General features: G+C 42.9%; 2 protein-coding genes across 4 annotated transcripts; one reads left to right on the top strand and one right to left on the bottom strand.

The window, feature by feature from the left end:
• Positions 1-3,367: 3,367 nt before the first annotated feature.
• Positions 3,368-34,670, top strand: LOC130123812 (uncharacterized). Its single transcript, XM_056293113.1, has 15 exons — positions 3,368-3,466; positions 4,104-5,249; positions 7,019-7,218; positions 7,616-7,787; positions 8,046-8,096; positions 8,463-8,565; positions 17,810-17,835; positions 20,718-21,254; positions 21,847-22,050; positions 22,284-22,445; positions 30,176-30,327; positions 30,627-30,893; positions 32,887-33,058; positions 33,320-33,361; positions 33,790-34,670. Exons 2-15 carry the CDS (start codon positions 4,149-4,151, stop codon positions 33,889-33,891), a joined length of 3,291 nt encoding a protein of 1,096 aa, XP_056149088.1. The 5' UTR covers positions 3,368-3,466; positions 4,104-4,148; the 3' UTR covers positions 33,892-34,670.
• A 439-nt stretch (positions 34,671-35,109) lies between these two features.
• Positions 35,110-53,273, bottom strand: nr2f6a (nuclear receptor subfamily 2, group F, member 6a). 3 transcript variants are annotated; one of them, XM_056292654.1, is made up of 6 exons: positions 52,319-53,273; positions 51,103-51,912; positions 49,704-49,798; positions 48,154-48,488; positions 46,711-46,957; positions 35,110-37,739 (listed from the first exon to the last, which is right to left on the bottom strand). In XM_056292654.1, the coding sequence occupies exons 2-6, from the start codon at positions 51,369-51,371 to the stop codon at positions 37,465-37,467; spliced, it is 1,221 nt and encodes a 406-aa protein (XP_056148629.1). In that variant the 5' UTR covers positions 51,372-51,912; positions 52,319-53,273; the 3' UTR covers positions 35,110-37,464. The 3 variants fall into 3 exon arrangements, with proteins under 3 accessions (XP_056148629.1, XP_056148627.1, XP_056148628.1); XM_056292652.1 differs by having other exon boundaries at positions 48,154-48,491; positions 52,319-53,272; XM_056292653.1 differs by lacking the exon at positions 52,319-53,273 and having other exon boundaries at positions 48,154-48,491; positions 51,103-52,258.
• Between the last annotated feature and the right edge of the window lie 7,675 nt (positions 53,274-60,948).

Below are 60,948 nucleotides of genomic sequence, written 5' to 3'. Positions count from 1 at the left end.
CAGAAATCAAAGTCAGAGTTGCCAACACTGTTGATTGAAAAGAGATCGTATGCATAACACACACAGCAAAAGGAAGAAAAAAAAACACAATGTCTAAAGAAAAAAAATGAGTGGGTATCCGGGACTGTAGCGATCTGTTCTGCTGTCGCCGGTTCGAATCCCCGTGTTACCTCCGGCTTGGTCTGGCGTGCCTACAGACACAATTGGCCGTGTATGCGGATGGGAAGGCGGATGTGGGTATGTGTCCTGGTCGCTGCACTAGCGCCTCCTCTGGTCAGTCGGGGCGCCTGTTTGGGGGGGGGGGATAGCATGATCCAACTACGCGCTACATCCCAGCAAACAAAAAACATCCCCAGCACGTTCCCTAAAGGTCCTCTCCGAACGTCCGATAGATGTCAGTGAAAGGTTTTCATTATGTCACGAGGACGTTATCACGGGACGTCCCTGTAACGTCCCGATGATATTACAGGGACGTTAGCGGGAAAGTCCCCTAGACGTTCCCGTGACGTCCGTGGGACGTTACTCGCGACGTCCCAAGTACTGCAGGGACGTTAGGGGAAAGTCCTCTGGATGTCCCCATGATGTCCCGGGGATGTTATTGCGTGACGTCCGTGTAACGTTCCGAGGACATTACAGGGACGTCAGGGGAAAGTCCTCTGGACTTCCCCTTCAATAACGTCCCTGTGACCTAATGAAAACCCTACACAATGGCATATACCGGGTGTTCGGAGAGGACCTTCAGGGGACGTGCTGGGGACGTTCCTTTGTTTGCTGGGATCCCCCAGCTGACATTCCTCACTGTCAGGTGAAAAGAAGCGGCTTGCGACTCAACATGTATGGAGGAGGCATGTAGTAGTCTGCAGCCCTCCCCGGATTGGCATGGGGGGGTGGAGCAGCGACCGGGACACCTCGGAAGAGTGGAGTAATTGGCCGGATATGATTGGGGAGAAAAGGGGAGGGGGGGGGAAATAAGTAAAATGTAAGTAGGAAAAATTGCTAAAACCATACAGTGGCGCCATAATTCCAATTCCTGCTTTTTACTGTAACTGACAGCTGACATCACTTCCTGTGTCAGTTAGTAAGTATATTAAGTGATATTTCAGACCGAGAAAATGGGTCTACACATTTTGTAAACTTATCAACAGATTTGCACAGAAAAAGGAGGAGACAAAAACTACACATTCTCCTCAAGGTTTACGACTCAGTGACACACATTTACCGTCTGTCAGGTCACTTCTTGTTTTGTTTATTTCATTATGTGTTTGGGAACTCGACATTTTTTCAGAAAGACCATCCGCATTATTTTCTCCTCCCCTCCTTCCCCAACAGCATGCCTTATGCACGCTGTAAAAGACATCGAAAAACCACACACACACACACACAAACACACACACACACACAGAGACTGAGAGAGAGAGAAAGTATATGCATTTGACTTCTAATTCCAAAACACATTTGGCATATTCTGCATATTTGAGCAACAAAAAACAGAGATCCATGCACGATATGTGGGCTCCATCATGTCACATCGTTTATGTATTTACTCCATATGTTGAGCCTCGACTCTGTATAGCCTATTTCCACCATACACGTGAGGTCTGTATTGTACCGAGGTTACTCCAAGCTGAGTGGTCACCAGCATTGTCGGTGGAGGACAGGACCAGATGAGCTCCAGGGAGAGACCACTGGGGGGGATTCACGACTCACTTGAAAGAGTAGGCGGCATTGTGTGTGTGCGTGTGTGTGTGTGTGTACTGTAATGTGTTGCCGATGTGAGTGAAGGAAAGCATGTGGGGGTGGAAGGGTCATCACGGATGTCCTTGCCCTGAGCTTTCTCGCTTCCAATCAGCTGAGATGTTGAGAAATGGCTGGCACAGAGAATCATGTCACATCATGCAGCCGGAACGATGGTTTAAAGCCAGATTTCGAAGGGGCCGCTAAAGTAGCCATAAAACTAAATTGTCTGAAATGCAGGTCTCAGAGCAGACACTGAGAGGACATTCTTTTTTCTCTTTTTTTAAGAGATACAACGTGCAACTCCAATCACAGAGAGTGCTGTTGGCATAGGAGACTGCTGTGGTGAATGACTGACTAGATTATCTTCGTGTCGTGCCATTTTATTTGCAGTTTGCTCTTATTTAAATTATTGTATCGTCACAGAGCCCAAAGGAAAACATCAGTCTATTTTTTTAATTGCCTGATTCTATTCTATTCTATTCTGTCCCTGCAACATACTCAGGGCCCTCCATATACTTGAATGACGAGGTGTGGCCAGGAGATAATTAAACATGGCTGCCAGCTGGTGTAAATTGTGCCAGCATAGGGGCAAGGCGGGTATGAGAGTATGAGAGGTGGCAGAAGAGCCATGCGTGAGAAAAACAGCAGTTGCATGTGGAGACCAAAAGTACACAGGGAGAAATAGTGCAAGCATAGGCTAGATAGATAGATAGATAGATAGATAGATAGATAGATAGATAGATAGATAGATAGATAGATAGATAGATAGATAGATAGATAGATAGATAGATAGATAGATAGATAGATAGATAGATAGATAGATAGATAGATAGATAGATAGATAGATAGATAGATAGATAGATAGATAGATAGATAGATAGATAGATAGAGAGCTTATTATAAGACGAACAGGTGTTTGCTGCCCTCTAGTGCTGAACATTTCTAGGGGCCTTATGTGAGTACAACACAGTCGCACTCAAAAATATGAATTATTCATTGATGATGAGATGATAAAGCAATATTTTGTAGATCATGAATATGGGATGCAACCAGTAGCTTTCGATTGATATCAAACATTTAGTTGTCACTGAAATTATTTAATTCTCCTCGTCGAGCTCCAACTATTGATAACCTTAAGTAATATCCGATGTATTTACAGGACTGCAAGGTAAAGCCGGGCTTGTGGTGCACGCCACATTTGAAACATTCAGTGGGAACTCAAATGATGGTGAGTATGTTTACAAGCTGGCGTTATTGTACCTTCTTCTTGTGAAGAAACCCTCTGTGATGGTCAGATAGCCTGGAAGGCCATCCAGGAAGTTGAAAAGCTCTTGCTGCAGATTACGTGCCTCAAATTGGCGTCGCTCACCACTTCCCTCTCTGCTTCACCAGTCTTTTTTTGTTTGTTTTTTCAGTCTACATTTCTATGACCTCGCCCCCCCCCCCCCCCCCACAGATTAGCCTAGTAGTGCCAGCCTCCCCACAGCAACAGCACACACACAGGCAGCTCTGGTTTAATGTTTAAGCTCTGACTCCCCCTTCAGTTCTGCAGACACTTTGGCCAACCAACCTGCGTGTACGGAAGTGAGCCCTCAGTAACAGACGGGAGTCACCTGAGAGCAGGGGGAAGGTGAACTGCATGGGCCCAGTGGGAAGTGGGCAGCCATTTTATGTCCTACAGCAAACATAAACAACTGCCTAGTAAGAACTGGGGCTCCACGTCTAAGAGGTAAAGAGAGCTGTTGGTGTTATAGGATTATTTTGTTGTTTCAAAAAAAGAAAACTTTTTTTTTTTACTCTCTTTCTGCTTTTCAACTTTGATCTGTTATAATGATGGTTATCCGGCTATTTGCTGTATACTCAAAGATTGTGCAGAAGCTTCTTGCAAGTGTGACATCTTGGAGCTTTGTGAATGTGTATTTTGTCCTGTCTCTGAAGTGTGTTAGTATGAGCCTGGGGAAGCTTTAAGAGGGAGGTTAAACTGTTGCTAATGCTGACTTCACAACATGATGAATAGTTTTTCCTCACACTCCCTGTAGAGAGGCTACTCCACGCCATGATCGCGTGCTTACTTTATCTAGGAGAGTAAGGGAGAAATCAGTCTTTCACAGGCCTTAGTTATTTCATCAACACAACATAAAAATTTATGTGACATGATAAAGGGTGTGTAAATCATGTATTTTACACTTGCACTAAGTCATTTTGATTTGAGTGGACTTGGGGGGGACACCAGAGAGAATCATGTAGCAAATCATTGCTTGCAAGCTGCTAATGCTGAAGCATCGTTGTCACCCATGAATCTTCCTCTGTGTGTCTGAACATATCTTCTGTCATTCCCCCCCCTCTGAATATATCACTGGAATCAGCACACGGCATAAAAGGCTCGAGCAGAGTACCGAAAAGAGAGGAGAATGCCTGGGCTCTCTTCTAAAGATGCGGCTGCCCATATTCCATCACCTGTTTGGGTTAACCACACACCTACGCCAGATAACTTGACAGATGATGAGACCAACTCCACCGACCATGCATCCAGCACTCCGCCGTATGACGAAAAACAGACTAATGACAACAAAGGGAAAGTGAAGGACAGACTCAAATCCTTCCTCCCTCAGTCATGGGACAGCTTCATCCTGAAACTGAAAAAGAGAAAGGACTCCATTAATGAAAGTGATGCAAATTCCACTGAGATCAAGATTCTCCCGAATGGGACCAGGGTGAGTCCACCTGTTAGTCCCCTAGTAGACCGCAGGCGCCTGGACAACCAGGCTGGATCATTGGGAGGCTCTAGCTATAACTCCAGCAAGCCTTTATTGTGGGACAGCCCCACTGACAATAACCCTTTTCACCAGGACCAGCAAGAAGAATCGATACTGACCAGTATCCACCCTGCAGAGTACTATGCAGCGAAGTTGGAAGTCTATCAACTGAAGTACTCTTATTTGAAATCCTGGCCTGGGTTGCTCAGACTCCTCGCCGGATTCGAACTCCTGTTTGGCGGCATGGTTTTCGCCTGTGTCATTGCCTACATACAGAAAGACGGTGAGTGGTCCAACTCCTATGGGCTCTATAATGGAATATACAACAACGGGATGGGTGTATCTGGGTATTCCTACCGTGGCCCTATGACTCCCTTCATCCTCGCTGTAGCCGGAGTCTCCTGGATCATAACCGTAATTCTCTTGGTATTGGGGATGACCATGTATTATCGCACTATTCTCCTCGACTCTTCCTGGTGGCCTCTGACGGAGGCCTTCACCAACGTGGCACTGTTCTTGCTCTACATGGCATCAGGGGTTGTGTACCTGAATGACCTGAACCGCGGAGGTCTGTGCTACATGACGATAGGCATTAACCCCATCATGGCCAACTTGTGCCGGGTCGATGGAGGCCAGATGGCGGGCACGTCTTTTATCTTCATCAATATGCTGATGTATTTATTGAGCTTCCTAATAAGTCTGAAAATGTGGAGGCATGAAACTACGCGTAAGGACAGGGAACGCTTTGGATACAAGGTAACACATTTCCAAATATTTACAGTAAATTTGGCAAGCAGTGATTAGTGATTAGTAATAACTCATTCTGTATGAGACTGTTTTGTAATACAAAAAAAATGACAAAGTCCTTTATGGTCAAGACAAAGTGAGCTGCATGGAAACAAGATAATTCAATAGTGTTTAGAAAATTGATGCAAATCCTAGGTTGGATATGGGGAATATTTGGGGTCTTGGGGTACCAGCACAGTCTTGTTGTATCCAAGGTTACCCAAAGGCTCACAGGGGATTGAGAGGCCAGAAATATAACACACAACACATTTGACACGTAAGTGCCAAATAACTTTAGAGCAAGGATTCACACTATGATGGTATTTTTATTGCATGGTAAAACTACAAAATGTATGCCCATCAGATAAAGTTCTGATTCAAAATGTTCCTATCAACAGTCCACTACTAGTCACAAATAGTACTGCATTTCATTTTTTGTATAAATCTTTACATATAGACTGAAGTAACACCCAACTCCATCCTTTTCTCAGGCGACTCCTTTACTGACTGCCTCTATTGCTCTGTCACATACTCCCTCCCAGGTCCTTTTAGGTGTGACACAGCAGGAAGCTGAGTCATTATGTGACTTATGCTGTGCGTGCAAGAGATGCATCACTGCCTGTTTATTATCTTAAGAGTTATTTTGAGTATATCTGTCACATCATAAACCAGCTTTAGGTTACAGTAAGGACTGCTGTGGCTGAATGAAAAAGAGACTGCTGTCTCAAAACAACAAGAGCAACTCCAGGGCAACTCCAATACTCCCAAGCAATTGATCAATATCATAGACATATGCCTAACCACATGCACACACAAACACATGCACGCTCACACACACACATGCAGACTCACACATACACACATGCATGCATGCAGAAACACAAACATGCATCTTAAATTCCACAGTAGTCCACTACTGTAACTCTAATACGTAAAACTAATGTCTGACTCTCATGTACTATACATCCAAATGTATAAGTTTACATGTTTACCTGTGTATCATATGCACAGTGTTGAAGAACTTGTACTGCACAACAGATGTAGCAATTGTTCATAGACACCAAGAACGTACTGTTGTCCCCTTTAATCTGCTGATCTTTACTGTGCTTTCCTATTAGGCTCCATGTTATCAGTCAAGTCAATTGTATTTTGTATAGCCCAGTATCACAAATTTGCCTCAAGGGGCTTACAGCAACACAACATCCTGTCCTTAGACCCTCGCATCGGATAAGGGACAACTCCTTAAAAAAAACTATTTAACAGGGAGGAAAAATAGGGGAGGGGGGGAGGGGGCTTTTTGGCTGGACCGCAATAGCAGAGCCAGTCCTACACATGCGGTTGTCCGTGAGTGAGTGACTTGAGTGAGTGACTGAGTCTCACCATTGGTCGGTCGGCCGCCCCCATTGGCTGTTGCTCTTTCAAACTGAATCGGCGCGAACAGTTTTCTATTACATCACCAGGGGGCGTTGACAGCACCTCCACTGTTTCCCACATTCCTGCACATAGGTGGTCCAGCCGTACACTTAGGTTTTGACCCAGTCTCGTTTTACAATCGCAGAAAGTTGAATTAGTTCATCTTGACACATTTATTGAGAGAAACGTTTCAACCCTCATCTAAGTGACCTATTCAGTCTCAACTGACTGCATAAAACAACAACATTGTTTTACAATGTTTTATGTTTGTTTTTTGTTTTCGTTTTTTTGATGAACAACACACACTTTCCCACCTTTAACCCCAGGAAGAGCATCCTCCCTCCATCCCACTGGGCCCGACCAGGGCGAAGAGGATCGCGTTTGAGGACGACGTGGACAGGTGTCAAAGCAAAGAGCCAAAAAATCAGCACACACGCGTTGAGTTCCATGGTGATCCGGCTCTCCAGATCAGACCGGTTGTTCCAGGACACGCCCCTCAAATGAAGCTCGTAGCGGACTACGTTATGTGAGTAACAGATAAACATGTGTTTTTTTAACTGCTGGTTGGACAATTTGAATTGCAGACTTTCTTTTGTTCTTCCCCTACACAATGAGTAAAATGCTTCTTCAGTGTAGCACTCTTTCTTTTTTTTATACTGTCAAATGGTTTGTTCTCATTTTTAGCATGTACTGAAATGGAGGCGTAAAATATACTGCATACTAAAGAAAAATTATAGCTAAAATTCAAAACTTCACAGTATCCCTCTGACTGTCAAACATGTCACCTGTAAGTTCAATAATAAGGGTTCCTGCTGAAGCAGTAAGATGACCTTCCCCTCTGACAACACTGAAGAAATGTAGAAGGACACTGAGTTCATTACTCAAACCAGCCTATGACGTGTAAAATAATCTCACCCTTGCAGAAAATATCCGGAGATCAGCTCTACGGAGGAAAGAGAGCAGTACAAGGCTGTTTTTAATGACCAGTATCAGGAATACAAGGACCTTCACAGAGACGTCACCACGGCCCTCAACAAGTTCAGGGAGCTGGATGTTATGATGACTAAACTTCGTACAGATGGCAGCAGGAGGGAGGTTAGATGCTACATTTATTGATAAAAGATTCAGTTGATATTCTTGTAAGATACATACAACATGGCTTGTAACAAGCAAATAAAAGAAGAAATGTCAAAACTAATGACCGAGTGTGGCAGCCAGACCACAACTGACAAAGCCTCTGGTGAATCTCCAGTCTTTTACTTTGTGCGGTTATAACACAGATTACTTGTTGCATCAAATGCTACGTCGCAAACGCCATCGAACTCATCTGTATTTATTCTGCCCATCCCTTAGGAGAGGAGACGAGTGCAGATCATTTTGAAGAAATATGAAGAGAAGAAAAATGTAAGTGACACGCTCAGCTGCTGACTGAGTGGTTCTCCATTCCCCTCACGCTCCATATCTGCTCACTCTGAAACAATTTCCAAATCACTCAGCGGCAATCATTCTAACATTTGGCTGAAAATTTTATTAGAAATGTTATTGTTGTGTAAACAACCAGGTAATATTTGCTTTTTCAATAAAGCTGTTCACTGATGCAGATAATATTGCTGCCACTGTGAAATGTGGGCGCTCCTGGAAATTCTCATTTAACCCATCCACGTTACAGGATGAGAGAAATAAACAGAAAAATAGAAAGACAAGCGCAAGGGCTCTAGTAACTGAGGCTGTATTTGTGTCAAATATATTGTTTTCTGTGTTACTTTACAGGACCCCGTTTTCCTAGAGAAAAGGGAGCGCTATAACTATTTGAAAGCTAAATTAAATCACATCAAAAACAGGATCCGCAGTTTTGACCAGGACACCGTGGAAAATGGCCGGACTTGAGGAAACAGAGGGCCAATATCTGTATTTCCCCCTTTTTCTGAGTTCCAGAAGCACCAGAAGGCTGCACTTTGTAAGAGGATATTGTTTTAATTTTGGATTACTGTTGAATATATGGATCAGTTGACATTTTTTTTAATGGATGTAAATATGAGGTAAGATTTTACATGGTCCTTATAACACATTCATAACTCACGTCAAGGAGTGTCATGGAAGCCACGCAGCATGTCACGACTCATTACTATTATGTAAAGCTTTCATTACACCACAGTGCAAAACTTTGCTTCGCTTGCAGCACAGCAGTAGATTTACAATGCCAATCAAAAAGCAGATCTTACAAAATAAAAGTCCCATCAGGGAAGTCATTTTTGACTCGAATTTATCTTAAAACAACTCATGTGTAGCTGTTTATCAGACATTTCATAGTGGACTATACACTGCCTTTTTTTGGGGGGGGTTTCCCCCCTTTTCTCCCCAGTTGTATCCAGCCAATTACCCCACTCTTCCAAGCCATCTCGGTCACTGCTCAACCCCCTCTTGCTGATCCGAGGAGGGCTGCAGACTACCACATGCTTCCTCCAATACATGATGCATTAAGTCTTTGTACAGTTATAGTTGGTATATGGTCACAGACGAGATACCAGACTGTGGTGGCATTGGTGTGTGTGTGTGGTTAGCCAGCTAAGCAAAGAGAAGATGTGAGACTAGATCTTGCTCACAACATAGTACATGATAGAGTCAGACAAAGCCATGTCTGTAATACACATTGAGTCATCGCTCCAAGAAGATGAGCGATGTTGCAATGAGAAATTAAATTGGACTTGAATTCGAATGGTTAATTACAGACATAATTCAGATAGCGTAGGATTGCCCAATATAATTTCCCATCTGATTAAATCCCTTGATAACGAAACACTCACATGGCTTAACTTGACACGATCCGTGAGATAGCCTAATTAGCAGGCTATTTAACGTAACCTTAGTAGCCTAATTATCGGTTCAGCTGTCGAGCCATAAGATGATATACCGGATAAGCTTGTAAAGCTAATTTAGGTTGGGGTTTTAAAAACAACATATACCGTTAAACTGTGATCAAATGTATGCCAAGATATTTTGCAGCCCTCATCAATGACAGACTCATGACACACCCTCCAGCATTTCAAGAGGAATACACAATATGTTATACACACAGGCCTACATGAAGAAGAACTAGCCCCTGGCACATGGATATGCGGGGGGCACATATCTTTTGCCATCCGAACAAGTGGATTTTTCACCAAACATGGTTGAGTTGGAAACCTGCTCCCTCAAAGTGATGTTCAGGGATCACCGAGGACGACAGAGAAGCTACAGTGGACCTGAGTTGTGACACTAAGATGGTGCAATTTTGAAAGCCCTATATGACTCTATGGTAAGTCGGAGAGGCCACAAAACTCCTTATGTGTGGGTCAACTTGCAGTTTTGTTCCATGCAACGTGCTGTGTAAACGAGGGAAAAGCCATATAAAATCAAGAATATTGTTCCATCTGCTGTTCGGCCCTGTACTGAACGTACACCGTATTTCTACAACTATGCATTTGCACACATTCACTGTACATAATTAGTGGCCGATTCCACGGGTATCTTTGTCTTCATGGCTTGTAACCTCAAACAATTAACTGCCTCTGCGCTGCTCTGTTTATTTTACTGTATATATCATTTTAGTAGCTCAATATTTGGGTGCAATGCCTCCTCACAACTTTTCAACCGCTTTTGTAATCCAAACAAAATTAATAAAAAAAATCAAGATAAGGCAAATGACTCACACTTGTATTTTATCTTGAACTGTAACCAGTCATGGCAATTGTTCATTGTTTCCCCCACAATAGTGGCAGAAGGAGGGGGTATAAAGTTTTGTACATGGTCCCTGTCTCAGCGACTGAATGCAAAGGCCACTTCATGTCTAGTGGCCTACACTACATAGAATATACATACAACATATACACTACCGTTCAAAAGTTTGGGATCACCCAAACAATTTTGTGTTTTCCATGAAAAGTCACACTTATTCACCACCATATGTTGTGAAATGAATAGAAAATAGAGTCAAGACATTGACAAGGTTAGAAATAATGATTTGTATTTGAAATAAGATTTTTTTTACATCAAACTTTGCTTTCGTCAAAGAATCCTCCATTTGCAGCAATTACAGCATTGCAGACCTTTGGCATTCTAGCTGTTAATTTGTTGAGGTAATCTGGAGAAATTGCACCCCACGCTTCCAGAAGCAGCTCCCACAAGTTGGATTGGTTGGATGGGCACTTCTTTGAGCAGATTGAGTTTCTGGAGCATCACATTTGTGGGGTCAATTAAACGCTCAAAATGGCCAGAAAAAGAGAACTTTCATCTGAAACTCGACAGTCTATTCTTGTTCTTAGAAATGAAGGCTATTCCATGCGAGAAATTGCTAAGAAATTGAAGATTTCCTACACCGGTGTGTACTACTCCCTTCAGAGGACAGCACAAACAGGCTCTAACAGGTACTATTTAATGAAGATGCCAGTTGGGGACCTGTGAGGCGTCTGTTTCTCAAACTAGAGACTCTAATGTACTTATCTTCTTGCTCAGTTGTGCAACGCGGCCTCCCACTTCTTTTTCTACTCTGGTTAGAGCCTGTTTGTGCTGTCCTCTGAAGGGAGTAGTACACACCGGTGTAGGAAATCTTCAATTTCTTAGCAATTTCTCGCATGGAATAGCCTTCATTTCTAAGAACAAGAATAGACTGTCGAGTTTCAGATGAAAGTTCTCTTTTTCTGGCCATTTTGAGCGTTTAATTGACCCCACAAATGTGATGCTCCAGAAACTCAATCTGCTCAAAGAAGTGCCCATCCAACCAATCCAACTTGTGGGAGCTGCTTCTGGAAGCGTGGGGTGCAATTTCTCCAGATTACCTCAACAAATTAACAGCTAGAATGCCAAAGGTCTGCAATGCTGTAATTGCTGCAAATGGAGGATTCTTTGACGAAAGCAAAGTTTGATGTAAAAAAAATCTTATTTCAAATACAAATCATTATTTCTAACCTTGTCAATGTCTTGACTCTATTTTCTATTCATTTCACAACATATGGTGGTGAATAAGTGTGACTTTTCATGGAAAACACAAAATTGTTTGGGTGATCCCAAACTTTTGAACGGTAGTGTATGTTATGTCTGCACACATCGAAAGTGCTGCATTTGGTTTGGTGCTGTTCTATTGTGCTGGGATCGATTGGTGATGTCTGCGGGCTCTGGGTTGTTTGATCGGGTCTGTCTGTGATGCTGTGTCAGTCTAAATAAAGAATGCAACGTAGCGGTTTGTGTCTAGCGACAGCGCTGTGTCCTGACGTGATTTCTAAATACAATAATATACACAATATATTTTAGCATAATTGATAGTGTAGCGAATTCGGTGGGCAATCCGAGAGACCGTCACCACAGCCGGGACGCGAACCCGTATCTCCCGCTCCGCAAGCGACAACGTTAAACAGTCGACTAAGGGGTCCTACCCGCGAGCCAACGGCCAGCGTGTCTTCTTATCCATGCACGTTACACTGCCCCTCTCCTTCGGGAAGCGCGTCCCCGCGCTTAAGTATATCAGCTCCTTCACGCCTCAGCTTCCGATGGCCTTACGGTCGCTCCATCCCACTTCTGACACCAATGTAGCGAATTCGGGGGGCAATCCGAGAGACCGTCACCACAGCCGGGGCGCGAACCCGTATCTCCCGCTCCGAAAGCGACAACGTTAACCAGTCGACTAAAGGGTCCCACCCGCGAGCCAGCGGCCAGCGTGTCTACTTATCCATGCACGTTACAATACTTTAATCCGATAACCAAAACTGGGATTTTGATTCATTACACTGTTGGCTGTATTAAAATGATACCAATATGAATCAATCAATAACCCAGAACGGGACACAAATTACATTAAATGCCATCTGAAAGTTTACATAAGGAATCCATCAGAACTTAACATGTCATGTCTGTCATTGAGCTCTGGTTTCATTATTAGGAATACGGTAGATAGACTACTTCATGTAAATAGTTTCCAAATTCAAATATCCTGGAATAAAACATCTTCTCTTTGGATGTATCACTTATGTTAAGGGACTTCATGAAGCTGTCCTCTATATGTGGCAAGTAAAAGTCTACCTTTGGACTGAAGCACCGCCTGCTTCGGGTGTACTTTGCTTTTACACTGTCAACATTTATGACAACCACCTTTTTAACGTGTGTAGACCTATTTGATTGTATTTCTGACTAAGTTTCAACAACAGCACGAACCTGTACACAAAAAGGCCACATTTTGTTATTCTTATGGCAATACAATGACCTGCTGATTCTTAGACATCGCAAACGTGTTGACATAGACAGTTTCCGTAAAGAAGCGTGTTCAGTATATTGGATTTATTTTCTTTATTTAAAACTATTCGCTGAACACCTTGAGCACATTGGAATGGAATCTAGTGTGTGTTTTGTTGGGGGGTTTTTTTCATCGCTGAAACATTTTCACTCTTTTTGAAACTGACAGGACGCAATCAGGCGTGGAAAACACACAGGGATTATGAAGCTATAATTGGAGCCCAGTTGTGGGAGTGGGATCACGTGGAAGTCCTGCGTGGCGCTTCCGGAGGGAGTCTGTCACGCGCGTTACGCACAGCGTGCACAGGTCAACAGTAACACGCCAGGTGCGGTGGAGAGGTGTCCGTAAGGCGTCGGCTTTCACGAGCTCAGATCCCGGTTTTTGTGACACACACACAAAATAGGATTGGCAGCGAAATGACGCATAAATCCCGGAGGAATTGCAGCGTGTAAACCTCTCCTGCTCCTGTCCTGCATAAACTCTCGGTAAGCATCTAATCTAATCTAATCCATATTCGCCTTTGCAGTAATAATTAATCTCTTTTCCGCTGTGGTTCATTAGACAACGTGTTTTTTTGTTTCTTTTAATTATCTGTTCAGTCATTTGACCCGGTTTTTTTGTTTTTTTTATGAATTTGCACAAGAGGGGTAAATAGTGGCCCAGTGTTGAATCAGCAGTCTTGAACGACTTGCAGGTGTCAAGTGATCATCACAATTTAACAAAACTATAATCATACTGACGCGACTCACACTAGAAATGAACACGGGGAGTAGACAGAAACCAAATTATTTATTTGGGGTGTACTGGAACCCGAAGACCAGCTTGCTTTGATGTGTGGCTCAGCTTTTAAATTTTTAATTCTCCTCTGCCTTTAATGCTTACTGTTTTTCAGAGAAGGGGAGCAAAAGGGAGAAAACAAGAGAGGATATCTGTGGTTTATTGTAGTAGAGTGCAAAAAGTTACAGCGGTATCAACCATGTGTTTGACTGAACAAGGACACATATCATAAATGCAAAGCCCAGCTGTTATGTGACTGTTGTAAACATAATGGGATCCTTGCAGGCCCTGCTCGAACCATTTTGATGCCCTAGGCGAGATTAGGATCCCCCCCCCCACACACACACACACCACCTCACAGGCCCACCCACAGAAATGGCTGGGCCCCCGAAAAGACCCACACCAAATCTGCTTCTCTCTCTCTCTCTCTCTCTCTCTCTCTCTCTCTCTCTCTCTCTCTCTCTCTCTCTCTCTCTCTCTCTCTCTCTCTCTCTCTCCCCTTCTAAACACATATATGTAAACTGAGAGCGACTTACTCAGTAACGGGGGCTACATATAGACACAGACACACGTACGCACACAAAAACACACACACACACACACATACCACAATAGATCTCTTTGACACACTTAAACACACCAAAGTCAACAAAGATCTGCTACAATTACACCACACATTTCTTAGTTGTAAATGATATTTCTTACCTTATGGCTTCATCTTCCTTGTCTTACTGGATGCAAAGTCTTTTATAATGTCTTTATAGTCCATCTGTTTACCCAGTTCACACTCAATGGCAAGTATTGCCATTATCATTGCTTATATTTAGGATGAACATGATTGTTGCTGGTCTCTATGCCCCACCCCCCACACCCCAACAGCCGGGCCCCAGAACGCTTTCCCCCTTATGGGCAGCCCTGCCCCCACATTACCCCACCAGTACTGCCTCATCACCGCACATCATTCTACAGTAAAATATGGATGGCAAACATCAGACACTACAATGATTTCAAGACAAACATATATTTTTATTTTTATAAATTACACTTCTCAAACGAATCACTTATCAAAGAATGAATAAATTGTTAAATATTACCAACTACCTTGGAGGTAGCTTGAGTGCTGGATGTGGTGGTGCTTGATGTTGCTTGACCTACAGGATGAATTTCACTGGAGGTAGCTGGAGTGCTTGATAAGATGCTGGATGTTGCCTGACCCGCAGCTGTATTCAAACATAGTGTACACCAGAGGTGTAGGGGAGGGGCCCGCAACGCACGCACTGCGGGGGGGGGGCTCATGTTAGATTTTAAAAAAAAATCTATATATGTATTTTTTAAATAAAAAAAGTCAGGACGCAAGCCTTTATTGTGTTATCAACCTTAAAATTGTTTTAACATGAATACATTTCAAAAAGACTGTGTTATCCAATCACAGTCGCCCCAGTGATTTTGAACTTTAACCTTGTGTAGACGTCACGTGAAACGTTGGCTCCGAAATGGCGATTCTGCGGCAACAATTCAAAATGAGCAAGCGAAAATGCCTCAGTGGAGCGCAAAAACGGGAAAATGAGAAGCAAAAAAAATCGAGGAAGACTACCGAAAATAACGTCAATTTTTGTGGCTGGGCTGCGAAACCGATTACAAATGCGGGGGATGCCAATTCAGATAGCACTGAGACGGACAAACGTACTAGGTGCGTCTGTTGTTAGCAACACGGAGGCTAACGCTACTAGCTGCACCCCTCCTGACCAACAGGTAGGCATGGAGACTAAGCCTGAGGATGGTAATCAAGGGGAGGGGGCGCAAAATCGCATGCAGAAAATGATGAACAGTATCCATCAGACCGAGCTAATTTCCCGGTGGATTTAACAGATTCCATGGTGAAAAGGACCATACTTGACTGGGGTTCGTGTAAACCTGAGGGTTCCCAGGGTTAAAAACGGCAGGTGCATCTCAAATGACATATTGCAAACGATCTAAGTCTGGTTGTAAGGTCATCAAAAACAAACTGAGAAGCAATGTGTCCCAGGACACTCTCCGGACTAGCTGTTCTCAGCATTGAAGGCCAGCACGCTCGACAGATGGATTTAACAAACATTGTCAAGGGATTCGCGCAGAGGAATGCAGGGAGGAAAGGACGTCTTGGTTATTGTTAAAGGTAAGAAAGAATACATTTGATTCGATTGTGGCTATTTAGTAATCATGGAATCAAGTTAACACAGGGTAAGCTGTTGGCCTAGCCTGAGGCCTCTCTGTTTTCTGTGCTCTTTTATGAATGGGTGGTCCATTAGAATTGTGTGTTCGTTCTGTGCTGGCTACCAAAATATCTGTCTGGCCTAGGTTGAGAGGCTACATTTTGTTTTTTGCCCATTGCCATAGTATCGATTGTTTTTGGCTTGCTGTTACAGAGCTGTATGTTGGTTAGCGTTTCGTGGTTTGTGTGATGGGTTTTATTCCAAGTTGAGTAATCAGAAGATGACATTAACTTAGCTATATTACCGAGCTTGCAATATATATTGCATGTTGATCATTTTACTGTAAGTCACGTAATTGTGCGTGCATGTGTGTACGTGCTTGTAATATTTAATTTTTAGTTAATTTTGCTGGCGTCACTATAACCGTACCTCCGTTGTGTAAGAGCCCATGCCACAGGATTTTACGGTACGCCGTAGTTTACATCCATACTGTTACTCCACTGCATTAAGTCCTTTGTGTCATTCTACTGCATATAAAGTAGCAATGTACAAATAAACTTTATTTAATTTGACTAAGATCTACATTTAATTAGTAACAAGTTGTAATTGTAATATTCAATAATAATAATAATAATGTAGTGTGTGGATGACACAACCATTATTGGCCTTATCTGGGACGGTGTGGGAAGATGGCGGCACGAATTATGTTTACAGCGGCCTCGCCCATTACTGGTGTGGGAAGATGGCGGCGCGAATTCACGTTTGCGGCAGTCTCACCCAGTATCGTCCATGCTGTGTCTTTGTCCACATCTGCGTTTTAAGTTTTGTCTTCGTTTGATGGCTGGGAGAGCTGGCGCTGGATCGGCTGGGGGAGCTTGGTCTGCTGCGTCTTGTGGGCCCAGGGACCACGGGCCTGCCTGGCGCTGCGGCCGAGGAGGTAACGCCGAGGGCAGTCGCACAGGACACAGAAGCGGGGCAGGCTAAGCTAACTGCTAGCCCATGCAAACCGACAGATCCGATAACACCGAGGGCAGTCTGGTGGCGGCCTCGCCTGTTGTTGACTGGTGTTTTTGGTGTCGTCGTGTGGGGTGCGGGAAGGTGTGTCGAGGGTGTCTGGCTGGGAGAGCTGGGGATGGATCGGCTGGGGGAGCCTAGTCTACTCCGTCCAGTGGGCCCAAGGACCATGGCCCCTGCCTGGAGCTGTGCCCGATTAGGAAACACCGAGGGCATTCTAACAGGATGCGGACGCGGGGCAGGCTGAGCTAACTGCTAGCCCATGCAGACTGGCAGTTGGGTTAGGGACAGTTGAAGAGGATTCATAGGTTTCATTTAATGTATTGTGTGATACATATATAAGTTCTAATCTTCTTTCTTCTCTTTCGCTCACATAGATAGCCACATGCACATACACACCTACATAGACACATACAGACATAATTGTGTTTTGCCTTTTCCATTAACCACACATTGCTCTAGAATCCTTTTTTTTTTCTTCAGATTTTAAATCCTCCACACAGTCATCGTGGCTGGCGATCATTCCCTTGGACAGTGTTTTTTTTTTTAGTTTGGTTATATGTGTTAGTGTAGATATATGTGTTAGTATATGTGTTCTTGAAGTTCTTGTAGTTTTCGGGTTTGTGTTTTTGTTCTTGTGTTGCACTGCTGTGGGCTGGGAGAAACGATATTTCACTTCATTTCATGTACGGAAGCACATGAAATGAAATGACAAAAGTGTTCCTGATTCCTGGTGACGAGTCTGCTTATAGACGGGAGGTTGATCAGCTGGCCCTCTGGTGTGGCCATAACAACCTGGAGCTGAACATGCTCAAAACAGTGGAGATGACGGTGGACTTCAGGAGGAGCCCTCTAACACTGCCCCCCCACACACACACACACCATACTCAACAGCACGGTGTCTGCAGTGAAAACCTGAAGATTTCTGGATTTCACAATCTCCCAGGACCTAAGGTGGGCATTCAACATACACAAAATCATCAAAAAGGCCCAGCAGAGGATGTACTTTCTCCACCAGCTCAAGAAGTTCAACCTGCCTCAGGAACTGCTGATTCAGTTCTACACTGCAGTAATCCAGTCTGTCATCTGCACATCCATCACTGTCTGGTTTGGACTGGCCACCAAACAAGGCAGGTGCAGACTGCAAAGAAAAGTTAAGGCTGCAGAGAAAATCACTGGTGCCAACCTGCATGCCATTCAGGACTTATACACCTCCAGAGTCAGGAAACAGGCAGGCAACATTACTGCAGACCCGTCGCAGCCTGGTCACAACCTGTTTGAACTCATCCCCTCTGGTTGGCGCTACAGAGCACTGTACCTCCAAAACAATCAGATATAAAACGTTTTCTTTCCGCGGGCTGTCATTCAAATGAACACTTAACACTGTCAAATAAATCCAACCATTTGTATATACTGTACTGTACATATACTGGTATGCTCTGTCATGTCCATCTACCTCAGGCACCTATGTAAGTAATCTGCTAACATTTAACATCCTGAGAACTGCTAACATCCCAGTGGATCCTAGGATTTATCTTCGAATTATGACTATTAATAATAATAATGACAACATAGTAGTGTGCTATCAATTACAGAGAGACCACAAATAATTGGCTGAACTTACATGCTTCAAAGAGTGGTGTAGATGGGAGATCAGATGTCCCTTTGCCAGCAGTTGGGGGCTTTGCAGATTATTTTCCGAGTGCATTTGGAAGTTTTAGAGTAGATGTTATCCTATTACAAGCAAAAAAATGTAGCCACAGTGTAGGACAAACAACTGAAATATATGTTTTTATGGATATAGCATTCAGTGAAATTTCACCACAATGCCTTACCTTCTAGGGAGGAACATTTATTGAAACATCTACACACAACATGGCATTTTAATGTTAACATAAGAAGACATATATTGGGCTTTCTTTTCCTCCTCTTTTCTCTGTTTTCTTCCTTATGCATCTGAAGGCTTGGACCTTTTCACTATAAAATCTGCCTCTTGACATCTGTCCATCAATCATTCAGTCTAGCAATCTCTGGGGACTTCTTACATCCCGGACTTGGGCTGTCTGTGATGTGCATCAAACAGTAACCCATCCTCCACTTTCAATGTGCACGGTACAAGTGCAGGCCAGGGCAGATGAAAAATTGTGAGGAACAGGGGTGCAAAGTGTATTTCGTTCTTTCTTTCTTTCTTTGTTCATTTGTTACCTCAAGGCAGAAAATTAGGAAAGGTGCCCACAGTTGAATTTTTATTTTATTTATTTTATTTTTCCTTTTGAGGGCAACCAGTGCCCACCAGAAGGTGGCCCTCTAGGCGGCCGCCTTTATGGCCTATGCCTTTAGCCAGCCCTGGATTGTTGTCTTATGTTTGTAATTGGAAGTAGGCCTAGTACACTTTCAACAGAGATGCTGGCATTACATCCTGATTGGATGCTTAAAGGCAGAATGAATAGGATTTTCCCAAAAAATAATTTATAGACTCATACAAAACAAAAAACAAAAAAAATCCCACTTAATCATCACTTATGACCCACTAGACACGTGTAGCAGTGTCTGGATCCACAGAGACCCTGTCTTCTGCCTGTATTTTCTTACTTTTCTCATTTGGCTGTGTAGGGGATATTTCTGGGCTTTAAACTTTGGGCAGTCGGGCTCTATAAAAATGTAGCGACCAGGTGCCAGATCGAGATCATAAACACGCATCCAAGAGGAAGCTATGACAATAGCAGACACGGCACCGAAAACAGTGCAAATGTAGCGAGGCAAAAACACCATGCGGACAAAGCTCGTTCAAAACTGAGAGTGAATCTGTGGTTGGCTTTCACCCGCTGGCGAGCGCTGAAGGAGAGCATGGGAATGAAGAGTGATGTGGAGTTGGGCTGTACACTGGACTGTGTTCTGGCAACTGCAGTTAGCGGGTGCATGCTTCTGGTGACGTTGAGCTGGGGAGGAGGGGCTAACTTTTGTATGTTGTGTTTACAAAGTGCAGCCAACAAATCCCAGTCATTATGCCTTTAACACTGACATTGTAAAATAGATGCTTCTGCACAATCAACAAAGCTAAATTGAGCTCGCTGGAATCTTGATTTTTCAGCTAATCAACAACCAGAAAAGCAAGCTGACACATCAGTAACACTTAAAAGCCTTTATCAATTGATTTGTTTTAGCAGGGTGAAGGGTGATATAGCAAGTACTTTTCTATCGACGGTGTTTCTGTGAAGTCCTACTTGAATGGAACCACATGGGAGGCAGAAACCAAAAGAGAATAGTGGTGGGGGTGCAGGGAAAATACATTTGTCCAATTTTCTTATCACAATTGAATTTTGCTATAGTACGTGAGGGAACGTTGCTGTAGTTCCCCTTGCAGTAAACATCATGCATGGCTGCTCTGGTTTGCCTCTAATCTGCTGTCTGTCTGAATTATTGAAGCCCATTGGGTTGAGTTCCACTGGACTGATGAAGTGTGGGTCAGTGATATCAGATGTCAATGGGTGGGATGGGATGGTTGGATGAGAAGAGGAGAGCGAGAGAGAGAGACAGACATTGAACACAGAAGAATGGGAAAATGCAAGGTCTTGTGTCATTCCCAAAAGGTGTTGCTGACATAGATTCCGTTGTTATTTAGTAGCGAAATGAGTGTATATCTTGTGCGGCTAAATTGTTTTTGTTTTGTTTTTTTTACTTTATTTTAAATACCATGAGTTAACTCTGTCCTATTTTTTCAGGCACTCTTCCTTCAGTTGGAGCGCCATTAACCACCAGTGAATCATGTATGAACCCCAGCAGTACGACAGCCCTCCTGTGTACACCCCCCCTTACCGCACCATGTCCCACGACTTCTACTCCCCGAGGAGTGTGCATGCTCCCCGAAGTGACTATGTCCCCTATTCCTATAATCAACCTCCAGACTTGCACTTCTTGGACGAGAAACCTCAGCACTTCTACCGCTGGTTCTCCCCTCCTGGCTTCGTCAAAACCTTCCAGGGAGCCACGGTCATCATGTGTTTCCTCATCTTTGCCTGTGTGGCATCAACCTTAGTGTGGGACATGCATGGATTGGGTTATGGGGGCTATGGTGTTGGGGCCACAGGGGCAGATGCTGGGGGCACGGGGTCAGGGTACTATGGGGGCAGCTATGGCTATTCCAGTGCCTACATGACACCCTACTCTGCCAAGTCAGCCATGATCTCAATGGCGGCCATCAACTTCCTCGTTTCGCTGGGGTTCCTCGTGGGGAGCTTCTCACGGTCAAGTGCCATGCGGGGACGGAGATTTTACCTCATTTTGTTCACCTGCGACATCATCCTGGCTGTCCTACAGGTGAGGTAACCTTGCCAAAGCACTATGTGCCTACATCAAGTCTCATTGATCACATAAAAGGTGTCAACAAAGAAGCACACTGAGTTTTGTAATTTCCTTTTTGTACCTTCATTTTCAACTTTACCACATTTTTGTGTTTAGAATATTTGCTGGAGACCATAGTGTTTTTAAGTGGTTAGCACTGTTGCTTCACCATAAGAGGGTCCCAATCTGGACACTTCTGTGAGGTTTGCATGTTTTGGCCATGTTCATGTGGGTTTCCTCTGAATACTCCACTTTCCTCCCAATGTCCAAAAACATGTAGATTAGGTGAACTGGCAACTCTAAATTGTCCCTAAATGTGAGTCTGTGTGTGTGTGTATCCTGAGATAGATCTCAGATCTCTTTTCCGCCTTGCACTTAACTTCGTAGTTGCTGGACTAGGCTCACGGTGCTCTGTGACCTTGAGCCAGGTTAAGTCATATGAAAGAATGAATGGGTAGATGGATGGAATAAGTGAATTGCTTTGATCTTAATGCTTAAAACATCATGAAGCACACTGAAATTGTATTTGCGATCAATTATTGCATGTGACTATCTCTTTACCTTCAAGGGCATCATTGACATCGTCTTTGTGATTGGGGTAAACCCTATGTCACAGAGTTCACAGAGCATGCTCTACAACCCCATGCTGATGATGTGTCAGAACATCCAGGGCAGCCCAAGCCTCAGTGGCAGCATTGGGGCAGGCTTCCCAGGGGGGTTCCCGATGTACAACCAATACCTACAGCACTACTGCTACATGGACCCGGAGGAGGTCAGTGAAAAATATTCTATTCTGTTCTATTCTAGATGATGATACAACTACTACTGCTAGTACTTCATTCATATAGCACCTGAAATGCAGCTCAAGGTGCTTTACATTAGAAAGAAGCAAATTAATTAACAACTATAACACCATGTCAGTTTAAAAGTTAACTGTTAAGTTAAAAGTCAACTCAAGTGATTTGATTGAGAATGGTAACTAGTGACCTCTTGCCTGTGTTTCAGACGGTTGCATTTGTGTTGGGCCTGATGGTAGTGTTAGCCCTTGCCTTGGCTGCTTACTATGCCTACAAGACCCGCAGCAAAATATGGCGCCATGGCAAACACAACATCTATTGGGACCAGCCTGTGGTGAGGGACTCACAGGGGCACAATATACAGGATTGGGTAAGTCCAGCCAGTCTTTTGTTACTTGTTGCTTTATTTGCTTATGTTTGATTGATTGTTTTTAACACACATAGGCATGGAGTAGGAATGGAGTGAATGTGTATAACTGACTGAATGAATCAGTTGAACTTCATAATGACCAGAGCACTGTTCATCAGCGTAGATCGGCCTATTCCAACAAAATGCACAAAAACAAAAAACCCATTTATATCGTGTCAATGATAATCGACATTATAAAAGTCTCTCTGTAAAACTTATCCTCGTTATTGCTTGACGATGGAAGCTATGAAACTTACTGACCACAATAATATAGTGATTTCTTTCCTACACCAACAAAACATCAGGTTGTAAAAGCTTCGGGATCGATACTAACAAGCATGTTTTTATGACTCTCATGTATCATCGGTGACCATTGATCATGATAGTTTTTAGGAGGTGACGTTTGCCGCTGCGGTCGACTCACCACACACTGGCGTTAGTCTTTGGCACACCTGGTTTCACTCTGACTAATCATTAACTAGCCGGCTGATAACGGATAAGGAGAAGCCATAGAAAATGCTAACCAAGGGGTAGAAAATGCTGAAAGTATCATTGTGTCAAGAATGTTGTGAAAAATATCTTCGCTCTCAATGAAATTTCCAAACGTGCGTCATAGCCCACATTGTTCATGAAGTCCACTTAGGAATTCACATCATCCTTCGACTTGTCATGACTTTTCAAGTCTCTCTTAACAGGTGACGGTGTGACCGTCTTCTGGCTGGTGTTTGCACTCCATGAGCATCTCCTTTCACTTCAACTTGATGTTAAACAGCAAAATGAACACAATAATCTGCTATGGGTGGGTTTTGTTTTTGTTTTTTTGTTGTTTTTTTGTTTTTTGTTTTTTTTTTTCCTTTAGAGCCTATAGTCACCAACAAAATTCAATGATCCTACATGACTGATTGTGTAAAGAATCAAAGGTTGAAAGAGCAAATGGGGTGCAATATTGCATACTTAAATTCAAATCACCCTGAAGTTAATGGGAAACAAGAAAATAAATATACACAAGAAAAGTTGGCCATTAGAATAGCACTCATATAGGACAGTTCACAATGGGTATAATGACCCTTGTTTGGCTCACTGCAAGTCCTCTGCTTCTTTTTTTTTATTTACAAGCTGGAAAAAGTTCACAGTGAGTCAGTGTAACTCCATATTGGCCCAGATTAGGTCGTTGCAGGGGCCTACATTCAATCCCAATCTACCTCTGATTTATAGATTGCTCAATGTAGTGTGGCGAGCCTGCATGGAAGAATGGAGAGATAGAGATTGCTTCTTCTCAACTCTCATGTCCCATACACCACACGACCCCGAGAGTGCTGTTTAATTTAAACACCCTGTCAGAACTGAACAGAACTGACAGGAAAGGAGAGGCAAGAGGTAAAGGATTCAGTTAATGGCAGCTCTTGTGTCCCATACACCACACGACCCCAGGAATGCCCCTTTATTCTGCCCCTCCCCAATGGTTGCCAAGCAATGGCTTCCCCCAACAAGGTCATTATTCAACATACAAGTAACAGTCGGTAGTCCTACAGTCAGTCAGTTGTCTACCCAGTCCGAGTCAAACATCCAAACAACAACAATCAAAACATGAACACATAAATAACAATTACAACCTGAACATTAACAGTCCCATGAGCCCCTGCGCTCCCCCAGCGCAGTCGTCGACAGTCAGGGTGACTGCCTCCCCTTGGCGCTACAGTAGTTTATGACATACATTATGTCAGTGTAGGATTCTCTTTATTTTCAAATTGTCGAGTGTTTTAAATTAATTGAGTCCATTAAAATGCCAGTTGTAAGTCCTCCATGGGCACCCTGGTAGCATGGAGGTTCCCTTCCAGGCAGAAAACCGAGCCAGCACCTGCCCCTGGTCAGGTTTCCTTGACCAAACGTTCGATCCCAACAAATTTCCGAAAAGCTTTTCTGTAGCTAGCACTATGTACTGGCCTCTTTTTGGAGCGTGGTTGCTGAAAAGATAAACATTAACGTTATTATTTATAGTGGTCGTGATAAATTGGTAGGTTGACAGTAGTGTAACGGACTGAGTGACATGTTGGTTTTTGACTGTTTGTTGAGGTTGCTGGGATTTCCAGGATGTCAGTGAGTGTGTTGTATGCTTGGAGGCTGTGGGGCCTGTTAGTCATTTTCAGTTGCCTATGGCAGTGGTTTGGGTGAGATGGCATACCTCTGATTGGCAGAGAGTTGGGGAGGATGTTTGTGTTGTTGTTCCTGTTAGTTCTGGGGAGCGGAGTTAGATGATAAGCGGGAACCAGGCGAGTTGCCAGTGCAGGGAACTCACAGTAAAGTGGAAAGGCTTTTTTTTTTGTTGCTTTGGCTACGGCTCACAGTGGCCTGTATACTGCCACTAATAAAGTGCTTGCGAAACCAGCCAACGTCTCGTAGGGATGCTACAATATGACTACATTTCCCAGAAATCCCAGCAACTGCAACAAACACTCAAAAACCAACATGTCACTCAGTCTGTTACAATATAATAGTGATAGTAGTACAATAGTTCCATCCATCCATCCATTATCCAAACCGCTTATCCTGCACAGGGTCGTGGGGATGCTGGAGCCTATCCCAGCAGTCATTGGGAGGCAGGCGGGGAGACAGCCTGGACAGGCCGCCATGCCATCACAGGGCCCACACACACACACACACATTCACACCTAGGGACAATTTAGCATGGCCGATTCACCAGAACTGCATGTCTTTGGACTGTGGGAGGAAACTGGAGCACCCAGAGGAAACCCATGCAGACACGGGGAGAACATGCAAACTCCACACAGAGGACAACCCAGGAGGACCCCCAAGGCTGGACTATCCCGGGGCTCGAACCCAGGACCTTCTTGCTGTGAGGCGACCACGCTAACCACTGCGCCACCGTGCTGCATGTGATTTATAGATTTATAGATTATACAATAGTTACCACATGAAAATACTTCATTATATTCTCTGTATTTTATTATTCTCAATAATGTTAGTAATGTGGAAAATTGACTGTTAGCCACTGCAAGTAACTGTCCTGCCATTCACGGTATTTATGAGTGTTATGTGACAGTGATCCATCTAATTAGTAAACCACCTTTATTTTTTTGTTTTCCTTCTGGTGTAACGCAGTTTCCACCATAGCTCTTATAAATGTTGGGGAGAAGAAAGATTTTCACCACCAAATTATCACTTATGGCCTTGGCCTACATACTGTGTACAACCACAGATCCTGTAGTGAGTTGTTGTGTCTTTTGTGTGACGCCAGCCCTATTCTGGGACATACTTGTATCGCTGTGAAGATGCTTGCCTTGCAGGGAGACATATATAATTTATGTGATATGTATATTGTATGAAAAGCCTCAGTTTGCCTCAGTGTTGCTGAGTGAATCCCTACTCAACGCAGTGGCACTAAATGATTCACTCTGCGAAAGGGCTGCTTCACACTCACATAGTCTGCAGCTCATTTACCGCTATTCTCTACTACACCTTCTTTGAAGAGAATTAGAAATGTGGGACCTGTTAAGAGAGGACTTCACAAACATACAAATGTTGTATTATTATTGTTAGTGGCAGTCATAGCTTAATCATAGTAGTATCCATATTGTTATTATTAGCTTAAAAAGAAACGCCTCTTAGGACGATTGCACATCCGATGAACCTAAGTAAGACTTGAATTGGACTTGAGAAGGTATAAGTAGGAGTAGTGTAACGCCACAAAAAAAAAATCACCTAAGAAAGATAGTCTGCAATAATTGTAAATTCACAGAGGGAGTTAATGTGGATATGAGTAGATTTTCTGGTGACAAATTCAAAACAAGACTCACAAAAAAGTGGTTAAACGCTCTGCAAACAGCTGTGATGATAATTACAACCCAATTACAAGCTCGGCCCTTTAAACCTGGTGGCATTCACGTTCAAGTCTTTGCTGACTGGGTGTTTTGCCCCTGCAGAGATGTTCACGTTTAAGAATATCGGTTGGACTGTCTTTATCGGATAGGAGTAACATATGGAAGTGTGGTGTTTCCTTTAAAATTTCATGCGAATGAGAGAAACAACAGAAGTGTCGAGCTGTTGTTTCCTGCCCATCTAGCCTGGCTCTCACTCAGGGATTCCCCCCTGCGGTTTGTTGGAGCTTCTCATCTTAGACGCACCACTTACTGACTCAACATCCGTCAGATCCATATCACAGGCTGGCTGTCCCAGACACGCAGATCAGCTCAGTTCAGCTCCTCCCTCTGGGAAACAACACTCCAGTCCAGAAATAGGTCAGAGTCTACCAGTCTTTAATGATACATGATGTGATGGTGGAAGGGTTTCGACTTTGATTATACGTTGTGAAGTAATGTAAGCGAGTTTGAATGTCATATTTTTATATTGTGCAGTTTGAAGCTGTTTGCATTGTCACCCAAAGCTTATAGAAAGCTTACACCATTTGTTTCTGTTTGCTCATTTATCATCATACACTTTAAAGCTTTTTTTTTAAGAGCAATTCTTTCTCAGCCTGTAGCAAATGGTTTTTCGTGAACTATACTGTAACTGTCAAAAGTTCAACTCACTGCTGGAGAAAGCATATACTGCCTTTTATCAGTGAGAGAGAGAAAAAAAAGTTGACTTGCAGCAGAGCTCCGCTGCATGCCCCGTCTACCTAATGGTGGGTAAAGATGAAATCACAGAGGTTGCATTCCTCCAATTTCTCTCGTACCTTTTGTTTTTCTTCCCGTGTCTTCTGGTTATATACAGTGCTGCTTGAAAGTTTGTGAACCCGCCAGACAGGGTCACTGTTTTTGTAAAAAACATTAAAATAAACTTATTACACATGCGTCCAAATCCCAATTTGTAAAGCACACCTTCCAAATAATGGACACACACAGAAAACGTGATATATTTTCATTATTTAATTCGACAAAGGTGGTTTATTTCACAAAAACTGAAAATTTAACATGTGCAAAAGTATGTGAACCCTTGTATTAGTAGCTTGTGGCTCCTCCTTTTGCGGCCATTACTTCAACCAAACGTCTTCTGTAACCACTAACCAGTCACTCGCATCTGCTTATGGGGATTTTTGCCCACTCCTCCTTGCAGAACTCAGCCAGTTGAGAGAGGTTGGAGGGACATCTGGTATGTGCCAACTTCTTCAGGTCTTGCCACAACATTTCAATTGGATTAAGGTCCGGACTTTGACTGGGCCAATCCAGAGTACGAATCCTCTTTCTCTGAAGCCATGCCTTTGTAGTTTTGCTGGAATGCTTTGGGTCATTGTCTTGTTGCACAATCCATTTTCGTCCCAGCTTCAACTCCCTGACTGATGGCAGGAGATTCTGGTCAAGAATTTGTTGATATGCCAGAGAATTCATGGTTCCTTGGATAATATGGAGTCGTCCAGGTCCAGAAGCAGAAAAGCAGCCCCAGACCTTCACATTTGCACCACCATGCTTCACTGTTGGGAGGAGGTTCTTTTCTTCATATGCAGTGTTGGCTTTTCTCCAAACTTGTTGGTTTTGATTGTGACCAAATAATTCTATTTTGGACTCGTCTGTCCAGAGAATGGACTTCCAGAAGGCCTCTGGTTTGTCCAAGTGCTCTCTGGCAAAGTTGAAACGGGCAGTTTTGTTCTTTTTTGAGAGCAGAGGCTTCCTTCTAGCAACCCTCCCATGAATGTCATGGCTATTCAATTTTCGTCTGATTGTAGACGCATGCACATTTGTCCCAGATGCTATCAGAGAGGTCTGCAACTCTCTAGAAGTGATGTGTGGGTTGGCCTTTACCTGCTTTATTATTTTTCTGGTGCTTCTGGGTGATAGTTTTGATGGGCGTCCACTTCTAGGCAGAGTTGCTGTCATGTTGACGGCCGTCCATTTGTAAATTATATGTCTTACAGTGGATGGATGGAGCTGGAATCTTTTGGAGATGGTCTTATAGCCCTCCCCAGACTGATGGGCTGTCACTACCCTCTTCTTCATGTCCTCGGATATCACCTTTGCTCTCGGCATTGCTGATTTGTATGGGACCACAGTGGTTTGGTTGGTTTCCGCTCTCTTTTAATTAGTGCAGGCCAAACCCTTTCCCAAGGATGTCTCATTTCATTGGTCTGCTTAAATGATTAATTAAGCACCCAAATGTGTTTCACCTAAGTCTGTTACCTGCTTGACTTAACCAATGCAGCTGGGGGTTCACTTACTTTTACACATACCCTAATTCCATGTTTCATGTAGTTTTTGGGCTACTAAAACAAGTCCCACTAAACAAGTAGATGCAATTGATAAACCTGTATCTGACATTTCATATATAAAAACTGGTGATGATAAAATAAGAAAATCATGGTAAAACAACAGAAACATCTAAACTGCTCAAGGGGTTCACATACTTTCAAGCAGCACTGTAGGTCTACACTCACATCAAGCATTCACATGTGTGCACGCACGCACACACACATCATTGGTAATGCGTCCCCTCATGCAGAAAGCAGTGAAGGGAAGTCTCCTTGTGGGTCCCTCTTTCACACTGAGTGGCTCTGATGGTGCTTTTACTGCTCAGAATAGGAGAGGTTGAGAGGAAAGAGAAGATACCAGGCAAAACACTGATCATTCTGGACAACCTGGAGGAGATTCTCCAAGACTGGTGGATGTTTGAGTCCATTTCCACTTTCTTTCACTGTGTCTCACATCGGCTCAGCCAACTCTAGCTATATTTGTGTGTGTGTGTGTGTGTGTGTGTGTGTGTGTGTGTGTGTGTGTGTGTGTGTGTATATGTATTGGGGGGGTGGATATGTTCGTTCATGCACATCTCTGTAACACCAATTGCTTTTCATTCAGTCAGGGTTATGATTGTACTTTTGGGATTGTCCCTTAGTTGCAGTTGAGTACAAAGCAAGCCAAAAGGCAACAATTCGTGTCCTTGATACATTTAACTGTCTTGTAAATCGTTATTTTAGATTTGTTATTCAGTTTGAAAATATATAAAGACCAACAGATGACAAATGAAAGAAGGACAAGCAGAAGAAAACCGTAAAAGTTGAATGAGTTCATCTGGACACAAGGTTTCATGGACAAACCTTTCTACACCTGGATTATTGAGCATGCATCAAGACAAGCAGATGAAGACTCCACAGAAACATAATTTCATGTTCAAATCCTTAGCACGTCCTCACTATGCCCTGCACATTTTATTGGTTTTCTTGTGATCTTTTCAAGAATTTCATTTTGGTGTCACGTTTGAATTTATTATACGTTCTTGATTCACTTTTAAATTGGCATTCATGAACACTCAACCTTCATCAGCTGCCCTAGGAATCCATAGACACAGGCCCCAGGCTTTCCTTTATCGATAACACGGGTTATCAATAAACATTAACTTTTTAAACCTCTGAACTCTGTACAACCCTTTATTATATTCACTGCTTCTGATAAATCCCTGGCACGGCGGTGCAGTGGTAAGCGTAGTCACCTCACAGCAAGAAGGTCCTGGGTTCGAGCCCCGGGGTAGTCCAACCTTAGGGGTCGTCCCGGTTCATGTAGGTGTGTGTGTGTGTGTGTTGGCTCTGTGATGGTCAGGCGGCCTGTCCAGGGTGGCTCCCCACCTGCCGCCCAATGACTGCTGGGATAGGCTCCAGCATCCCCACGACCCTGAGAGCAGGATAAGCAGTTTGGATATTGAATTAATGAGTGAATGATAAATCCCTACTTCTTCTCGTGCTGTTTCAGGTGCAGCATGTTGGCGAAGGGCGTAGCACCCAGAAGGCGCCCACTGTTGTCTTGTCCGAGAGGGTGATGCCTGAGCTGAGGGCTGAAAACAGCGTGGTCCCCTATGACAGATCCGTCAGCGTCTACAGCGAGGGCACCTACAGTGGAGACACGTGAGTAGTGATTAAATCGGGACACTTCAGTGGTCCAGTGAAAACTGAACAGAAATTCACCAATAATACCAACGCTGTAAAAGCTAATAATAAATACAGTGTTGGTATTATTGGTGAATTTCTGTTCAGTTTTTTTTTAATTATTATTATTTTTATGTTTGTATATCTTCCTGTATTATTTTTTGTGTTGATGCTGTAATGTTCTGTTTATATCTTTTTTGAAAACTTAATAAAAACTTAAATGAGAAAAAAAAACCAACTCTGTAACTCCCGTGACTGTTTGTCCTTCTTTACCGCAGTTACACTATCAACACCAGCAACAGCCATGGTCCTGAGCCTCTGTACCAAAATACCAAGGTCATGGCAAGTTTTAGTTGCTTCTCAGAGGAGACTGACAGCATCGAGAAACCTCCTCAGCAGGCAGAGAGGGAATGCAGGCAGGACCGTGAGCGTTGCCCCATTGGTCAGGAGGTATTTGAGTTCCCATGTGGGACCACCACTGATTATGCCACCGCAGCAGACACTGGGAACGAACTTGACGGGGACCAGCGACACAACCTCTTCAGGTGGGCTTCAATCACATTGTGCTACTCTACCTGAATTGCCACTCTGTAACTGTTCTGTAACTCCCACCTCATGTTGTTCTTTGAAAGCATTCAGTTTAAGGTTATTGGGGATACCAAATGGTGCAACTGAAATCAATTCTTGCTGTATAATGCTTATTACATATGCTTACTTTTCTCCTTATTGGGTCCACCTATAGCTAGAACCTACTTTTCATCCAAAACATACTGAAGTCTTTGAGGCATGGATTAAACAAAGAGATATAAATCATTCATTGGGATCTTGTTCCATTGTGACTCAACAGCCTCATGAGGCGACTGCAGATTTTTCAGTGCTACATTTGTACTGTGAACATCTCAGTCTACTTCATTGCACAGAAGCTTTATTGGCTTAAGCTCCGGGGACTGTTTTACGTGTCAGTCGTGTTCATGTCTCGTTTGTGTTCTCATAACCATCATTATGTAACATTTGCTTTAATAGCACTGCAAAATATCCTGCTAGAAAGATCCATATGAAAAAATAAAGAGTCTAGTCATGAAGAGATAGACTTTATACTGACAACCATTTTGATGCTTAATCAGTTTGGACTAAGGCACACAATGTATTCTATTAAAAGTTCCAACACCTTTTTACTGCCAGTAGCCTATACTGTTGACATAGGGCAGTATGGATCAATAGATTCATGCTGTTTTTGCTGAAATATGGCCTCACATGAAACTAGGATTTGTAGATACAGGCGACGCTTTTATAGCCATTCAGTTTTCTTGTCTGCTATTGCCTCATCCTCCTGTTGGTGGCTGGCAGGCACGCAGCTCGATGAGGTCCTTTGCCGCTGTAACCTGTCCACTTCAAACGCCTCTCCACATACCGCCGTGGTACTGAGCTGCTGTTTAGATACTTACCAACGCCACAGACAGGATGCTTTTTTTAAGTCTAGACATTGAAGTGCACAGAAAAATCCAGGAAGTTTGGCAGTTGGTCCCCCCCCCCCCTTTTTCTCCCCAATTGTATCTGGCCAATTACCCAACTCTCCCGAGCTGTCCCGGTCGTTGCTCCACCCCCTCTGCCGATCCAGGGAGGGCTGCAGACTACCACATGCCTCCTCCGATACATGTGGAGTCTCCAGCTGCTTCTTTTCACCTGACAGTGAAGAGTTTCACCAGGGGTACGTAGCGTGTGGGAGGATCACGCTATTCCCCCCAGTCCCCCCTCCCTCCTGAACAGGCGTCCTGACCAACCAGAGGAGGCGCTAGTGCAGCGACCAGGACACATACCCACATCCGGCTTCCCACCCGCAGACATGGCCAATTGTGTCTTTAGGGGCTCCCGACCAAGCCGGAGGTACCAGGGGGATTCGATCAGGTGATCCCCCGTGTTGGTAGGCAACAGAATAGACTGCCATGCTACCCAAACACCCAAGGTTGGCAGTTTACTGAATTGTTTGAACTGACACCAATGGTCTTCCCATGTTCAAAGTTACTTGGATCGGGCGTCTTCCTTGTTCTGTTGTTTAGTTTAACTGAAATTTATATTTCTTTGTATCACCTTCCAAGTCACGGCCATGCCAGTCAACATCTGTAGGAGCGAGCAGTTCATGAGAATGAAGGGGCGCACACTTTAAAGTGGACACTTAGCGAGTTACTAAGATGTTTTACATGAACGAGGTGGAGGAAACCTAAGGCTCCAACAGCCAGAGCACAAATGCAAACATGAAATATATTAGATATTTTAAGATGGGAAGCCTTTTTTTTCTTTTTCTTTTTTTAAATGGAGCATGTATTACACTTATCTTACCTTAGAGGAGATACTATATTGTGCCATCCTCACCTACAAAATTGTGATTATTCACAGTTTTTGGCTCACTGCACTATTGTCTTTACGGCAGTAGGCCTGTTTGTCCAATTTTTCAGTCGAAGGATCGTATAAAGATTGAAAACTGGGAGAAAAGATGGGTAATAATAAATAAGTAGCTAAAACTCATATTGATCGCTCTAGGCTGTACCCAGAGATAACTTCGGACCAGCAGCGCCGTCAGTATAAGAGGGAGTTTGACTCCGACCTGGCCCACTATAAGATCCTCTGTGCCGAAATGGATGACATCAGTGACCAGATACACAAGCTGAGCCGAGAACTGGATTTACTGGAGGAGGACTCCATGAAGTACCAGGTAGAACAAAAGTCGAACATGAGATTGAAATGAAGCACAGATTTCCCAGAGGATACTGAACTCTGAATCAGTTTCATTTCGTAATATAACCTGATAGGGTTCAGTCCCAGTATCTGAACTGGCTCATGGTTTTGGTGTAGAAAAACTAAGGGAACTCAAACCAATTCTATGGTGTTGAATGGATGATTAAAATGTATGATCTAAACTTATCCTCATCTGATAAGTACACTTCTGTGATGAAATTTGTGTTACTCATTTAAGGGCGTAGCAGATGAATACAACAGGCTAAAAGACCTGAAGAGGGTGAGTGGAAACGTTCTGATATAGATAAATTGTACTTGTACTTCTCTGCCTTGTTAAATTAAAGCACTTTAAGTTGTAATATTTTAACAGGAATGATAGTGATCGTGGTATTTCTTTATTAAATTGCTTGAATGCTAACTTTATTTCATCTGTTCTTGCAAAACATGCAGCCATGCAGCCCTCCGTGGATATTGCATATATCTCGCTGACATCATTACTCTGCTAATTAATTGAATCAAGCTCATAATTGGCATTATAGTTAATGGTGTACTCCATTAGTTATAGGAACCAGTTGGTGAGTTTATCAACAAAAAGTCTTGTATAAATAGTGCCATGCAAGTGTTAACGCATTCAATTGTCACACAGTTAATGTTGTATATCTATTAACATGGCAGTGTTACAATAGATACATCCCTCTTGCTCCTCAGGCGCCAGACTATCAAGAAAAGAAGAGGCAGAGCAAAGAACTTAGAGAGAAACTTTTCCACATCAAGCGACTAGTGAAGAACTATGACCAGGGCCTTTGCTAAACTGGGTGTCCTCCTGCGGCTCTTGTTCATCACAACAAACATCTGGAGATGGCAGCAGCGTCTGAGGAACCGAGGTCAGTCCAGCTTTTACACAGCTCTCTGATCTGATATGGAGCCAATGAAAGCACTGCAGAGTGGACATGTTCAGTTCACTTTATGTGGTCCAAGATCTCTGTTTTATTCCTCTGATATGTACATTCAGACTCTTCTCATCCTGGCTCAGCCTGTCCCTGGCTCTACCTTGTTCAGTGTTTATGCTTTATTTTTTAACTTATTACTTCTCAGTTTGTCAGAAAAGAGTGGCCACATTACAAAGGATGTGATAATGAAAATGACTGACTTTTTTTTTATGAATTCAATTTGACTGAGCCCTTATCAGCTGGGGCTTTGCTAAACACCACACAAGATCACTGGTTTGGGGACACTGCTCATAAGGATGAGGAACACTGGAAGAAAGAAATGGCGCCTTATGAATGGGGATTTTACAGCGATTGTGAATACGATGTGGGATAGTAGCCTTCATGGTCAGCGTTAAATTGGCTGTAGTAGGTGGCCTTTGTTGGTGCTCAGATTCGAGGTGTCATTTGTCGTTTTCACTGTGGAGAATGTCTTCAGTTTGACAAGTAACTTGCTTTGGGTCATATTCTTGTTATTTAAACCCTCCCAGATGTATTTGTTCTTTATAATTTTTTTGGTAATGTCCATCATGACCATGCAAGCATTGTTTCTTTCTTCTTGTAACACAAGAATTTCCCAATTTGGGATCAATAAAGAACATCTATCTGTCTAGCTATCGCTCTGTTTCTCTCTCTCTAGCTCTCTAGATAGATGGATCTATCTCCATCTAGATAGATGGAGAGATAGACAGACTATCTATCTATTTCTGGATATATTCTACGTAGAATCCATCCACGCCATGTGAAATTCTCAAACATTTTAAATGTGTAATGTATTCCATGTTTATCACAATATGTGGTATTGTAGTTTGGGTTAAGAATCAGACCATGTGAATGTTTACACAGAAATAATGGATGTGATGATTACTCATTACAGTCTTCCTAGTTTGAAAAATTTTGCTCTATTTTTATGGCTTTCCAAACTCGTCCAAACTCCCTGGCCTGGATGTTGTCGTATTACACATATGTCATGGTGTGTCTTTAACATCTTCTTCACACAAATCTAATGTCATCAGGGCAGATTGAAAAGTAAAAACGCAAATTGTCATCTTCTGGTTCTTTTAATAATGCTTTCATACACACAAAGCTCAAAACCTAGGGAGCTTAGTAACACAAAGATAGCAAAACATTAATAACACATTTATCTTTTTGTCTTTTCTTTCAATGACGTGACTGTGTTGAAGTTGACGGGTAAAAGATGAATATCCAAATAACTTCCAAAAAGGTCAGGAAGGTATTTCAAGAGGCAGTGTTGTATCCTCATACTCATGGAAAAAGTCTTGAATGGTCAAATTTAACACCGATAACTGGAATCCTCAATCATACAGAGGTGATTTGGAGATTTCTTTGAAAGTTATCTTGTTTAAAAAAAATAAAATAAAAAAAGCCTCTTGAAATACCAATAATGAGGTAAATCCTGGTGGACTGCCATACTGGGTCAATCCTCTTTGAACCCATCACGGGTGGTGTGATGTTTTGGTACTGTGTAACCTCAAAGTGCAGTCATCTGCCAAGTTCCACCCATGACAATAGTGTCTCCATAGTGACATGATGTGTCTCCATAATGACAATCGTGTCTCCATAGTGACAAAGTGTCTCCATATTGACATGATGTGTCTCCATAGTGACAATTGTGTCTCCATAGTGACATAGTGTCTCCATAGTGACAATAGTGTCTCGCATCACTTCACAATAGTGGGGAGGAGCTGTTTTGATGCTGACAAGACGGCATCGTGTCACCTCCCAAGTAGCCTCTTGTTCTAGCCATTTAATATAAACCCTTCTGCGATGGAGATAGACTTGTGTTTGACTTTTCAAAACATGACAGAGGTATTTCCATGTAACATTAACATTTAAAAAAGGGAAACAAACATAAAAAAACAGAGAGCTAACAATAGAACCTATGATTAAATTTTAAAAGGAGCCATTTCCAACTTACATTGTGTAAAGGACGAAACAATGTCAGAGATCAAAAACAACAATTTGACATGCATAAGGACAACTTGGCCTCGATATATATATATATATATATATATTTACACATTTCATGTTTAAGGGCTATTTTGCCACATAGTTGTCGTAATTAAACGTGTGATAGATTTCCAGATAAAATTGGCTTCTTGAGCACCACCTACAATTGTTTGGCTTTTTTATTAAATCATGTAAATGTTTGTTAGAGAGGAATCCCTTTCCCCATGACTTGAATTTATTTACATGCCTGCCTGCCACCTCTCTACTGAGGAAAAGTCATTTCCAAACCATCAGTCTGTCCAACATCATGTCAAAGACAAACTGTTTTGAAGTACAAATGGACATTACATTTTGGGGCTCTTTCGAAAGATACAAGACGAATGTTTGTGAAGACTTGTTTCATATTTAATAAGTGTCCCAAATTCATACTGAATAACAAGGCAGTTGTCAAAAAAGAAGGCGGCTTGTGGTGAACAACAATTACAGAGGTTTGCATTCAGGAAATATCAGACTAAAGCTTTCTGATGTCTTGTGAGGTATTAGTCCATTGTCATGTGACGGTGGCTTCTTATTGTTGGAACTACAGCAGTTGTGAGAGAGCCCTGGAAATGATTCAAAATCCAGACATGGATTCTTTTCTTCTGTTTCTCTTTGCTTTTTCTCTTGTGATGAAATGATAAGCTTTGGTGATCTTCCGTGGTTAAGTTTCATTTCTGTTCTCACTCAGCATTGAATTGTGAAACTGTCGAACGGAGCGTCAACTGATATATTGTTTTCTTAAACAAAGCCCTCGAGAGAAAATTTGTTTCAGACATCACAGGGCCTTGTACAGGTGACAGCACACAACCACAGTTTTCTGCCTCTGATAATGTTAACTAAGATGACAATGAGGAGTATTACTCCAATATGTCAATACAAAATGGCTACCAGATCACAAAAACTGAGAAATGGGGAGAATGAGGCCAGCAAGGGTCAAAATGGTTTTGGTGTCCTTAAGTGATGGGATGGTGCTGTCCTCTGTATGTATTTATAGCAGGACAGTGCTGCCCCCCTGCACGTAATTGGTGGTCTCTTTAGTCACTATGGCATGTGGGTGGCAACATGACTGGCTCTCATGACCATATCGTGGTCCAGCAGGACGGAGCTGGCCTCTGGCCCCGAGATCTGGCATCAGGATTCTGGGCTGGCAACAAGACAGGTCAGTCTGGCACAGGCTCATGAGAGAGAATGGAGCGGTTAGAATACAGTACATATGACAGCCAGCTGGCACCGGGGCACTAGAACCACACAGATGGATAGTGATGAGTCAAGAGGTTTCCTGTAGGTCCCTGTCATCACTAATCCCAGATGGAGACCTCTTCCACAAGTGAAGGGGTGATGGGGCTGAGGGTAGGGTGGTGGAGGAGAGGGGGCGCGCTAGTTGGGGCTATTGTCCTGGGACATAGGGCCAACTGATGGAGCTTCCGGAGAGCTGCATGTCACGGATCAGCGTCTCGATGGGTGTCTTCCCCACCAGACGCATGAAGAAGAGCTGTGAGATGAGATTGGCGGGAACGGCGCGCAAAGCAGGCAGACGCAGGAGCAGTCGGCCAAAGCGCTGAGGCTGATTTGGGTACTGCATCCTTTCATACTCTGTCAGCGCCACCTGGGCCTTCTCCTGCAGAGACTCCACATGGACTGGGTCTGACAGTCCGCAGGCGTCTGAGGAGGAGGAGGAGGGAGAGTTATTTAATAGTGTGGGCAGGTTATATAAACAGTCGTGATCAGCAAAAGAGAAAAAGACTTAAGATCTTGGAAAAAATCAGAATATTCAATGGTGTTGAAAGGAATATTAAAAAAAACTCCTACCACCTCTAAGATTTAATGAGGAAATCAAAAGGAGATCTCGCATTATCATACAGAAAGTACTTAAAAGATTGGCAGCCACAATCGAAACTAATGCACAATGGTGTCACTTGATTTTCGATGACAGCGCCAACTACAACCTTTAACATAATTGCATTTCCACCAATATGCCAGAAGATGATGCTACAGCACAGAGAGCACTTGAGATGTCCGGCCAACTGAACACCTTTCTTTCAGTATATAGAAAGCAATCAAATTTGAATTAAGTCCAACTTCTTCTACACACCCACGCACAATTATCCCACAGAAACTGCATTTATAAAATTGCAGGAGTAATATGTAACACACAAAAACATGATTTGCTGCAAACGGTATGAAACGTTATCATCGTCTTGAATTTGTAATCGGAAGTAGGCTAGTGTAACCGGTTATTTTCTTGCCCGGTGCGGGATTCGATACGGGGTGTACTGCGCCACAAGGCGACATCACTAACCGCTCGGCTAAAGGGTCAGACCCGTTAGTTAGGGACTAATGTGTCTTATTAGTAGTTTACAGTCGTCACCCTCCCCGGAAGCGCGCCCTCGTGCTTTGTCATTCCGCGCTCCGAAGAGACTTCTGAGGCTCGGCACACTTCCGGATCCCACCGCTGCCACCAATGTATCCGGTTATTTTCTTGCCCGGTGCGGGATTCGATACGGGTTGTACTGCACCACAAGGCGACATCACTAACCGCTCGGCTAAAGGGTCAGACAGGTTAGTTAGGGACTAATGTGTCTTATTAGTAGTTTACACTAGTATGGGTTATTCTCAATCAACTGACTTTTTCATTGACAACGAACAGCTCCGCCATGTTGGAGGACAGCTAGACCGTAGCAATCACTGTTTACGCTGAAGTTCTCATTGTCGATCTCTGTTTACAACAACGAAATTTTAAGCGAAAAACGGACAAACTTACGGAAATAAAACATCGCAGTTGTGACCCACTCTTCAAAAAACAATTTGGCCGTTAGGCCAATCTCATGCAGTTCAGCGATGGCTTCGATCAAGAATTATGTACAAGCTTTAGATGGAAAAACCAAGGAGAGATATATGGAAAAACTCGCACTTATTAGTAGTTACGCCGAAATGTTGACAAATTTATAAAACAAAAGCAGTTTCTCTCCCTCTTGTACTAATTATATTCAAAACCATGTAATTCTAAGATTTAGCTCTGCTGATGATTGACACACAATTGAAAAATGTCTAAAAATTGAAGTGTCTTTATTTTTAAATGCTTTTGTTTCTTAAAAACTATTATAAAATTTGTACAATATATAATTTTATACAATATATACCTATATAAGTTTTATACCTACAATATATAACTTGAAAGTTGTATCAGTCTGAAGGAACTACTGAGTCACACACATTTGTCAATGCACAAGAAACCAAGGCAATTTTATCCACTGTTGTTATACCTGCACTATCCTTATTACTTAAGTAGTCTATTGGTAAAATTCCTTGTAAAATTATAAATTTTCTATGTACTAGGCCACAATAACACACTCCACATGGATGCGACAGATGCAATTTTTTCTTGTTGCCTCAATTTCTAAAGGACCACGCTACTTTTTCCCTTTTGTAAAAGCAGGTATATTAACTTCTGCATGATACTAGTTTTTTCATCTGTAAGATCTTCCCGACTTATTCTCCATATCCATTTTCTTCTTTCCTCCGACAATCTTCGAGTCTCTTCTCCTTGATGGTTGATTATCTTTGAAAACCAAAAGCAGGACTTGTTCCGCTCTCTGTCAGCTCGATTTGAACAACCAAAAACGGCGCAGAAATTAACCATTGTAAAATATTGAACCACGATAGCTATTCTGTATGAATCAAACCTTGAAACAAATTCTATCCACTCTGACTGTTTAGAAAACGTTTAGCATCGTGCAGTGAGAGCAGTGCATTATCCTATGGATGGGTGCCGTTGTCCTCCAACATGGCGAATGTGGTGCCGTCACGTGATATGTGACGTAATATGAGAATAACCCATTGGTGCGGCAAACGGAACAAGTCAGGCATCCCGGGTGTGAGTATGTGTCTTGCTCGCTGCACTAGCGCCCCGGGGAATAGCCTGATCCTCCCACAAGCTACGTCCTCCTGGCGAAACTCCTCACTGTCAGGTGAAAAGAAGCGGCTGGTGACTCCACATGTATCGGACGAGGCATGTGGTAGTCTGCAGCCCTCCCTGGATCGGCAGAGGAGGTGGAGCAGCGACCGAGACAGCTTGGAAGAGTGGGGTAACTGGGTAACTGGCCAAATACTATTGGGTAGAAAAAGGAGGGGGGAATCCCCCCCCCCAAAAAAAGTCATAAAAACAAACAAACAAACGGAACAAGCCGGAAAAAGACGTAGGCTAGTATCGACTGCATATTTTCAACTGAGTAGCTACGATTACATATTTATTTACAGTGCATCCGGAAAGTATTCACACCCCTTCACTTTCCCCACATTTTGTTATGTTACAGCCTTATTCCAAAATGGATTAAATTCCTTTTTTTTCTCACCAATCTACACACAATACCCCATAATGATAAAGTGAAAAAGGTTTTGTAGAAATTTTTGCAAATTTATTAAAAATAAAAAACTGAAATATTGCATGTACATAAGTATTCACACCCTTTGCTATGACACTCAAAATTGAGCTCAGGTTCATCCTGTTTTCACTGATCATCCTTGAGAGGTTTCTACATCTTGATTGGAGTCCACCTGTCGTAAATTCAATTGATTGGACATGATTCGGAAAGGCACACACCTGTCTATATAAGGTCCCACTGTTGACAGTGCATGTCAGAGCAGAAACCAAGCCATGAAGTCAAAGGAATTGTCTGTAGACCTCCGAGACAGGATTGTATCGAGGCACAGATCTGGGGAAGGGTAAAAAGAAATGTCTACAGTTTTGAAGGTCCCGAAGAGCACAGTGGTCTCCATCATTTGTAAATGGAAGAAGTTTGGATCCACCAAGACTCTTCCTAGAGCTGGCCGCCCAGCCAAACTGAGCAATCGGGGGAGAAGGGCCTTTGTCAGGGAGGCGATCAAGAACCTGATGGTCACTCTGGCAGAGCTCCAGCGTTCCTCTGTGGAGATGGGAGAACCTTCCAGAAGGACAACCATCTCTGCAGCACTCCACCAATCAGGCCTTTATGATAGAGTGGCCAGATGGAAGCCTCTGCTCAGTAAAAAGCACATGACAGCCCGCTTGGACTTTGCCAGAAAGCACCTAAAGGACTCTCAGACCATGAGAAACAAGATTCTCTGGTCTGATGAAACCAAGATTGAACTCTTTGGCCTGAATTCCAAACGTCACGTCTGGAAGAAACCAGGCACCTCTCATCACCTTGCTAATACCATCCCTACAGTGAAGCATGGTGGTGGTGGCAGCATCATGCTGTGGGGATGTTCTTCAGCGGCAGAAACTGGGAGACTAGTCAGGATCGAGGGAAAGATGAATGGAGTAAAGTACAGAGAGATCCTTGATGAAAAACCTGCTCTAGAGCGGTCAGGACCTCAGACTGGGGCGAAGTTTTACCTTTCAACACGACAACGACCCTAAGCACACAGCCAAGACAACGAAGGAGTGGCTTCAGGACAAGTCTGTGAATGTCCTTGAGTGGCCCAGTCAGAGCCCAAACTTGAACCCCATTGAACATCTCTGGACCTGAAAATAGCTGTGCAGCAACGCTCCCCATCTAAACTTACAGAGCTCCAGAGGATCTGCAGAGAAGAATTGAAGAAATACCCCAAATATAGTAGGTGTGCCAAGCTTGTAGCTTCATACCCAAGAACACTTGAGGCTGTAATCGCTGCCGAGGGTGCCTCAACCAAGTACTGAGTAAAGGGTGTGAATACTTATGTACATGCAATATTTCAGTTTTTTATTTTTAATAAATTTGCAAGAATTTCTACAAAACCTTTTTTGCTTTGTCATTATGGGGTATTGTATGTAGATTGATGAGAAAAAAAGTAATTTAATCCATTAACAATTTAATCCACTGTAACATGTGGGGAAAGTGAAGGGGTGTGAATACTTTCCGGGTGCACTGTACATAATACTCTGATTGGACGCTTGACACTGACTATGTAAAATAAATACTTTTGCAGTGGTTCAACCGAGCTTAAGTCAGCTCGTCTCAAGCTAACCAACAACCCTGATCTAGTAACCCGAGCAGAACTGGTACCTAAACCTGTAGACTGATTTATTTGAGCACGTTTAAGGTGATCAAACATTTTCTTTTTTAAATTATTTTTTTGACTTTATTTTCACCTTTATTAGACAGTGACAGTGAAGAGGCAGACAGGAAATGAGAGAGAGAAGGGTATGACATGCAACTAGCGATGGGCAAAGCAGTTCTTTTCGTTGTACTGAATCATTAGAATCAGTTAATTAAAACGATTTGTTAAGATTTTCCAAAGGAATTGAATCAAGTGCAACTGGACTTGGTATATATCCGTGAAGACGTTTTGCCTCTCATTCATCAGTTCGTGCCTTTCTGACTAGAGCAAGCTTGGTCTAGTCAGAAAGGCACGAACTGATGAAGCCTCTTGGATGAGAGGCGAAACGTCTTCACGGATATATGCCAAGTCCAGTTGCACTTGATTCAATTCTTTTGGATAACCATGACCTGGATGAATGAGAACATTCACAGGTTTGTTAAGATTTGTTCACCGAATCCTTCAGTGCTCGACTGGGTAGTCCCTCTCACTGAAGTGAAACACAGCTAAACATTCAGTTCAGCTCACTGACTAGTGAACTGAGAACGGTTGTTCGTGAAGGATAAGCCAGTGAGCTGAGAATTTGATTGGATAAAGATACCGTTTGTAAACAATAAGCTGCTACAACAAAGGCCTACCATATTATGTACAGGATGTATATTTTTGCGACACCTAATTATTAAATAAAATATTTGGTACTATTTCGAGACCTCAAGACGTAAGGGAGGGACGGGTTTGAGAGACTCGGCGACTGTATCACTCAGGGCTCACGTTCAGTGGACGAATTTCTGAACATGCACCCTTCCCTTGCAGTGAAAGCGTCTGGCTCAGGCTCAGCCACTCGTTTTTTTCATATTGCAGGTTTCACCGCGCATTGTAAACTACGAAAGGTCGTGAGAAGTGAAAAATTCTGGGATTATTAAACGTAACCTAACTCATTTTTAATTTATTCGAAATCTAATGACTACAGATGCCGCAATTTTGTTTACACACTATTATACTATCCCATCTCTCATATGTTGTCACAACTTGTGATATTGGGCTATACAAATAAGTGTGACTTGACTTTGTCTCAGGCAAGCAACATAACAATGCAACCACTCCATAAAATGTATAGGTACTGGATAAACAAATCTAATTCCTACCACCATTGCAGTATTGTTAAGAAGGATAATCTCTTGACCTCTGAATTTTTTTGTTCATGGCAAATGTCTGTTTATTATGCAAAACTTTTAATGGTCTTGCGCCACCTCCGAATGAATGACATGAATCACTCACTCAGTAAGTGAGTGTATCCCTGCAGCTCGCTCATAACTGACTGAGGTCAACTGAACTGACTGAGAAATGAACAAATCGTTTCAGGAAGTGTTCCATTCAGTTCGTTCACCCAACACTGCATGTTATGTAACAAAGGTCGCCGGCTGGGCTCAAACCGGTGACGGTTGCGACCATGTGGTATGCTCTGTAACTAGGGATGCCCCCCGAAACCCAGTTCTAAACGGGAACCGGTTCTAAATTAGTAAAAACTGGAGCATTTTTAAGAGCCGACGTTTTCGGTTCTGCTATCGGTAGTCGGTAGGTACTCGAGAAATCATGGAGTGAGATTTATATTGTGGCAAATGTGTTTTTCGAGGAATTTAAACGTCGCAAACATAATCTTGTTTGCCGTTTTCTCCATCTCTCTGTCTCTCTCTCTTACTGCGCGAGGGGCGGGGCTATGCTGTGCTCCACACACACGCGCACAGACAGCTCTGCTCAAGTGCTCATCATGGCGGAGAGAACTAAACGTTCAAAAGTTTGGGTATATTTTTCAAAAGTCGATGACGACAACGCTCGTTGCCACAAGTGCAACAAATCATTTGCCAGTAAGGATGGCAATACAAGCAATCTGTCGAAACATCTTTTGTCGAAACATGGTATTAATCTGCAGAAATGTTGAGTTTTCCACTGCTTTGCTCGTAGTGTTCCATCCACGTCCACTGCAGGTAAGCCGTATGAGCCATAGATACGGAGTTAGCTAGGCTAATAACGAATTATTACGAATAGACTAATGAATAAAATATAATTGCTTAGCTAATTGTTTAGCTACAAATATATAAGCCATAGATACGGAGTTAGCTAGGCTAATAACGAATTATTACGAATAGACTAATAAATAAAATATAATTGCTTAGCTAATTGTTTAGCTACAAATATATAAGCCATAGATACGGAGTTAGCTAGGCTAATAGCCGGGGACACTATAAGTCAGGAGAGATCACGACTCCTGCCGGAGAAGGCAGATATGTTGATTTTTCTGCAGAAGAACTGTTAGGATAATGTTCTAGGTTCTTGTTTGTTTGAACTTCCATTAGCCTTTTGCTGTAAAAATTTATTTTTAATATATATATATTTTTTCTTTATCTTTATCTACTTTTATTTTTTATCTTATTTGTTGTTGTTGAATGTTGATTATAAAGTCTATAATTCAGACGCATTTAAAACATTGCTGCTGCTGTTGCTGCTGAATAAATAATATTTGTTTATATTTATATAAAGTTATATAATAGAATAATAAAGCAATGTCGATTCTGTTCTTAATTAAGTGTCTTTTTTTCTTGCATAATAATCAAAAAGAACCGATAAGAGTATCGATAAAGTACCGAACTGATAAGCAGTACCGATAAGAGTAGTAGTATCGATAAAATCCTAACGATACCCATCCCTATCTGTAACCATTCAGAGGCACCCCATTAAGCATCGTTTACTTGCATATCTGTCGATGACGAATCCGTAAAATCCTACTTCTAATGACAGTGTTTTTAAGTGCTCTTTGGGAACATCGTATAACCAGTGCGAAATTGGGAAATACTGACGATACCCAGGTATCTGAGATGCGATGTTTTATATCAGCAAAATGCTGGAGACGGTGGCAAGGGACACCTCCAGTTGACGGTAACAAAATGTATTTCATTATTCTATTACACCGAATTTCATTTTTATCACTTATAATAAGCAAGCAAGTTGAAATGTTTCAAAATTTTTAATTTTTGTGTAAATTGGCTATGACATAGGCTTATTGTAGTGTTCGCTAACGTACTAGCTAGCTATACTGGCTGAATATTTGGGTGATTAACTAACATTAGCTAACTTAGCTACGGAAAACGGGACTACTACTACTTCGTCATCGATTTCTTCGGCGGTTGGCATCGGAAATGTTGCATTAACGCCACTATATAAAATGCAACTTGATTGATTGACCCACTGAAATGTATTGTAACGTACATGAATAAGTAGACGTGTTAGCCCTTGGCTAACGGGTCGAACCCTTTGGTCGACTGGTTAACGTTGTCACCCGCGGTGCAGGATATCCGTGTTCGCGTGCCGGCTGTGACGGTTCAGCCGACTTCCCCTTTATTTCAGCAGCGCAATTTATGACCATGGCAGTGAATGCCAAAAATCTTTTCTTGTCCATGCAGATATTCTGCTCAGCTCCATTCCTTTTCTGCTGCGGATATTTTTGCAGTTCCACCATCTTATCATTTCTCTCCATTTTCTTAGCAGCTTCAGCATACAAAAATCCCATATCTGTTCTCATCTTATTCACCTTCTCTTAATTGTTTTTGGGCACTGCGCTGACCCCGTGTCATGGTTTCCCTTGCAGTGCAGGCACTTTGCTTGCTCCTTTTCAACTTTACACTTCTTTGTAGTTGTCCTACCCACATCTCCCACATCGTCTGACTCCCCTACAAACTGCAGCAACATGTCCATATTCTTGACAACACGGGACCGTAACACGGTTCATTTACGTTGATACAGGGTTGCTATGGTTACCCGACATTTCCGACCAACGCACTTGAATGCCAGTGAAGTTGTATTTCTGACTTCTGGTATTGGAAATACGTGCTTTAATTGCACTTGAAGGCAGAATTTTAAAAAAAGAAAACACACATGGGTGATACCAAGAGATAGAATGCAAGGAAATCTAAAACAGTGAATGATAGTGGAGGTGCAGAAGAAAATATTTTTGCCAATTTTCCTACCAATGAGGATTCTAATTTTGATGATAAAACAGCACCTCAAATCAGATAATATGATTGGTTGATAGCTGTATCGTAATGCCTGTACAATACAGAATCATTCACAAACTAACTAACTGCTACAAAATGGAAACATTCAAGGTTCTCTCCAGCCTCCATAGTAGCCTAATTATGGAGGGGTGAATTTAACAAGGCATATCTCTGGGAAAAATTCAACATTGCTAAACCAGAAAAAAGGACAACTTGCAAAGCTACATCCTGTAAATAGGTTGATTAACTGAAACGGATTGTTCAACCATGACCCTTTGATATAATCGCAATGTACCACGGCCTGGTGTGAGTAATTACTTAATTAAAAAATGCAAAATCTTAAATGTCTCAGAGCACCATATCATTTTAGATGCACTCACGGATATTTTTGTAGGGGTCACAACCACCATCTTAAATCTGCAGATGGTACAGCTAAGTGTGAGACTAAATTTCAGTTTGCTAGTGAATGTGTAACTTGGAAGTCAGGTTCCCAAAGTTCCTCACATCTAAGGATACCTGAAAGTTACCTGGTGAGAAGAGCGCAACGGCCTTGAGACAACTGTACTCGGCTGAGTCCACCTGCAGCCGGATCAACTTGTCCACCTGGTCCTGGAACACCCTCACGTGGTCCATAAAGGACACCACACGCTCCGCAGACATAGGGGAGGAGTGGAACCCAGCTGCAGCCAACAGGGGAGCCATGTGGAGCGGCAGGGCTGACTGGGCGGCATTAAGAATAAACAGTTCACTCCAGCTCAGCCGCAGTAGAGCCACCTACGGAGATGTGCAGCACCATGTTAGTAAATTTAGTGAAAACTTTGGTGCTTTAACTAGGTCAATTGCTTATACGGCAATCAGCCTGTTGTTATGATCAAGGAGATTTCTTCTGCATCGTTCCAAAAAAAAGGAAAGTTGATGAAAATAAGATCTATCATCAAGTTTATTTTAAAGCTGCTACAAAGAGTTTTTCACTGATTATTTGCCTCAATTTAATTTTGATGCCACCATGTGATCGACATAATCAAATGAGACCATCAGTGAGAATATAAGATACTGCTATATAATGATTCTAAATGCTTGTCTTTACATCAGATTCCCTATGAAACCTGACAAAATTGTTTACGGCGCACAGACAGGATACATACCCATAATTAGAGATACATTACCTCACTGCTGTATATCTTGCAAACTTTTTTTTTCCAGAACACCACTATATCGCTCATTCTTCTCTTTAAAATATGCAAGCTAACAGAGGGTTCATGTGAATCTTTGCAACAAGATTGAATAATTTATTGCCATACCAACAAGAGACAATGCTCATGCAAAATGATGTCACTCTTCCACAAAACACTACTGCTGTTGTCCACAGGGGTGCCCAAAGTCAGCAAAAAATCTAAAATGCCTCATCGCAGCTTTAAACAGAATGATTTCTAATGTTGATGAAAATAAGATGTCTTCTATAAGACGTCTTCTATCATAAGTAGGGACCAAGGGGGACACTGGCTATTCTTGAACTTATTCATCAAGTAAAGCGCGTTACTGTCCCTTCAAACTAGGGCTGGGCAATATACCAATATTATATAGATATCGTGATATGAGACTAAATATCATGTGGGATTTTGGATATCGTAATATCATGATATGGCATAAGTTTTGTCTTTTCCTGGTTTTAAAGGCTGCATTACAGTAAAGTGATGTAATTTTCTAAACTTACCAGACTGTTCTAGCTGTTCTATTATTTGCCTTTACCCACTTGGTTAATATATAGGCATACTGATGATTATTTATCACAAATCTGATTGTGTAGATGTTTTGTGAAAGCACCAATAGTCATCCCCACAATATCGTCATAATATCAATATCAAGGTATTTGGTCCAAAAATATCATGGTATTTGATTTTGTTCATATCACCCAGCCCTACTTCAAACTTAATGAGATTTATTGTTCAAATTAAATTTGACCTATTTACCTGGTCTGACACAGGCAGCTCTGGGAAGTAAGGGATGTTTCTGGCCCACTCTATGGTACTGAAGAGGAGTCGAGCTGCTAGTTCACAGATGTTGTCGATGCCCATGGCGTTATCAGGACCATTCTGTTGGCTGTACTGGTGGCCGAAGCGACTGCTGGGGTAGGGCTCAGCACGCAGGAGCTGGGAGATGAGTTCTGACACTGGCTGACCTCCTCCACTCCCTACATTGTTATTGTTGTTGCTGTAGAACTCACCACCGCCAAGCCCACTGGCACCACCTATGGGTGTAATGGACGGGCTGAGGCTGGGCTGGGGTGGAATGCGCCCGCGTTGGACTGCTGAAGTTGGGTTGGGGGACAAAGGGGAGAGGTGGAGGGAGAGGAGACAAATGAGATGCGACAGTGAGACATGAGGGGAGAGGAAAGGATGAAGAGTGGAAAGATGAGGAGGAAGAAGGAGCCGACAGACAGGAGACAAACACAAGCAGAGGGAGAAGGGTAGAAGAGAAAAGAAGAGAAGAATAAATCATGGGGAGAGGGTGTGGATAGAGAAAGGGAGGGAAGATTAATTCTCCACTGTTAAAAAGAATTACAGTCTTCCAAGGCTATATGATAATAAAAGTTTTTGTGAAGAAAATGCAGAGGATTGCTTTTTACTGTAAACACCCTTAAAAACAGGACAGCACAGCCTTGGAGAGGAGATGCTGTGGTAGCTACAATATACAGTATTACTGCTTAAAACCCATTTCACAGACCATTCGGATGCATTAAGGTTTAACATTCCAACCAAACCCCCAGATTCAATCACAGTGGTAATCCCTATCAACAATGTACCAGGGAGATGTTATTTATAGTTTCCATGGCAAAAGTATACTCACCCTATCTGGGTTTACAAATGGGGGAGGGGTGCAGCTGATTGCAACAAAACTAATACTGTGGAATGGAAAAGGATCATACTCTGAAGATTGTGATTCTACTCAATTCCTTCAAATAGGCTCTGTCAGCATACAAATGTATTCACATGTATGCAATTTCAATCTGAATGCCACAGAGGAGAGTTTTGGCTCCATCTATGCTGCAATCCCTGTAGGATTGCACGTGATCCTGACAAAAAGGCCAAGGGTCTCTGCAGGTATAACTAGAGGCTTAAGGTTGATAGATAGGCTCTGAGACGCAGGTTCCTCAGGAGTGTATTCCATCAACATAGTCTCTTACACAGGCACTAGATTAACCCACTTTAGTATGTGGCATTGAGCAGACACGCACGGCTAGTTTAGCTATGATAGGGCCTAAATGACAAAGTGTGGCTTTTCTTCGGCGCATATCTAGTGGTGAAGCCAATAATGAAAAGCAAATTCAGTTTGTCAGCAATTTTTTTTTTTTTTTGTAAAGGTAAGACATGGATGTAGTGAGAGGACTCTGAGGTTCTTCAATAGGGGACCATTAGCCATTTTTATGAAAATGCAATGCTGAGAAAAGAAGCTTATCGCCACTTATGCAATTCACCTAGAAATACCAAGGATGGCGTTATGGATCAGCACAGATAAATACCTTCTTTGCGCATGCCCACACGGAAACACTTCTTCAAGCGACAATACTGGCACTGGTTTCGATGGTGTTGGTCTATCTGACACTCTCTGTTTGACCTAAAAACATACAAAAAATACATTACAGGACTGTTTTTCGTGACTTTTTGTTAAACAATTACTTTAGCACCAACATTACCCTTCAGAAAATTCCTTTTAAAATATCAGTTTCAGTTCACTGTACTAGCTACACATTACTGTAAGAGCTGCAACATTATGATCTACTCCACCTGTCAGGCTGCATTATATGCCATCACCTCAAGCAGTTTTCTGGTTTTGAAGCATCCAAGCTATTCTGATTATCAGTGAATGGTTGTGTAACCAGTGCTACTTCTGGGCAAACTTGAATGCAGGGCAGAAAAGCTGCAGCAGTGATAAACATGTTTGGAAACAAAGTAAGCCTCTTCCATTTAAAAAAAAAACATTTTAATGTATGTAAAGCTGATTTCACAGATTATGTAAGTGTCTGGAACCTGACAGAGGCTTTTCCTTACGCGATCCTGAACATCAAAATTGCAATCACTGATATTTCATGACTATTGATGTATAATGACTGCAGAAGAGGTGGTGAAATAATATATGTTTTAATGAAACTGGATATCTAAATTGTAGAAATATATCTTTTGTTAAGACATAGAGTCAATAGTTTTCACCTTATGAAAGAATGGTTATTGTTGTGGTACCACTGTGTGTGGTAGGTCATGCTGCAGGAAAACAGTTCCAGTACAAAATAGGCAACACATATGACTGTGCATATATTCACTGAAAGTAAATTGAAGTCCTGGTAAAATTCAATACGTTTGTATGTGAAGAGTCGTAATAGTGCATTAAAATACATTAATCAATGTAAAAACAACTGTAATTGTAATTATGGTAATGAATATGTTTGTGGATCTGTGTGTGTAGTACGAGTTTGACACACACATGCGAACACACATTAAATATTTGCTGTGGGCAATTTTGGCAACTCTGCAGAGTCAAATTGTCTTAATGTATAACTCATTAAAGCAATTTACTTCCATTTCCTTTGCAGAATCATAACGATTATAATGGAACAACTGAGGACAGCTGAGAATCTAATATGTCCTGAGATTCCTTGTTCACCTAAACACAAACACAAATTAATAAACTGATGTATGTACAACAAAGCATTGACAGTAAGAGATTTAAACAACTCTAATGGTAGATAACAGACAGAATGTTAGCTTTAAAATTACTAACCTCTTCAATATATATAATGTATTGTGTCCTTTAATATGTGTACTCATTTGTTATTTCACCCACAGGCAACAGCGATAAGCATTTTCAAATTTCGGTCATTTTGAAAATCCAATTAACCAATCATTACTCATGATACCTCTCACCTGCAGGTGTAGTTGAGATTGCGTCTGATGCTCCTCTTGAAGAAACTCTTACATCCTTCACAGGTGAACACACCGTAATGCTTCCCGCTGGACTTGTCACCACACACCACACAGTCCACCACGCAGGCCTTGTCATCGTCCCCGGCCTCCATGTCACTGCCCCCAGCCTGGGGCGAGCCATCGTCTTCCTCCCCCCGCAGGTAGCCCTTGTCCCCTAAACCATTGGTTCCCCCATTGGGATCTCCCCAGCCCCCACTCACCATGGCCATTTCTTGGTCACCAAACCGCTATTAAAGAAAATGGACCCACAGCCAAGGTTGTGGTTGCTGTCAAAGTTCCATAAACAGGAAAAGTCCAGTCTGTGAGCCTCCTCTCTTCTGGAGGAATTCAGGATTTTCTGGTTGTCTTTTTTCTCATTTGGTTATTTAGTTTGCTTGGTCGTTTTTTGTGCAATTTTCCCTCCTCTTAACCACTGCTTGCAAAAAAAAAAAGAATAAGAAAAGTCTTCTGTTTAATCAGGAAAATATCAGCGAGCGTCAAAACCGGGTTTAAAGAAGTCCGGTAGAGAGTGTTTGGCAGGAAAAACAAGGGGAGCTTCTCAGTCTCCTCCCACTCAACTATGACCTGGAAACAGTCTCAGTCTGGTAACTTTTTTTGTTTGGCATGGCTGTGGATTGAAATGTCCTTTCTTTTCTTCTTTGTCTCCTTGTAACCTTTGTTAAGAACTGTGTATTTTCTCCTCTTCTTTGGCCCGATCCGTGAGACGTTGCGCCTTTACAGAGAAGCCTGCTACCGCCCGTCCAGTTGAACCTTTGACAGGAAACAATGAGTCAGACACACATTCTCCAAAAGAGCAAAGACAGTCAATTTGCAAGTGCTTGCAAATGATATGAGGTGAAAATGTTCTGCTGTACAGACACACATGCTTTTCTTCTCTCTCCCTCTTGCTCTCTCTCATTCTCTCTCTCTTGCTCACAAATGCTCCCAGCTCCATCTCTGTAGCAACAGTAATGGCCGAAAAAGACCTCGGTTTAGCTCGCCTTTAGCACATGTCTAGAGAGCCTGTGACCATCCTCTTAAAGTACCCATTACGCAGATTTTCTGGCATGCTCTTAACAGTCATTTTCAGTACAAGAAATCACTCTATGACAGTGTACGTCTCATTTCCCCGTGGCATTCTTGTGGACCTAATTCTCAAAATTATGTCATGCCTTACCTCAGAGGGGACATTCATGCACTGTGCCTATGGCTGCCCTCATACGAAAGGCGTGCTGGAAAATAACTAATCCTTTTTCTCTCTAGATCTTCTTTCCATCCGGCAAGACCGGGAGCAGACACTCAGCAGACAGAGATCTCCCGTTCTCCTGCAGCCCTCTGATCATCAGCGACATTCTGAGCCGCAGGAAAGAAAAAGCTATTTCAGATCATCGCAAGCAAAACAACTTGATGGCCACACAGATCACTTTCTTGTGGTCGTGGGTTTCTTCAAGGCACGCCAGCTGCAGCAGCAGGCTTACGTGGACTGCCTGCGCCGTCTTTCAAAATACAACACAGCTTCTACCACCCTTCTCTCTCTCTCCCTCTCTCTCTCTCTCTCTGTTCGTGTCTCTCACACTATCTCTCCTTCAGTGTCTCTCTTGAAATAGACCCTCAGCATGAGGAAGTGCTCTCTTCTGTGCTTGCTGTTGCAAGCAAGAGTGCTTGGCTGTAGCTGTATCCTCTGTGATGCTTAGATTCCTTCCTTCTCAAAAATTGAAATGTAGTGAGAGCAGGGGAGCGTAGAGCCCTCGGTCCATTCAGCCCGTCGTAGTTCCCGTAGCTACTCTCCATGCAGTCACGCAGGATTCTCACCCTAGCCTTTTGTCATTGCTTGACCACCGAGAACTAATGACTAGCGGCCTAGCCCCTCTTTCTTCCGTGTGTCTGGGTGTGTGTGTGTGTGTAGCCTTTCCCTGTAGCTCAGACGAATGGGGTGGTGGGGGTGTGCTTCTCTTCCCCTCTCTCTGGTTCCTCAGCCCACAAATTGAATTAAGATTTCTTTTTTCTAAAAAAAAAAAAAAAAAAGCAGCCCTAGACTGGTTTTCCAGAGCCACCACACAATGTTTGCTCTTTCTCTCTCGCTCTCTCTCTCCCTCTCTCTCTCTCTCTTCTTTGTGTTTCCTCTACCTCTCTCTTCTCTGTTTTTCACAATCTCTGTGTGTAAGAGAGAGAAGCGAGCAAGGGGGAGCAAAAGAGGGAGGGAATGTGTGTGTGTGTGTGTCTGTGTTGAGGGGGAGGGGGCTATCTGTGTGTGTGTGTGTGTGCGTGCGTGCCTGTGTGTGTGTGTGTGTGTGTGTGTGTGCACTCAGGGATTTGACACTGCTATTCAAGCCCTGTGGTTACCATGGTGCTGGCTGCCTTATATGGCCATTGGAGTCAAAGAGCAAAGAGAGCGAGCTGTGTGGGGCAGCGTGTACACACACACACACACACACACACACACCTACACACGCACACATGCTCATAAGTGTGCACACATGAACACCCACAAACAAACACACAGAAAGGAGAATGTAGAGGATCTCTGCTGAGAGAGTCAGAGGACATGACCCCCAGGCCTGAATCAAAACCACCCCAACAGTACAAGATTACCCTGAAGCCCTCAGACCAACACACTGCAAGACAATCCCCTTTCTGCTCTTTGTATTTTAAGTTTTAACATTCCTCTTACTGCAGTTCCCTTAACTTTCAAACTGTCGAAACAAAGCAAACTGCAGTGACGTGCATTTTGGGGGTACTCCTCAAAATTAGAAGACATTTTTTACCTTCTTATGGTCCGAAGGTTGGTCCGAAGGTTGGGCCGAAGGCGGTGGACCTTGCTAATGATTGTTTACCTTCTTATGATTCTGTGTGATCCCACAAAGCTGCAATCTGAATGGATAGCCTTGGAACCTGTTATTGTTTTGCTGGAAGCAACAACAAAAAAAGTTCTCACTTTTGGTGGACTTTGCTATTCTTCAAAGGTCCTCTGTTTCTACGCTTTATGGAGCATGTGGTGATTTCTGTTCCAAGTAACCCCAAAAGGTCAAACTGAATATCACACCCCCACCACGCTAAAGCCGAGGTCAGACTGCATAAAGGAGTAAGAGGAGGAGAAAACATGCAACAATCCGGGCTTAGAGCCTTAGAAATGTTGTCATGACCGATATGTGGCTTCTCTACAAAAGGGTTTTTTTCCCCGTGGGCTTGTGCCTGTCAAAGATATGTGGAGATGAAAGTCCTAAGCCTTGAAAGATTCACTTTACGCAACATGTTGTCTTATCTAGAGAATGTTTACAGATAATTCAGAGACATTCTTCACACCCCCAACCCCCTCCGAAGCCCTTTCAACAAATCCCTGAGTCCAGATCCAGCTTTACCCCCTGGCAAGCAGTGTGTATGCATGATAGTGAAGCATTGTCCTGCCCATTGTGCTGCTAAGAGGTCATCAGTGTGTGTATGTGTGCATGTGTGTGCATGCATGCGTGCATGTGTGTGATTAAAGTCCCTTTAATTAGGCCAGTGTGTCTGATTATTGTCAGTTCTTGTGTTGTTCAAGCTTAGGTTCCCCATATAAAGGATTGGATGAGCGTGCAAGTATGTGTGTGTGTGTGTGTGTGTGTGTGTGAGGGTAAATGAAAAAAATGTGATATCCGTCAAACCTAATACTCAAAAGTTAAGTCATATTTCTTTACAGTTTAGTAGACACTGATGATACTTGTACATGTACTCCATTGCCAGTAAACAGAAAAAGTAGCAGAGAGAATGAACGGATCATGCTCCACACGCCGTCCAAAGTTTCTCCAACTGCTTCCATTGTAGCTGCTCAATAGCTGCTGACATGGAAAAACGGCTTATGCTTTATTTCATATGTCCCTGTTGTGGCGCCCAGTAGATTTTGACTTCCTAAATAGAAGAATTTCTACATCTTTATAGTTTCACATTTAGACACAGCTTGTCAAACCGCAGTGGCCCCAGTTTTCCCACGTTTCCATCGTAACACGGCAGTAACACATTCTCCAGCACTCTCGCCTCAGCCATCATGTCACCAAGGAGAGCTTGTCCCATCCCAGCCTCCTAGTAAGTGTTAGAACAAAGTCGATGGAGGAATCTTTGTATTTCAGGAGTGTTGTTTGAAATTGAGATTTACACCACCAAAAAAAAAATGGACATATATTTTATATATTTTTTACATTTTTAAATGGTAGCAGGTAACTCATGTTCTTGGCGGACATTATTAAGAACAATTTTACTGGCTGGATCTTCTAAATTTTAGCAATTTTGAATAATGAATGAACCTCATCCAGAGATCTTTTTTCTTGAAGGGATATATGTTGAGTCTGTAAGTTTCTTCAAATATTTCTTTCTATCCGTCTCTGAATATTCTCTTTCAATGTGCTCGTGTCTTGTGTGTGTATGTATGCGTGGCTGTTTGTGTGAATTGAGACCACAGGAGGGGTGGGGGTGACGTGACCTTTGAACCACCAGGCAGGAATGCGTTTGCTGCCGGCAAGGGACCCAAAAATGCAGGACTGCAGATGATGTCTGCCAAGCTGCCAGCTGGCATTGACACAGAGACGGCAGAAAGATCAAGCATATACGCACACAAGTAGGCGCCAACACAACTAGCACACCATTTACACAACGGCCTAATTACTACGGAGAGATCACAGGTTCTCCCTTTGCTCCAAATGTAACCCGATAATCCTCATCAGGTCACACGAACTACTACTATGGCACTCCCGGGTGTTTCCCTCTGTGTAGGAGACTCATTTAGGCACTGCATAAAATATCCATGTGGAAAAACAGTCAGTCTAGTATTGAGTCTTAAGAATGTATTTTCTTTAAAAGGCCCAAACAAGTGCAAGAATTCAAATTGCCTCCAGTGCTTTCAGCTTTGTGTCAAAATGTTTTGTTTTTCAGTCAACTGACATTGTTTCAGCAGTAATGTGAGCTTTTTGTTTTGCTCAGCCGTTGTGGCTTGTTTCCACAATCCCCCCACAATCCTTCCAGCTGAATTAGAAATGAGGTAAATTACGCTACTCTGTTGGCGGAAGGTTTCACTTCGTCTTGCAGGAAACACGATTTTAGGATTTATATGGCTAAATAACATGCGAGCACAAGTATGTGTGACACTCTATTAAAGGCGTCGAGCGCAAAAAAATAAAACATTGGTTTTAATGGAGAGCGTGTCACACCAACTTGTATTCACACATTTTCCGGTTTTTGATGGTGGTACTTCTTCCCCAAGTTGAGCTCAAAACCTTACTGAGGAACAAAATGACATGGACATTTTTTACTGTGCTCTCCCATTCATGGGAGTTTAGATGAGTATCGAATAGAGTTTTATGACATTATTTCCAGTCAGACCAACTTCTCATCACTGGTTAGCAGCGACGTGGAACAGGCTGACGTCTAAAGTAATCCTTTTCCATCTGTTGTTGTTTTAGTTGTGCTATGTTGTGAAGGGTTAGGGCTTAGTTTGTTGTCCCAGCTGTGCGCTGTTAATCTGCCTACATGTTAGAATTGTTGTTTTTTTTTTTCATGGTGTTTTTCTTTTTCTTTTTTTTGACGTGAAATACCATTTCTTGCTAAATGCATTGCAAAAATGCCATATAAAAATGAAGAGAAAATTTTAGCATATTCAAGTAAAATAATCCCCAAAACAAGTGAAATAATCTGCATGTGCTAGAAGACTTTGAAAAGACTTTTACAAATAAAGTCTGACACCCTCTCACATCTAAAGCCAATGTGTCGTAAGTCACTACGTTTTTAGCCACAGGCTGAGATTTTGCAAAGATTGGGGATCTTGAAGGGTCACTATTTGCAAGACTACAACTAGATTCCCTTTGAGATTATTTCCCATCATGTGCTCCTGGTGGAAATTTTCAGGAAGAAAAACGGTTGAACAATGGAGCAGGAACAGAAAGTTTTTCCTTCGCCACTCTTTCGTGGTACAAATGGGAGGACACGTCAAAGAAGCGCTCTTGTTCACTCCACCAGTTTCTCCTCATTTCTATAGTCCAAAAGAACCAAGATTTGTGGGGCCTCCCCTGAGTCCCTCGCCACGTCATGTTTACTGTCTACATGGTTTGCTGCTTCCTGTCTGGTGCTGGAAAGCGTGCACCTATTGGTTCACTTTAGTATAGTATTAGGATCGCCATTAGCCATTACACTAGGCAACAGCTACTCTTCCTGGGGTCCACACTGAACAAAAAACATACAGTACAAGAAATAAATACGTATATAAAAAAAGAAAAGAACAATGAACCGTTTAAAATACAAAAGGAGGAAAACACACAAAACAGTATGGTAAAGAAAAGAAAGAGTGCCATCTTTGATTAGACAATAGAGAGGCTAGCTTGTGGATGACCACAGACATGACACTATACCTGTGATAAGGGCTATCACAGAAAGTTGAATCAGTTCATCGGGACACAATGTTAATTGAGAGAAACATTTCATCACTCATCTAAGTGGCCTCTTCAGTGTCGACTGACTGCAGGTATCCCCACCCTTATAAACAATAGAGTGGCATAATGACCAAAAACGATTGGTTTCTTATGCAAATTGCCATGACCATTAACTAGAGTTTCAATGGCCATGTGTACTGTTCACAGAGGATTGGGGAATGGTTGGAATCACAGCATTGTAAGATGGCAACAGATGCACTCTTAGGCACCCCCTCCACCCCCCCCCCCTCGGTTCAGGGATGGTCGTTCCCTCTTCACTTAGATGGCCTCTTTGACTCCCTCTTCAAACCAGCATTCCTCCCTATCAAGGATGTCCACATCCTCGTCCTTGAAAGAGTGGCCACTGGCCTGTAGATGGGTGTAGACTGCGGAGTCCTGGCCTGAAGCATTAGCTCTCCTGTGTTGTGCCATCCTCTTGGCCAGCATCCGTTTAGTTTCCCCCGATGTACCCCTTTTTTTCTCCCCAATTGTACCTGGCCAATTACCCCACTCTTCCGAGCCGTCCCGGTCGCTGCTCCACCCCCTCTGCCGATCCAGAGAGGGCTGCAGACTACCACATGCCTCCTCCAATACATGTGGAGTCGCCAGCTGCTTCTTTTCACCTGACAATGAGCAGTTTCGCCAGGGGAACGCAGTGCATGGGAGGATCATGCTATTCCCCCCCAGTTCCCCCTCCCCTCGAACAGGCGCCCCACCTGACCAGAGGGGGTGCTAGTGCAGTAACCAGGACACATACCCACATCCAGCTTCCTACCCACAGACATGGCCAATTGTGTTTGCAGGGACGCCCAACCTAACCAGAGGTGACACGGGGATTCGAACCAGTGATCCCTATGTTGGAAGGCAATGAAATAGACCGCCATGCCACTTGGATGTCCCCAAGATTTTTTTAAGGGTGGGGATAACAGCAGTCAGTTGAGACAGAAGAGATGAGTGCCGAAACGTTTCTCTCTCAATAAACGCTGTGTCCAGATGAACTGATTCAACTTTCTGTGATTTTCTTCCCTGGATTATTGAGCATGCATAAAGACGTGATAGGGGCTAGATAATCTCTAGCACAGTACACAATAATAATATTACAATAACAATATGAAGATACATAGCACAGTTTAACACTATAATAATATGATTATGCATAGCACAATACTCATCAATATAATATAATCTATGCATAATGACTCATATTGACAAACCTCCAGCACAAAACAACATCATGATAGCACAGGACCTAGTATCAGTATAACATAATCTATACATAATGACTTATATTGACAAATCTCTATTACAAAATAATAACATTATAATAGCACAGTACTTATCAATATAATATCTGTACACAAAAACCTATATTGATAAATCTCGAGTACAAAATAACATATCACAGTACTTATCTACTACTACTACTACTACTTTTGGCTGCTCCTGTTAGGGGTCGCCACAGTGGATCATCCGTTTCCATTTCTTCCTCTCTTCTGCGTCTTCCTCTGTCACACCAGCCACCTGCATGTCTTCCCTCACCACATCCATAAACCTCCTCGTTGGCCTTCCTCTTTTCTTCTTTCCTGGCAGCTCCATATTCAGTATCCTTCTCCCAATATATCCAGCATCTCTCCTCCACACATGTCCAAGCCATCTCAATCTTGCCTCTCTTGCTTTGTCTCCAAACCATCCAACCTGAGCAGCCCCTCTAATATAATTCTTCCTAATCCTGTCCTTCTTTGTCACTCCCAGTGAAAATCTTAGCATCTTCAACTCTGCCACCTTCAGCTCCACCTCCTGTCTTTTCGTCAGTGCCACTGTCTCCAAACCATATAACTTAGCTGGTCTCACAACCATCTTGTAAACCTTCCCTTTAACTCTTGCTGGTACCCTTCTGTCACAAATCACTCCTGACACTCTTCTCCACCCACTCCACCCTGCCTGCACTCTCTTCTTCACCTCTCTACTGCACTCCCCGTTACTTTGGACAGTTGACCCCAAGTATTTAAACTCATATGCCTTTGTCACCTCCACTCCTTACATCCTGATCATTCCACTGTCCTCCCTCTCATTCACGCATAGGTATTCCGTCTTGCTCCTACTGACTTTCATTCCTCTTCTCTCCAGTGCATACCTCCACCTCTCCAGGCTCTCCTCAACTTGCACCCTACTCTTGCTACAGATCACAGTCATCCGTGAACATCATCGTCCATGGAGACTCCTGCCTGATCCTGTCCGTCAACCTGCCCATCACCATTGCAAACAAGAAAGGGCTCAGAGCCGATCCTTGATGTAATCCCATCTCCACCTTGAACCCATCTGTCATTCCAACCGCACACCTCACCATTGTCACAGTTCCCTCATACATATCCTGCACCACTCCTACATACTTCTCTGCAACTCCCGACTTCCTCATACAATACCACACCTCCTCTCTCGGCACCCTGTCGTATGCTTTCTCTAAATCTACAAAGACACAATGCAACTCTTTCTGGCCTTCTCTATACTTCTCAATCAACATTCTCAAAGCAAGCATCACATCTGTGGTGCTCTTTCGTGGCATGAAACCATACTGCTGCTCGCTAATCGTCACCTCTGCTCTTAACCTAGCTTCTATTACTCTTTCCTATATCTTCATGGTGTGGCTGATCAACTTTATACCTCTGTAGTTGCTACAGTTCTGCACATCGCCCTTGTTCTTGAAAATAGGTACCAGTATGCTTCTTCTCCACTCCTCAGGCATCCTCTCACTTTCCAGGATTGTTTTAAACAATCTAGTTAAAAACCCCACTGCCATCTCTCCTAAACATCTCCATGCCTCCACAGGTATGTCATCAGGACCAACTGCCTTTCCACTCTTCATCCTCTTCATAGCTGCCCTCACTTCCTCCTTGCTAATCCACCGGACTTCCTGATTCACTATCCCTACATCATCCAACCTTCTCTCTCTCTCATTTTCTTCATTCATCAGCCCCTCAAAGTACTCCTTCCACCTTCTCAGCACACTCTCCTCGCTTGTCAGCACATTTCCATCTCTATCCTTGATCGCCCTAACTTGCTGCACATCCTTTGCAGCTCGGTCCCTCTGTCTAGCCAATCGGTACAAGTCCTTTTCTCTTTCCTTAGTGTCTAACCTGTCATACAACTCACCATACGCCTTTTCCTTTGCCTTTGCCACCTCTCTCTTCGCTTCACGCTACATCTCCTTGTACTCCTGTCTACTTTCTTCATCTCTCTGACTATCCATCCCACTTCTTCTTTGCCAACCTCTTCCTCTGTATAATTTGCTGTACTTCCTCATTCCACCACCAAGTCTCCTTGTCTTCCTTCCTCTGTCCTGATGACACACCAAGTACCTTCCTAGCTGTCTCCCTCA

The sequence above is a fragment of the Lampris incognitus genome, chromosome 14 (genome assembly GCF_029633865.1).
Source record: "Lampris incognitus isolate fLamInc1 chromosome 14, fLamInc1.hap2, whole genome shotgun sequence".
NCBI classification, from domain to species: domain Eukaryota; kingdom Metazoa; phylum Chordata; class Actinopteri; order Lampriformes; family Lampridae; genus Lampris; species Lampris incognitus.
The sequence above is the reverse complement of the archived record's forward strand: the minus strand, read 5'-3'. Positions and strand labels throughout refer to the sequence as shown.

What these genes read in the sequence shown, in the direction of transcription:
- nr2f6a (XM_056292652.1), bottom strand. Translation starts at nt 51,371, where the DNA reads ATGGCCATGGTGAGTGGGGGCTGGGGAGATCCCAATGGGGGAACCAAT. An exon ending in AGCTGCCTGTGTCAGACCAG is followed by an intron (nt 46,958 to 48,153) that starts GTAAATAGGTCA and finishes ACATCTCCGTAG; the next exon opens with GTGGCTCTACTGCGGCTGAG. An exon ending in CGTTGCGCTCTTCTCACCAG is followed by an intron (nt 37,740 to 46,710) that starts GTAACTTTCAGG and finishes CCTCCTCCTCAG; the next exon opens with ACGCCTGCGGACTGTCAGAC.
- LOC130123812 (XM_056293113.1), top strand. Translation starts at nt 4,149, where the DNA reads ATGCCTGGGCTCTCTTCTAAAGATGCGGCTGCCCATATTCCATCACCT. An exon ending in GCTACATGGACCCGGAGGAG is followed by an intron (nt 22,051 to 22,283) that starts GTCAGTGAAAAA and finishes CCTGTGTTTCAG; the next exon opens with ACGGTTGCATTTGTGTTGGG. An exon ending in AGGACTCCATGAAGTACCAG is followed by an intron (nt 33,059 to 33,319) that starts GTAGAACAAAAG and finishes TACTCATTTAAG; the next exon opens with GGCGTAGCAGATGAATACAA.